The sequence below is a fragment of the Helianthus annuus genome, chromosome 2, assembly GCF_002127325.2.
Source record: "Helianthus annuus cultivar XRQ/B chromosome 2, HanXRQr2.0-SUNRISE, whole genome shotgun sequence".
NCBI classification, from domain to species: Eukaryota; Viridiplantae; Streptophyta; class Magnoliopsida; order Asterales; family Asteraceae; genus Helianthus; species Helianthus annuus.
Genome location: NC_035434.2, coordinates 2,408,692 through 2,469,639, shown reverse-complemented (window position 1 = coordinate 2,469,639; position 60,948 = coordinate 2,408,692). Strand labels below are relative to the sequence as shown.

At 33.9% G+C, this 60,948-nt stretch overlaps 1 pseudogene; it reads right to left on the bottom strand.

Moving 5' to 3' along the window:
• Positions 1–22,963: 22,963 nt before the first annotated feature.
• LOC110869139 lies at positions 22,964–23,640 on the bottom strand (annotated as a pseudogene).
• Between the last annotated feature and the right edge of the window lie 37,308 nt (positions 23,641–60,948).

Here is a 60,948-nt window from a genome sequence, read left to right as displayed (position 1 = left end):
CCCCCCCCCCGTTTCGCGAAAATTGAGAGGGGGGGGGGGCTTCGCCAATGTCTTTAAAGACATGTTTTGATGAATATATGTGTTAACCGATTAACTTACATTTTATTCAACATATGCAATACAAAGTTATTCAAGATGTGCAATACACAGTTTTTTTAAGATATAAACTTTTTTTATTACTTAATATGTAAAATTATATTTAATCAACGCGTGTAACACGTGGTTTTAACTTAGTAAACACATATTTGTAATCCATATATTTGTTAACATTACGTAAACGATTTATTAGCAGGTAAACACATAAAAAAGATTTATTTTATTTAATAGGTAAATACATTTTTGTAAACCACGTTCATTTTTTTAAATTGAATTTAGTTGTTGGCAGATATACACTTCAATTTTTTTTTACTAGAATTAGGTTTACCACTGTCGCCGTGTTGCGGCGAACTTCTTTTATTATTTAGTCTGTGTTTACATGTGTTTTGAAATCACTACGAGTGTGTTACGCAAGTAACTGTTGACAAGATAAAAAGAAAATGTAGAAAAAAACACTAAAAGATAACCGAAAGAAAATCAATAAATAAGTTGTATGGTAATGATGTTTTTCGTATGAAATCCGTGGTCAAATATAAGCAAACGATACTGCGTACCGGTACCGAATTTCCCGAACCAAAAGATGTTAAGTACCAATTCGGTACCGACTTTTGGCGTTCCTGGTACCGATTTTTACGTTCATATACAGGTACCGTAACTGGTATTTTCGGTACCAGTATCGATTTGGTATCGGTTAGCACCGAGCTCATCCCTACCCTTGAAACTAAAAAAAAAAATCATTAAAAGTTGAAGAAAATCTACGACACCCGTGATCAAGTATGAGCAAATGGTACCGGGTAGCAGTACCGAAATTCCCGAACTAAAAGATTTTCAATATCAATTCGGTACCGACTTTTGGCAGTTTCTATATCAGGCTGGTATCGATTTTTACCTTTTTGTACCGATACCGAACAAAACCATATATGTATTTTATTATAATATCAAAAGTACTATTCATAAATAATAATAATAATAATAATAATAATAATAATAATATATATCAAGAACTGTTCATTCAGTTCTTCTATTATCATATATGAATTGGATTATGTGTAAACATGTTTAGAACTAAAAATGACCAATTCCATAGTATTTAAACTTTTTTTTCCATTATATTTATAGACTAAAAATGACCAATTTCATAGTATTTAAACTTTTTTCCATCATTATATTTATAGAGTAAAGTTTCCGTACAAATAACTTTAACATACTAAACGTACGAATAGCATGAAAAAGGCAAAAAAAAAAAAAAAAAAAAAAAAAAAAAAACCGCGATGGTACTTTCGTAATTATTTGCTTGTAGGGTAATTATCAGAATTACTCTACAAATGATGTTTTAGAGTATTTTTGATCTCGTACAGTAATTTTGTAAAATGTTCTTGTAGAGTAATTTTGATCAAAATATTATACGTCACCAAAAAAACCCCAATAAACCTAACACACCACCCCCCCCCCCAAAAAAAAAAAATAAATAAAAAAACTAACCCTCACACCACCCAAACTAAATGCTAAAAACTAAACTACAATATCATTTGTAGAGTAATTTTGATAGTTAGTAATAATTACGAAAATACCACCGCGTTTTTTTTAGCAAAACCTTCATTTCGTACGTTTTGTACGTTAAAGTTATTTATATTTGACCTTTTGTCTATATTTATATATATAGAAAGTTTAAAATACAAAAGTCTCTTAACGTGCAACGGCGTAATCAGGGTAAAAGCCAACCTATGCGTGATTTGTGTTTTGACCATGCGTGATTCTTCTTCATGCGTAATTAGGGTTTGAAATTTATAACGTGCATAATTTACAAATCAACATGCGTAATTAATTCACATATCGTCGAACGTTAAGGACAAAAGAACATGTGTATTTAATTCGCATATGGTCGCACGTTAAGGAGCTATTGTACGTTAACCTTCCTCATGTGTGTGTATATATATATATATAGAGGAAGGTTAACGTACATTACGGCTTAACGTACATCATGTACGACAGGTAATTACGCACGTTCATTATAAAATCACGCATGTTATAACTCAAAAATCCAAAATCACGCATGTTGAAACACAATAATCACGCATATTGAAAACATTAATAACGCATGTTATAGAACAAATCACGCACGTTGTCGTACGTGAAGTACGTTAAGCCGTAATGTACGATATACATTATATATAGGGTAGGGTTTTAGAGTGAACAAGGAGTAACTTGTGAACAAAGTGAACAGATCTTGACCATTCATTTGTTAGATGATGAGATTTAATTTAGTAATTATTTGATTAAAATATAATAAAGAGAAATAATTAATAGGGGTAATAATGTAATAATACACATGTTTAATTTTGGCAAACTGGTAACGTAATTGAATTATCTCTTTAGACTCTAATTAAATATTTTATTCCATAATAATTGTTCTTGTTGATTTGGTATCAAAATATTGAAACACTCCTAAAACTTGGTTACTATTTAACAAAGTTATTCCAATGAAAAAATTACTTACTCAAGTCAACTGATATAGCTGATATAATCGGACCATTGGTTTCTGTAAGTGGAGAGTTAGGTTTGCCTTTGCCAGCCCAGTAAAGTTGAATCTTGAGTGTGTTATTCTTCACATTGACTGTATAACTCTTTATTAATTCCCTACCGATACCTCCAGCCTCCTTTATAATATCAAAATCCTTTAATTTTAACTCCCCCTACAATATATAAAACTTCTCATGAGATGTTAATTATGTTCCTTTTGCAGTTGCATCCATTATTTTAGGGCTAATTGTATAATAAAAGTTATCAGCTTTGGTCGAGTTTCTGTTTTAGACAGAAAGAAAAAAAAAAAAAAAAAAAACCCTTCAAGGTTTTATAAATATCTCATTAAGGTAATCAACTTTCATAAACTTCCATCTAAGGTACGTAATTTGATCAGTGACCAATCAAAATGTTACCGTGACAGTAACTTTTGACCATGTTAATACAAGATATTGACACTCCATCAGAATCAATGGAGTGGATGAGGTTGTAACTATCTGATGCAGGCCCAAGTGTTGAGAAACGGACCATCTTGTATTTAGAGGCCCAAGATCGTGTGACAAAAGGGGCTTCACTAAAATGGCTCTAACTTGGGCTACAGGTGTCCGTTTTGGGCGTGTGACCAGGCGATACGATCGTGAGAACGAAGCCCATCTTTCTACAAACGACCGTAGGTGGTTTGGGTCAACGTTCAGGCCCAAAAACGCTTATGTTTTTTAGTGCTTTTCGTGGACTTTTATTTGGTTCTAGCTTTTGGCCCAAGTGTGTTTTGAGGCCCGTTTTGAATTTACGTTGTTATTTATATGGATGTAATGGGAGGAAGATAATCAGTTTTGAGTTTAATGAAAAGTCATTTTTTTCTCCCAATTCACTTGTGAGTGTCTTGAGTGTGAAACCCCCAATTTTCGGTATTCCACAAGAATCAACGAATTTTGGAAGAATTGTTCCTGGTATTCTGTGTGAATCAACAGGTCCAATTTCATATCCCATTTCCTAATCTACATCACTATCTTGTTGTAGGAAGGATTTATTAGGGGGCACATATAATTTTCTTTAACTTAAATCAGACCTATTTATTTATTTTGACACGTTGTTGGTTTTTCTAAACAAGAATCAGACGAAAGCTGGTTGCATTTTATGCCATTATTCAATTACTATATATATATATATATATATATATATATATATATATATATATATATATATATATATATATATAGGATTAGGATCATGAACAACTTTTTGAGAATGAACTAAGTGAACTAATCTTTACCCTTGATCATTTTTTAGATTAAAAAGGGTAAGATTGACATTAGCCAAATACTTTTAATTATAATCCCTTAATTTTCTCCTCTCTTAACTCTCTATCTCTCTCTCTCTCTCTCTCATGTTTAATTATTTCTCTATTATTTTAATTATTAATTATAAGAGATTGAATGGCTAATCTTTTTATATAAATTGTTATGTTCCTTCTAAAATTAAATATTAAACCTATTTAAATTGTTTTTTAACATATGTGTATACATGTTAGTATATACAAGATTTATACACTTGTGTATTATTACATCTTGTTTCCACGGGTCGCTATAAACCAGATTTATACACTTGTGTATTATTCATGTACATATGTGTATACGGGTCGGTATATACCAGACGTATACACCTGTGCATTATTCAAGTACATATCCCAGACTTATACACTTGTGTATTACTATATATTGTTTCCACTATACATCTTTTCATCAAACATTGATCCAATACATATATGTATAGAGAATGTAATTAAATATTTTTAATTGTGTTCTAGATGGAACAATATTTGATAATGTTTGTTTTTTTTTAAATTATGTAATATTAAGTTAGGTAATATGTGAGAGAAAAAAATATAAAGAATGTAATTAAATATTCTTTTAATTGGAAAGAGAAATCAGGAGAGAGAAAAAATTAATTAATTAGATGAAGATAGAAATATACAATTATACCCTTGTGTCTATTAAAATACATGTAAGTTACAAAATATAATTACAATCTTGCCACTAAAGAAAAAATCTAGATCTACAAAATCAATGGTTAGGATAAGTTCATTTTGTTCACAAATAAATCATTGTTCACTCATGAACCCTACCCTATATATATATATATATATATATATATAGTGTGAGGTTCATTGGGGAACACCAAAAAAGTGGGGAACCGGGGAACCCCCTTAGAAACCCTTAGATCAAATCGATCAATGGCTGTGATTTAATCCATTGTTTTTCACTAAAAAAGACACGGGAGGGCATTTTAGTCAATAGATTCAACTAAATCTATTCACCATCTTCCAGACTTCCAACCTTTACACCGCCCTATCACCTCCGCCCTCCCCACCGCAACCGCCACCACCACCTCTCGCCGAGTCGCCGTCACCTCTCCTCCACCTTATTGATTTAATCGACAGATTACACACTGTGTAGAGGTTTTGGAGCTTATATTTTCGGTCACTGTTGGTTCCAAACCGATGAATATCGTGATTGCTTTTCTAATCGATCGTACCTCCCAACATAAAATCAAAAACGGTGCGATTAACATGACGTAGGCTATAGATTTTTTATGGATCTCTTCGTTGATCTCTTCTAATTCATCTTCTTCTAGGTGTGAGTATGTTTTTCATTGCACAATTTAGGGTTTCTTTGAATTCTGATTGTATTATGTAGTCTGATTTTGAAATTACCAGTCGTTTTTTTTTGCATAAATGTGGTTGTTTTGCTATAAATTTGGGTTTCTGGTTATAAAACATTATGTTTAACATGTAAAGCAATTTAGTACAGACAATTAGTATTTAACATGTAAAACAAATTTGACTTAAAATCACATAGAACGTTCTATGTGATTTTAAGTAACCTCATTTGTTTAACTGAACACTGTTCTTAAATGTGTTTGGAGATAAATCTGTTTCCCAACCTTAAAAGTCAAATTTGACTTTAAAAATTGTGAAATAAACTGAAAGGTTCAAAGAAAAAGAAGTTGATGTCTTTCGTAAAGTAGAAAGTTTTACAAATGATTGTGTTGGTGGTATGTTGGAGCATTTTGGAAAAGCCGAAATGATCTAATTTTCTCGGGCGAAACAGTTGTGGTGGACGGGATCTTTGCAGTTGCATAAGCCATGACGTTGATGTGGATCAAGAGCTAAGATAGGCGACAAGAATTAGGTTGGAAGGAGTAGCATAATTTTAATTTTTAAAATATGAAAGTGTAACTGTCTAGGTGAGGAGTGTTTTTGGGTGTAAGGTAATCTGTCTTTCTAGCTGCTAGCTAGAAGAAGATATGTACATAATTTGGTGATTAATAAAAGTATCTTGCTTTGTTTATACATAATATCTTTGTTGTATGTGCTTAGGTTATGATTGTACTTTGACACAAGGCTTACGCATGGCTTTGACGTGTAATATCAGGATTGTTCTTTTAGCGGCGAAAGGTGGAAGTTGTTAAAGCAAGAGAGAGAGAGAGAGAGAGAGAGAGAGAAGAGAAGCGACAAGGAAGAAAGAGGATCCGAGATGTTCCGTTCGCCGGTCACGACGGAGCGGTGGTGGTTTGGGGTGGAGGTGGAGGTGGAGGGTTTCGTTGTTTATTCAAATCAACTCAAAAGATCAAGATCGTACACATAATTATGATAGTTCAGGAAGATGTTAACAACCAAGAACAAATATGCGGAGATCACTAAAGGCATCGATGGCTTACAATAAGTCATCCTACTTGAAATTCACGGCAGCAGTGTTGAGGTATGTAGACTGATTCATACTTTTTCTACTCTGCTTCGTTAGCCTGGAGTGATTTCAGTTTTTAATTGTGTGCTTCGTTGGTTGCTGACTCGTGCATCTAATTTTGATTTCAAATTTTGCAGTCAGGTTACTTTCAAGAGGGAAAAGTGAAAACTCCAACGACTCTACAATATCGAAAGGTAATTGTAAATTTACTAATGAACGACTCTTCAGTTTGCCCTTTTTTTTTCTGAATACATTTTGGTGGTAGTTAATTTTATATCTAAAGAAAAGGTGTGTTGATTGTTTGTGTCTTGAGTTTGAAATCAACTGAGTGAATTGCAGTCATGTTTAGGCTTGTAATATTGACGCCTTGATGTACTTTAGGCTTGTAATGTTGATGGAAGCGGTGCTAATCTCTAGCAGCGGAAACTCCAACGACTGCAAATTAGATGAATGATGATTATAGTGTTCCATAGACTTAAAAAATGAGAATACTTATGGCCATGAGATATAAAATCAATACATTTTTCGACTTGGAACTTCATCTATGTAGCCTACCAGAAGTATTACTTTCTATATTATTTGTTTTCTTGTGACCGCTGCATCAAGACATTGTACTATGTGCATTGATTTTTGTAACCTATAATGCATTATAAATCCATTAATTGCATCATATGTGGGTCAACTATATAATTAGCGAGTAGGCTTGCGTATATTGTTATAGTAGGCTAACAAGGTTACTTTCTCATCTTTGAGAGCGTTCAATGAGCTTGCATTTAGTTTCACAAATGCGCTTTCATTTGAACATGCAGGCTCATTTACAGCTAGAGGGTATGCATCATTGGATTACAATTTAGTCAATAGGCCCAAACTAGAAATTGTTGATATGATGTAAAATCTAGTAACTAATAAAAACGAAGCCCCACATAAATCTCGTAACGGCTTCAATTTCTAAGATTATGAAAAGACTCGGTTTAATTTGAATGTTATTTTGATTAACATTTACAACGGATTTATGTTATGAATTGAGTTCAATGTGGAACACTTAAAACATAGAGAACCGGGGAACCATACATTTAACATGTTAAATATATCATAAAAAATCTTAACATGTTAAAAAATCAAAATTTCTTTCATAGTTTTTAAATATAAATACACGTCGAAACTTTTTTAATTAAAAAAGTAAGTAAATAAAAAATGCTTTGAAAACATTTAAAAATGTTTTTTTAAATGACTTTTTTATTAGAGTGATTCCACGCATCTTTACATACAAAAGACCTTAAAAGTTTTTGAGAAAAAATAATTTTAACATGTTAAATTTATTTTATTTATAATATATACATGCGAAATACATGGTTCCCTAATTCACCATTCAATGTGGAACACTTAAAAAATAGAGAATTGGGTAACAATGCATTTAATATTTTAAATATATCATAGAAAATTAATTTAACATGTTCATTTTTTTTCCAAAATTTCTTTTGATGCTTTTGAATATTAATACACGCAGAAACTTTTTAATACATCTAGAAGCCTTTTTAATAAAAAAAATTCAAAATAATTTTTTTTTTTTTAAAACAGTTGATAAAAGGTAAAAAAAAATTACAAATTGAGAACCATATATTTAACATGTTAAATATATTATAAAATTAGATTTAACATGTTACTTTAACCAAATAAACGGTAAAACAAATTAAAAACCAAGGAACAATGTATTTAGCATTTTAAATATTTAACATGTTAAATATATTGTTTTTTTTTCACAAAATGCATAAAACACTTAAATAAACGGTAAAAAAATTAAAAACCAAGGAACAATGTATTTAGCATTTTAAATATTTTATAAAAATTTAATTTAACATGTTAAAATATATTCTAAAAAACTGTTTTATAAAAATTTAATTTAACATGTTAAAATATTTTATAAAAATTTAATTTAACATGTTAAAATATATTCTAAAAAAAGTTTTGGAATAAATACATCTAGAAGCCTTTTTTAATAAAAAAATTCAAAAATAAAAAATTTCTAATTTTTTTAATAAAAATTTAATTTAACATGTTAAAATGTTTTATAAAAATTTAATTTAACATGTTAAAATAATTTATAAAAATTTAATTTAACATGTTAAAATATATTCTAAAAAAAGTTTTGGAATAAATACATCTAGAAGCCTTTTTAATAAAAAATTCAAAAATAAAAAATTTCTAATTTTTTTTATAAAAATTTAATTTAACATGTTCAAATGTTTTATAAAAATTTAATTTAACATGTTAAAATATTTTATAAAAATTTAATTTAACATGTTAAAATATATTCTAAAAAAAGTTTTGGAATAAATACATCTAGAAGCCTTTTTTTAATAAAAAAATTCAAAAATAAAAATTTCTAAAACTTTTTTTTATATAAAAATTTAATTTAACATGTTAAAATGTTTTATAAAAAAATTAATTTAACATGTTAAAATATTTTATAAAATTAGTTTAACATGTCAAAATATATTCTAAAAAAAGTTTTGCAATAAATACATCTAGAAGCCTTTTTAATAAAAAAATTCAAATATAAAAAATTTCTTAAAAACAGTTGATAAAAGATAAAAAAAATACAAATTGAGAACCATATAATTAACATGTTAAATATATTATAAAAAATAGATTTAACATGTTACTTGAACCAAATAAACGGTAAAAAAATTAAAAACCAAGGAACAATGTATTTAGAATTCATATATGATAAAATTCAAAGTGAATGAATAGTGAATTTAGGGTATATTAGAATATGGGGTATGGGGTATGGGGTGGGGTTGTGGCGTGGGTTGGGTACAAACGCCTAAGTCATCACTCCGAGTGGGTTTGGGTTTCGGCGTGGCCCCTTGGGCGGGGGTTTCAGCCCGGGAGCGGGGGTTGTGGCGTGGGTTGGGTACAAACGCCCAAGTCACCACCTCGGATGGGCTTAATGAACAGTAAATTTAGGGTATATTAGAATATGGGGTATGGGGCGGGGGTTATGGCGTGGGTTGGGTACAAACGCCCAAGTCACCACCCCGGGTGGGCTTGGGTTTCGGCGTGGCCCCTTGGGCGGGGGTTTCAGCCCGGGGGCGGGGGTTGGGGCGTGGGTTGGGTACAACCGCCCAAGGCACCACCCCGGGTGGGCTTGGGTTTCGGCGTGGCCCCTTGGGTGGGGGTTTCAGCCAGGGCGTTGGACGGGGCTATTAAGATGACATGGCAGGATCTCATTGGCCAAGACAAGTAGCCGTTTGGGCTAATCGTTGGCCAACGGCTATGTGTTAAAAAAATTATTCACTATAAATACTCACACTTCTATTCATTTTTTTACCACAACTACTCCACCTCTTCTATAATCATCTCTATCTTATTTAAAAAAAAAATTCTCATCCAATCACAATACGAAAAATGAATCCTCATAATCGTGGTTTTGACCCGAACAATCCGTGGTCATTCCAAGAAACACCTAGCCCAGCATCCAGTCGTCCAATTGCTCCCTTTTTAATACACTCCACGATGCCGGATATGGCTGGTTACGCATCGTTTATCTCGAATCGTTTGAAGAATGATGTCGGTAGAAAACATCAATGCCTTTCGCGCAACGCGCGTCATTGAAAAACACTAGTTTTAAATATTTAACATGTTAAATATATTTTTTTTCACAAAATGCATAAAACACTTAAATAAACGGTAAAAAAAATTAAAAACCAAGGAACAATGTATTTAGCATTTTAAATATTTTATAAAAATTTAATTTAACATGTTAAAATATATTCTAAGAAAATATTTTATAAAAATTTAATTTAACATCTTAAAATATATTCTAAAAAAATTAATTTAACATGTTAAAATATTTTATAAAAATTTAATTTAAAATGTTAAAATATATTCTAAAAAATTTGGAATAAATACATCTAGAAGCCTTTTTAATAAAAAAATTCAAAAATAAAAAATTTCTTAAAAACAGTTGATAAAGGGTAAAAAAATTACAAATTGGGAACCATATATTTAACATGTTAAATATATTATAAAAAAATAGATTTAACATGTTACTTAAACCAAATAAACGGTAAAAAAAGTTAAAAAAAAAAATAAAAACGAAGGAACGATGTATTTAGCATTTTAAAAATTTAACATGTTAAATATATTGTTTTTTTTTTCAAAAAATGCATAAAACACTTAAATGAACGGTAAAAAAAATTAAAAACCAAGGAACAATGTATTTAGCATTTTAAATATTTTATAAAAATTTAATTTAACATGTTAAAAATTCTAAAAATGCTTAAAAACACACTCACATAATAGGTAAAAAAATAACGAAACCGGGGAACCATGTTAAATATATAATAAAAATTCAATTTAACATGTTAAAAATTAATTTTTTCAATATCACTTTTGGGTCTTTTTCATATAAATCTATCTAGAAACCTTTTTAATAAAAAAAATTCAAAAAATGCTCAAAAGCCAGTTAATAAAAGGTTAAAAAAATTTACAAACTGGGGAACCATGTATTTAACATAATAAATAAATTGTAAAAATAAATTTAACATGTTAAAAATCATTTTTTCAAAAAAAACGTTTTGGAGCTTTTACATATAAATACATCTAGAAGCCTTTTTATTAAAAAAAAAAAGTCAAAAGCTTATAAAATTTCAAAAAAGCGCTTAAAAACAATTAAATAAAACGTAAAAAATTACAAAACCAGGGATCCATTTATTTAATATATGAAATATATTATAAAATTTAATTTAACATGTTAACAATTAATTTTTCAAAAAGAAAATTCAAAGCTTTTGCATATAAATATATCTAGAAGCCCTTTTAATTAAAAAAAATAAAAAAAAATGCTTAAAAACACAATAACATAAAAGGTAAAAAAATCAAGTTTACTTGATCAAAGCAAAATTTTCTTTAACATGTTAAATTTATATATTTTAATATTTTGAGCACGCATAAACTTCGCACAATACTTTATTTTAGTATTTTATACTCTAATCCAAAAGTTAATATATAATATGGTCAAATAAAGTTAAATCGAACTTAGTAGATCAAGGCAAAACTCTCATTTAACATGATAAAGTTTAATGTACAAAACTTATTTTAACATGTTTGGTCAAATAAAGTCGAATCAAGTTTAGTTGATCAAAGCAAACTTTTCTTTAACATGTTAAATTTATTTATTTTAATGTTTTAAGCCCGCATAAATTCCACATAAAACTTTATTTTAGTATTTTATACTCTAATACAAAATTTAATATATAATTTGGTAAAACAAAGTTAAATCGAACCTAGTAGATCAAGGCAAACTCTCATTTAACATGATAAAGTTCATAATACAAAACTTATTTTAACATGTTTGGTCAAATAAAGTCGAATCAAGTTTAGTTGATCAATGCAAACTTTTCTTTAACTTGTTAAATGAATTTATTTTAATATTTTTAGCATGTATAAACTCCATACAAAACTTTATTTTAGCATTTTAAACTCTTATCCAGAATTTAATATATGGTTTGGTCAAATAAATTTAAATCGAACCTAGTAGAACAAGTCAACCTTTCATCATGTTAAAGTTTATTTAACAAAAATTATCTTAATATGTTTCTTCAAATAAAGTCAAATCAAGTTTAGCTGATCAATGCAGACGTTTTTTTTAACATGTTAAATTAATTTATTTTATTATTTTGATCCCGCATAGACTACACACAAAACTTTATTTAAGTATTTTGAACTCTAGGCCGAAATTCAATATATAATTTGGTTAAATAAAGTTGAATCATACCTAGTTGATCAATGCAAACTCTCATTTAACATGTTAAAGTTTATCGTACAAAAATTATTTTAACATGTTTGGTCAAATAAATTCCAATCGAGTTTAGTTGATCAATGTAAACACTCATTTAACATGTTAAATTTATTTATTTTAATATTTTAAGCCTGCATAAACTCCACACAAAACTTTATTTTAGTATTTTATACTCTAATCCAAAATTTAATATATAATTTGGTCAAATAGAGTTAAATCGAACCTAGTAGATCAAGGTAAACTCTCATTTAACATGATAAATTTTATTGTACAAAACTTATTTTAACATGTTTGGTCAAATAAAGTCGAATCAAGTTTAGTTGATCAATGCAAACTTTTCTTTAACATGTTAAATTAATTTATTTTAATATTTTGAGCCCGTACAAAATACACACAAAACTTTATTTTAATATTTTGGACTCTACGCCGAAATTCAATATATAATTTGGTTAAATAAAGTTGAATCACACCTAGTTGATCAATTTAAACTCTCATTTAACAGGTTAAAGTTTATCGTACAAAACTTATCTTAAAATGTTTGGTCAAATAAATTCGAATCGAGTTTAGTTGATCAATGTAAACGCTCATTTAACATGTTAGATTTATTTATTTTAATATTTTTAGTCAGCATAAACTCTACACAAAACTTTATTTTAGTTTTTTAAACTCTAATCCAAAATTTAATTTATAATTTTGTTAAATAAAGTTAAATCGAACCTAGTAGATCAAGGCAAACTCTTATTTAATTTAACATGTTAAAATGTTTTATAAAAATTCAAAAATAAAAAATTTCTAATTTTTTTAATAAAAATTTAATTTAACATGTTAAAATGTTTTATAAAAATTTAATTTAACATGTTAAAATAATTTATAAAAATTTAATTTAACATGTTAAAATATATTCTAAAAAAAGTTTTGGAATAAATACATCTAGAAGCCTTTTTAATAAAAAATTCAAAAATAAAAAATTTCTAATTTTTTTTATAAAAATTTAATTTAACATGTTCAAATGTTTTATAAAAATTTAATTTAACATGTTAAAATATTTTATAAAAATTTAATTTAACATGTTAAAATATATTCTAAAAAAAGTTTTGGAATAAATACATCTAGAAGCCTTTTTTTAATAAAAAAATTCAAAAATAAAAATTTCTAAAACTTTTTTTTATATAAAAATTTAATTTAACATGTTAAAATGTTTTATAAAAAAATTAATTTAACATGTTAAAATATTTTATAAAATTAGTTTAACATGTCAAAATATATTCTAAAAAAAGTTTTGCAATAAATACATCTAGAAGCCTTTTTAATAAAAAAATTCAAATATAAAAAATTTCTTAAAAACAGTTGATAAAAGATAAAAAAATACAAATTGAGAACCATATAATTAACATGTTAAATATATTATAAAAAATAGATTTAACATGTTACTTGAACCAAATAAACGGTAAAAAAATTAAAAACCAAGGAACAATGTATTTAGAATTCATATATGATAAAATTCAAAGTGAATGAATAGTGAATTTAGGGTATATTAGAATATGGGGTATGGGGTATGGGGTGGGGTTGTGGCGTGGGTTGGGTACAAACGCCTAAGTCATCACTCCGAGTGGGTTTGGGTTTCGGCGTGGCCCCTTGGGCGGGGGTTTCAGCCCGGGAGCGGGGGTTGTGGCGTGGGTTGGGTACAAACGCCCAAGTCACCACCTCGGATGGGCTTAATGAACAGTAAATTTAGGGTATATTAGAATATGGGGTATGGGGCGGGGGTTATGGCGTGGGTTGGGTACAAACGCCCAAGTCACCACCCCGGGTGGGCTTGGGTTTCGGCGTGGCCCCTTGGGCGGGGGTTTCAGCCCGGGGGCGGGGGTTGGGGCGTGGGTTGGGTACAACCGCCCAAGGCACCACCCCGGGTGGGCTTGGGTTTCGGCGTGGCCCCTTGGGCGGGGGTTTCAGCCAGGGCGTTGGACGGGGCTATTAAGATGACATGGCAGGATCTCATTGGCTAAGACAAGTAGCCGTTTGGGCTAATCGTTGGCCAACGGCTATGTGTTAAAAAAATTATTCACTATAAATACTCACACTTCTATTCATTTTTTTACCACAACTACTCCACCTCTTCTATAATCATCTCTATCTTATTTAAAAAAAAAAATCTCATCCAATCACAATACGAAAAATGAATCCTCATAATCGTGGTTTTGACCCGAACAATCCGTGGTCATTCCAAGAAACACCTAGCCCAGCATCCAATCGTCCAATTGCTCCCTTTTTAATACACTCCACGATGCCGGATATGGCTGGTTACGCATCGTTTATCTCGAATCGTTTGAAGAATGATGTCGGTAGAAAACATCAATGCCTTTCGCGCAACGCGCGTCATTGAAAAACACTAGTTTTAAATATTTAACATGTTAAATATATTTTTTTTTCACAAAATGCATAAAACACTTAAATAAACGGTAAAAAAATTAAAAACCAAGGAACAATGTATTTAGCATTTTAAATATTTTATAAAAATTTAATTTAACATGTTAAAATATATTCTAAGAAAATATTTTATAAAAATTTAATTTAACATCTTAAAATATATTCTAAAAAAATTAATTTAACATGTTAAAATATTTTATAAAAATTTAATTTAAAATGTTAAAATATATTCTAAAAAAAATTGGAATAAATACATCTAGAAGCCTTTTTAATAAAAATATTCAAAAATAAAAAATTTCTTAAAAACAGTTGATAAAGGGTAAAAAAATTACAAATTGGGAACCATATATTTAACATGTTAAATATATTATAAAAAAATAGATTTAACATGTTACTTGAACCAAATAAACGGTAAAAAAAGTTAAAAAAAAAATAAAAACCAAGGAACGATGTATTTAGCATTTTAAAAATTTAACATGTTAAATATATTGTTTTTTTTTTCAAAAAATGCATAAAACACTTAAATGAACGGTAAAAAAAATTAAAAACCAAGGAACAATGTATTTAGCATTTTAAATATTTTATAAAAATTTAATTTAACATGTTAAAAATTCTAAAAATGCTTAAAAACACACTCACATAATAGGTAAAAAAATAACGAAACCGGGGAACCATGTTAAATATATAATAAAAATTCAATTTAACATGTTAAAAATTAATTTTTTCAATATCACTTTTGGGTCTTTTTCATATAAATCTATCTAGAAGCCTTTTTAATAAAAAAAATTCAAAAAATGCTCAAAAGCCAGTTAATAAAAGGTTAAAAAAATTTACAAACTGGGGAACCATGTATTTAACATAATAAATAAATTGTAAAAATAAATTTAACATGTTAAAAATCATTTTTTCAAAAAAAAACGTTTTGGAGCTTTTACATATAAATACATCTAGAAGCCTTTTTATTAAAAAAAAAAGTCAAAAGCTTATAAAATTTCAAAAAAGCGCTTAAAAACAATTAAATAAAACGTAAAAAATTACAAAACCAGGGATCCATTTATTTAATATATGAAATATATTATAAAATTTAATTTAACATGTTAACAATTAATTTTTCAAAAAGAAAATTCAAAGCTTTTGCATATAAATATATCTAGAAGCCCTTTTAATTAAAAAAAATAAAAAAAATGCTTAAAAACACAATAACATAAAAGGTAAAAAAATCAAGTTTACTTGATCAAAGCAAAATTTTCTTTAACATGTTAAATTTATTTATTTTAATATTTTGAGCACGCATAAACTTCGCACAATACTTTATTTTAGTATTTTATACTCTAATCCAAAAGTTAATATATAATATGGTCAAATAAAGTTAAATCGAACTTAGTAGATCAAGGCAAAACTCTCATTTAACATGATAAAGTTTAATGTACAAAACTTATTTTAACATGTTTGGTCAAATAAAGTCGAATCAAGTTTAGTTGATCAAAGCAAACTTTTCTTTAACATGTTAAATTTATTTATTTTAATGTTTTAAGCCCGCATAAATTCCACATAAAACTTTATTTTAGTATTTTATACTCTAATACAAAATTTAATACATAATTTGGTAAAACAAAGTTAAATCGAACCTAGTAGATCAAGGCAAACTCTCATTTAACATGATAAAGTTCATAATACAAAACTTATTTTAACATGTTTGGTCAAATAAAGTCGAATCAAGTTTAGTTGATCAATGCAAACTTTTCTTTAACTTGTTAAATGAATTTATTTTAATATTTTTAGCATGTATAAACTCCATACAAAACTTTATTTTAGCATTTTAAACTCTTATCCAGAATTTAATATATGGTTTGGTCAAATAAATTTAAATCGAACCTAGTAGAACAAGTCAACCTTTCATCATGTTAAAGTTTATTTAACAAAAATTATCTTAATATGTTTCTTCAAATAAAGTCAAATCAAGTTTAGCTGATCAATGCAGACGTTTTTTTTAACATGTTAAATTAATTTATTTTATTATTTTGATCCCGCATAGACTACACACAAAACTTTATTTAAGTATTTTGAACTCTAGGCCGAAATTCAATACATAATTTGGTTAAATAAAGTTGAATCATACCTAGTTGATCAATGCAAACTCTCATTTAACATGTTAAAGTTTATCGTACAAAAATTATTTTAACATGTTTGGTCAAATAAATTCCAATCGAGTTTAGTTGATCAATGTAAACACTCATTTAACATGTTAAATTTATTTATTTTAATATTTTAAGCCTGCATAAACTCCACACAAAACTTTATTTTAGTATTTTATACTCTAATCCAAAATTTAATATATAATTTGGTCAAACAGAGTTAAATCGAACCTAGTAGATCAAGGTAAACTCTCATTTAACATGATAAATTTTATTGTACAAAACTTATTTTAACATGTTTGGTCAAATAAAGTCGAATCAAGTTTAGTTGATCAATGCAAACTTTTCTTTAACATGTTAAATTAATTTATTTTAATATTTTGAGCCCGTACAAAATACACACAAAACTTTATTTTAATATTTTGGACTCTACGCCGAAATTCAATATATAATTTGGTTAAATAAAGTTGAATCACACCTAGTTGATCAATTTAAACTCTCATTTAACAGGTTAAAGTTTATCGTACAAAACTTATCTTAAAATGTTTGGTCAAATAAATTCGAATCGAGTTTAGTTGATCAATGTAAATGCTCATTTAACATGTTAGATTTATTTATTTTAATATTTTTAGTCAGCATAAACTCTACACAAAACTTTATTTTAGTTTTTTAAACTCTAATCCAAAATTTAATTTATAATTTTGTTAAATAAAGTTAAATCGAACCTAGTAGATCAAGGCAAACTCTTATTTAACATGATAAAGTCACTACAAGAAAACTGGGTTCTTAGTACGCACAAAAGCGTCCTAAAATGTTATTTTATAGGACCTTTCATTTAATAGGACCAACGGTAAAAGCGTTTCATGTAAAGGGGTCGTAATAAGTCCCGGAACTAAAAAAGCGTCCTAACATCTCAAATAACATTATGAAACCAATTTTATGGTCGCGTAATATGTCTTTGAACAACCAAAATAGTGTTCTCATAAAAACATATTAGGACACTTTTACAATGTTCTATCATGTGTTTACATACTTTTAATCTTTTGATACACTTACAAGCGTCCTTAGAAATTAATTGATAGGACACTTATGATGTAACATTATAGCTAATTTAGTACCAAGAAAAGGGTCCTAATATACCAAATAAGATTATGAAACCAATTTTATGATCGCATAATATGTCTATAGACAACTTAAATAGCATCCTAAAAAAAACATATTAGGATACTTTTACAATGTTCTAATATGTGATTATTTACTTTTAATTTTTTGATACACATACAAGTGTACTTAAAAATTAATTTATAGGACCCTTATGATGTAACGTTATAGCCAATTTAATATCAAGAAAATGGTTCTAATATCTCAAATAAGATTATAAATTTTATAAACAGACCATCAACATATAAAATCCTAATAGTTATTGTATAACATCAACTAATGAAAGAATCATTATATTTCAAATAAGCATGTTCATAACAAAAACACTAACCATAAATAAGTTATAACATTATCTAACATAAAGTCTTAACATTTAACACAGAAATTAAAAGCAATTAAAGAAATAAGAAGCATAAAATCTTGAGTCATCGTGCGTCCTCAATCCTCATGGACTACCTACAAAAAAACCATCCATGTATAAGCATTAAGTTCCATGATATTAAAATTATTTGTATCATAAATTTAACAAATACATACCGAGATGAATGGATAGGGCCATGTGATGGATACACCAATACAATCTTTGATTGTAGAAAGTAAACCATATGGTCTTACCAAGTTTTCATCTTTTTATTGGTACTTGAACGTTACCTCACACCATTCTGGTCCAATCTCTGTACCACCAACTAGATCATTTGGGTCCAAGCTCCGGACCCTTCCTCTTGCTACAATCTCGGTAGAGTTTATAATGCTTTAGAGTAAAACTTCATCTCCGACCTAGATTTTATTTTTCAAGAAATATTTATTAAACTCTAGATTTTATAATGCTTTAATGTGTATGGCGTAGGATTGATGTGTGCTTGAAAAATAAAATACTGGAATCAGACATGTATCAAATTAGATTAAAATAAAATATAAATTTATTTTACCTTTTGACACTTAGTTATGACGGCCAATATGAAACCGATTATCAAAATTTATTTGACCCATAAATAGGCAGAAGTGATGTTATTAATCCAAACACCCTGTTAACTTATGCTACATTTGGCATAACTACTTGCGCATTCATTTAATAGTAGATTTGTTCATTTCATACACATAGTTATCAATAGCGAACATAACGTTCGCTATCGTGCGCTTCGTAGCGAATCAACCATATCTTGCAATATGTTAGTTAGCGACTCCATAGCGTGATTATAGCGGGATTCCGACCACCAATTCCGAATCTGGTGCTGTAATTTCTGCCGGAAACCTCTCAGAAGTCAGTAGGAAGAAGCGAAAAAGAAAAAGGGCGGTTGTGTTCTGTTTTTAGCTTTTTAGGGTCAAATAATTTTTTGGATTGTAACCTTTAACCCCTCTATCTTTTCACTAGTTAACATATAATTTTGCAGTTTGAGTTATAACTTTGATTTAAAAAAAAAAAAAAAAAAAAACCTTTCATTATTAACTTATTTGAAGTTACCACTTGGGTCGTAGCCCAGTGGTAAGAAGCAAAGCTTCTTTGGAGAAGACCCAAGTTCTAATCTTGAGCAACACGTAATTTGGAAGTAGTGTGGTGAGTGTGTATCTAGCTTTTAAACAAAAACTAATTTGCAATAGGTTACAAAACAACGATTAACAATTTCAAAATTCTATACCTGTTTTGGTAAAATAAGCCTATTGATTCTTTTGCTCAATAATGAAGCATTTGCATATGCTAACAAAACCTAAACTTCACATTATCTATTTAAAAATCCATTTTTGTTGTAGTGAGTTTATTGTACAAAACTTATTTTAACATGTTTAGTCAAATAAAGTAGAAGCAAGTTTAGTTGATCAATGCAAACTTTTCTTTAACATGTTAAATTAATTTAGTTTAATATTTTTAGCCTGTATAAACTACATACAAAACTTTATTTTAGTATTTTAAACTCTTATCCAGAATTTAATATATAATTTGGTCAAATAAATTTAAATCGAACCTAGTAAAACAAGTCAACCTTTCATCATGTTAAAGTTTATTGTACAAAAATTATCTTAATATGTTTGTTCAAATAAAGTCACATGAAGTTTAGCTGATCAATGCAAACGTTTTTTTAACATGTTAAATTAATTTTTTATTATTTTTAGCCCGCATAGACTACACACAAAACTTTATTTAAGTATTTTGAACTCTAGGCCGAAATTCAATATATAATTTGGTTAAATAAAGTTGAATCGCACCTAGTTGATTAACGCAAACTCTCATTTAACATGTTAAAGTTTATCATACAAAAATTATTTTAACATGTTTGGTCAAATAAACTCCAATCGAGTTTAGTTGATCAATGTAAACGCTCATTTAACATGTTAAATTTATTTATTTTAATATTTTAAGCCCGCATAAACTCCACACAAAACTTTATTTTTGTATTTTATCCTCTATCCCAAAATTTAATATATAATTTGGTCAAATAGAGTTAAATCGAACCTAGTAGATCAAGGCAAACTCTCATTTAACATGATAAAGTTTATTGTACAAAACTTATTTTAACATGTTTGGTCAAATAAAGTCGAATCACGTTTAGTTGATCAATGCAAACTTTTCTTTAACATGTTAAATTAATTTATTTTAATATTTTGAGTCTGCATAAACTACACACAAAACTTTATTTTAATATTTTGGACTCTACACCGAAATTCGATATATAATTTGGCTAAATAAAGTTGAATCACACCTAGTTGATCAATTTAAACTCTCATTTAACATTTATCGTACAAAACTTATCTTAAAATGTTTGGTCAAATAAATTCGAATCGAGTTTAGTTGATCAATTTAAACGCTCATTTAACATGTTAGATTTATTTATTTTAATATTTTTAGCCGGCATAAACTCTACACAAAACTTTATTTTAGTATTTTAAACTCTAATGAAAAATGTAATTGGTCAAATAAAGTTAAATTGAATCTTGTAGATTAAGGCAAACTCTTATTTAACATGTTAAAGTTTATTGTACAAAACTTATTTTAACATGTTTGGTCAAATAAAGTCGAATCAAGTTTAGTTGATCAATGCAAACTTTGCTTGAAAATGTTAAATTAATTTATTTTAATATTTTGAGCCCACATAAACTCCATTCAAAACTTTATTTTAGTATTTTAAACTCTTATCCAGAATTTAATATATAATTTGGTCAAATAAATTTAAATCGAACCTAATAGAACAAGTCAACCTTTCATCATGTTAAAATTTATTGTACAAAACTTATCTTAATATGTTTGTTCAAATAAAATCAAATCAAGTTTAGCTGATCAATGCAACCGTCTTTTTAACATGTTAAATTAATTTATTTTATTATTTTGAGCCCGCATAGACTACACACAAAACTTTATTTAAGTAATTTGAACTCTAGGCCGAAATTCAATATATAATTTGGTTAAATAAAGTTGAATCGCACCTAGTTAATCAACTCAAACTCTCATTTTAGATGTTAAAATTTATCGTACAAAAATTATTTTAACATGTTTGGTCAAATAATTTTCAATCAAGTTTAGTTGATCAACGTAAACGCTCATTTAACATGTTAAATTAAGTTATTTTAATATTTTAAGCCCACATAAACTCCACAAAAAACCTTACTTTAGTATTTTATACTCTATTCCAAAATTTAATATATAATTTGGTCAAATAAAGTTAAGTCGAACCTTGGAGATCAAGGCAAACTCTCATTTAACATTTTAAGTTTATCGGACAAAACTTATCTTATCATGTTTGGTCAAATAAATTCGAATCGAGTTTAGTTGATCAATGTAAACGCTCATTTAACATGTTAGATTTATTTATTTTAATATTTTTAGCCAGCATAAACTCTACACAAAACTTTATTGTTGTATTTTAAACTCTAATCCGAAATTTAATTCATAATTTGGTCAAATAAAGTAAAATCGAACCTTGTAGATCAAGGCAAACTCTCATTTAACGTGTTAAAGTTTATTGTACAAAACTTATTTTAACATGTTTGGTCAAATAAAGTTGAATCAAGTTTAGTTGATCAATGCAAACTTTTCTTTAACATGTTAAATAAATTATTTTAATATTTTGAGCTCGCATAAACTCCATACAAAACTTTATTTTAGTATTTTAAACTCTTATCCAGAATTTAATATATAATTTGGTCAAGTAAATTAAAATCGAACCTAGTAGAACAAGTCAACCTTTCATCATGTTAATGTTTATTGTAGAAAACTTATTTTAATATGTTTGTTCAGATAAAGTCAAATCAAGTTTAGTTGATCAATGCAAACGTTTTTTTAACATGTTAAATTAATTTATTTTATTATTTTGGGCCCGCATAGACTATACACAAAACTTTATTTAAGTATCTTGAACTTTAGGTCGAAATTCAATATATAATTTGGTTAAATAAAGTTGAATCGCACCTAGTTGATCAACGCAAACTCTCATTTAACTTGTTAAAGTTTATCGTACAAAAATTATTTTAACATGTTTGGTCAATTAATTTTCAATCGAGTTTAGTTGATCAAGGAAAACACTCATTTAACATGTATCTTTTAGCCTGCTCCTGAAAATTCAACATGTATTCCATGTATCAAATGTACACTCGCCATACCAGCATTATCCAGTCGAGAATTTGACCCATTTAGCTATGAACAAAACCCAAAAACATCTTAATTGCATGAGTTAGAAGCTGCCCTAAATTAAAAAAAAAAAATGAGCCCAAAGAGGAGGGCACTACATATACCATATAATTAAATAGAAACTACAACTATCACTCACTACACTCGGCCTTATAAGATTACGGACACGGTTTGCTAAATATTGGGTTGTCACATGCTGGAGACCTAATAAGCAGTGTCATTAGCCCTCTAATACGAGGATTCCCAGTAGGGGTGCAAACGAGCCGAGATACTCGAGCTCAGTTCGAAAAAATCTTGAATGAGACGAGCTTAAACAAGCTCGAGCCCGAGCCTAAAAACAAGCTCGTTTAGTAAACGAGCCCAAGCCTGAGCATTGCTAATCGACTGAGGTAACAGAATAAAAACATGCACATAATATGTTAATGACACTTTTCTCAGGTTTTAAGTCAATTAAAATTCAATATTTGACAGAGGTGACATTCTTAAGAAGCATGTCAACATCATCTGAAATTATACCAGCTTTTGTCTTTAGATTTTGAATCTTTGCCTCGGTTTCCTTCTCAAGACCTTTCACATTATCACCCGAATCTCCACCAGTCTGTTGGGGATTTCAAATACTTTAGGCAAAACATTTAGTATAATTACTGCTTAGTCTAGGGTGTGCACATGTCGGGTTTACCCTCTAACCGTACCATAACCGAAGGTGTCAGTTATGGGTAACTTCCAACAAGTCAACTCCATGTAAACGGTTTGGTTAATGATTGTTTTTACCCTCTTTGCCGTTTCCAACTTCTATTCTCTTATCAACCAAAAAATGAACAGTTCTTTTTAATAATTTTTATTTATAACATACCTCTGTAAGTTTTCTCTGATAACCGGCTTCCATTTAAGCACGAAATTCTGCAACTTCCATATCTGCCTCCTCTTTGGCCTATTAGCCATGCCAATTTTGCTGAAACCAGGAAAAGGATGAATTTTGGTCAATCTCCATAGCAAAAAAATAAGTAAAAAAAAGTTAATAAAAGGATGAAATGATTAAAAGTGACCGTCGTGTGCATCATTCAAAATTTGTTGAGCCTCTTTCTCTGCGGTTAACAACAGTTGAATTCCAATTTGTCCCCTACTCACATCCATGTCAACTAAGTGTTGACACACCACGACGGCTGCATTGCAAGACCCTAAGATATCACAAACAACAAAAGAAGCCCATTTCAATTATTATGAATCTACGTAGTTTTTCAGTCACAGCTACGCGCATACGTAGAATTTTTCTAATATAAATAAGTCTCTGCAAATGAGACCTAACCTATAAAGTATAGTTGCATGTAATAAAATCAATATATATGCCCTTGCAACAGCAACAAACTTATTGTGCATGAGGCGTGAGACGGTTAAGAAAGTGCATCAGGGGCTTAAGGCGTCCCCTCATGTACTTTTTGGTCAAAACCGGGGGCTTTAGGAGTGTAAAAACAACCAAAGGGAGGAAGAAATTATGCAAGGTTTACTATACAAAAAGGTTGATCTGCAAAGCAGACGGGAGATACGCAACACAACTACTGGATGTAACTAAAGCTTTTCTAGTTTCACACAGAGCAATGCTTTGAAAACAAATTATAATATGTTGCAAATTAAAAGCAAAATATCTAAGGTGATAATTTCCCCTAATTTATGCATATAAATGCTAAACATATGATGACAATGACCTTCAACCATTAATATCTATGTACATAACGTTCAATATAACGATTCATATGAGGTAACGAGATTATATAGACGTTTACGTTTCTCAGCATGAATCATGATCACATACACAATAACTACAGAGTTCTAGATCATTTCATCTTGCTAAGGTTTTTAAATCCAATGACACACAATACAGGGAAAGATGGAATCATAATTCACTAGTCCAGCTAGAAATGGTTTGCCTTGTTTAACTTCTGGTTGTTTTACATGTTAAATAATTTCAATTTAACATGTTAAATATTTTATTGATACAAATATGTATGAAACTCCATATCAAATAAAAGAAATCGAGTTTAAATCCATTTTTTTTAAAGAATCTGCAACTAATACTCATAAAACCCTAAAAATCGAGTTCCAATTAGCAAAACTAGAAAGTGAAACAAGATTTAGAATTATTTGATACAAAATTAATCGTTAAATTAAATCTATGAAATCCGTATGAACGAATTGATCGTAAACTAATATCCATAAAACCCTAGAAATTGAGTTCAAATCGGCAAAACTAGAATATGAAATTAAATTTCGATTTACCTCATACAAAATTGATTGTTAAATAAGTGAAATCGGCATGAACGAACTGGTCACGATCTATGAAATCCTGTTGAAGAACCTGATTTGAGAGAAAATCTATGAAGATCTCTGTCGTGAAAGACCGTCGTGTAACTCCACCGTGAAATTCTGCAGTAGGATTTGAGTTTGATAGCCTAATGAGTTTTTTTTAAAGTTGGACAAAAATACCCTTGGTTCCCCAGTTCCCCACTTTTTTGGTGTTCCCCAATGAACTCTCCCCTATATATATATATATATATATATATATATATATATATATATATATATATATATTCGAATGTTGAACCACCTGTACATAAACATCAAATACACGCTTCCTGGGGCTATATTCGGTGAAAACGATCTCTGCAAAGTGGAGTCTGACCGTATAATGCCCGTTCATAAGACACAATCCATAATAAGTGAGAGAATTAGCAGCCGTGCGTGCTTTTGTATATAATGCGGTATTAACAGTAGAGATATTATTGAGATTAGACGTGTTGGAAAGAATATAGGTGTTTGGATATCTGATATCATATACGAACGCTCCTGTGCTGCTAAACGCCCAATTTCCAGCATTGTAATATGACGAGGGGCCTTTTCTCTCTGTATCACCTTCATAGTTTGTGTTGTTGACAGTTACGTCGTAATCCCCACAGTTTATGTAGAGAGAACAAATCTCTGCGCAAAAGATGAGTTTTTAGTTAAGATATGATTCAAGGTTAGTGTGTAATAATTCGGAGTAATGTAAAATCTTTACTTACGTTGTTCATACGACTTAGTGCATGGGAAATCTTTCCTTAGACATGGATGAATGTTGCTTCTAGGTAACAGTTACAAGTCAAATAATTAGTAATTCTGTAGTTTTCATGCTTACACAACACTCAATGTGGTTCATGTGAGCCCAAGGCCGGTCCTGGGCTGGTTGAGCCTGCGAGTTCCACACTGTCCCTAACATTTATACTTCATAAAACTTATCTAAGGTTTTAAAAATACGTATTCTTATTCTTCATATTAAAACCTTTATTTAGTATTTAAAACACCTTCTTTTACACTATACATTATGTAATTATATTTGAAATATCTATTTTAATATTTATATGTGTATACAAATTAATTAAAAGTTACCGAAATTTATATTATAACCAGTGGGGAACCGGGCTGAAATCAATCAGTTTTTTCGATTTAGTACAGGGAATTCTTTCCTTAGACATGGATGTATATTATTTCTACACTAAATTCAAGAGAGATAAATCGTTTGGGAACAGGCTCGAATCACTTAATTTCCTTTATTGAACAACAACTCACAGACTTTCTTAACTCTACTCCTAACTTAATTTTTTTTTTACAACCACGAGACTTGAACCTTCACCAATTAAAAGACAAACCCTCGTCCAACTCCTAAGTAACTCTAGCCAAAGTCCCTTTGCTCCACATCACTAACGACTTGGTAGTTTTTTTTTTAAATTTAATATTGATGTGGTTCTATAAAAAGAGAAAACATCGTCTGATTTTGATCCATAAATCCTCGGCCCGTTCTCAAAAACAAAAAAAAAAAACATAGTCCTAGGACTGGCCTAAAAAGTCTGACCAGTTGAGCTCTTGGTTTAAAAGAGTGTGCCTAGGCGCGAGGCGACCTAAGGCGAGCAGTGTACAAAAGGCGCAAGTGAGGCGCACTTTTTAGGCTAAAAATTGACCTGAGGCGCACGCCATTTGTACTTGGCTTATTTTTGTGCAGTTGGGTGTTGTATGCCTGGAAGCAGCAATGATTCCCGATGTGATCTCTGGTACGTTCCTTATCCGTGACGTCTACACTAAAGAATTATTTTAATATGGTGCAAATTAAAGTTTTATAAAAACTAAAGCCAAGCACTCAATCAACCAATAACTAAGCTTAGTCAAGCTTGAATCTAGCTGGATTCGATTTAGTATTAGGAATGGATTGATTAGTGGCCAATCATGTTCGAATCATATGTGATCAAAATTCTGTTGAGATTCGTACGCTAACAGGAGAAATGATCATAATCCGAGTAGATAAGCCAACCAAGTCAACAAAATTCATCTCTGTGATGAAAGCTGCAAGTTATGCACGAAAGCAACACATAGTGTATATAATCTCTGTGATCATTAACACTAAAGGAAAGGAACCAAAAGAAATTCCGCGGAATATCATGTCGTTTTCCCAGAAGATCTACCTGGACTGCCACCTGACCAAGAAGTAGAGTTCAGAATTCATCTGATAGCAGAAACTGCACTAATTGCTAAAGCACCTTATCGTTAAGCACCGACGAAGATGCATGAACTGAAGAAGCAATTAGATGAATTGCTAGAAAAAGGTTTCATACAACCTAGCTCATCTCCTTGGGGAGCACCTGTGTTATTTCTCAAGAAGAAAGATGGATCGATGCGTATGTGTATCAATTATAGAGAATTGAATAAGATCACAATCAAGAATCGGTACCTATTATCGAGGATTAATGATCTATTCGATCAACTTCAAGGAGCTCGGTTTTTTTCCAAGATCGATTTAGATTCACGCTCCTTATACCATCAACTGAAAGTACAAGAAGAGGACATTCCTAAAACTGCTTTCACGACGAGGTATGGCCATTACGAGTTTACAGTCATGCCATTTGGTCTAACAAATGCACCAGCTTCATTTATGCACATGATGAATAGGATATGTAATACGTACCTGGATAAATTTGTAATGGTTTTTATAGACGATACACTTATTTATTCCAAAAGGGAGGAAGATCATGCCAAACATCTTCATTGCTTCTAACACTGTTGAGAAAAGAGAAGCTTTATGCTAAATTCTCTAAATGTGAATTCTGGTTGCAAAAAAGTGTAATTTTTAGGACATTTGATTAATCATAAAGGATTTCATGTAGATGACAAAAAGATTGAGACAATTACCAAATGGAAACTAAGTCACCTACGGAAGTCAGAAGTTTCCTAGGACTGGCAGGATACTATCGACGCTTTATCCAAGATTTTTCTTGGATAGCCGTTTCATTAACCAAGTGGACGTGTAAGTTGGTTACGTTTGAATGGGGACCCAAGCATGAAGAAGCCTTTACAACCTTGAAGCAAAGGTTAAGTAATGAAACGATACTCGCATTACCATAAGAAACTGAAGATTTTGTAGTCTTTTGTGATGATTCTAAATTAGGATTAGGATGTGTTCTTGATGCAACATGAGAAGGTGATTGCGTACATAGGCAACTGAAGAAGCATAAAGAAAACTATATCACGCATGATTTAGAACTTGGAGCGGTAAATTTTGCCCTCAAAATTTTGAGACATTATTTGTATGGTAGTAAGTTTACCATCTTTACAGATCATAAAAGCTTAAGATATATTTTTCGGCAAAAAGAGTTGAACATGAGACAAAGACGATGGATGGAAATTCTAAGTGACTACGATTGTGATATCCAGTATCACGAAGGTAAAACTAACGTAGTAGTTGATGTTTTAAGTCGTAAGTATCATAAGAAGCCGACAAGAGTACGTGCTCTCAGATTAAATCTGCTAGTAGATTTAATGGAACAATTGAAAAGTACCCAGGAAACAGCAATCAAGGATAACAATAATCAAAGATGATCCTAAAGGATGAAAAGAGAAGATGAAAGATTTGGGGAAAAAAATAAATGGAATATGGAGATTCCAGAGAAAGATGATCTGGGTACATAATCAAGGAAACCTGCGATAAAGGATTCTCAAGGAAGCTCATAAATCTAAGTATACGATGCATCCTCGAAGTGACAAGATATATCAAGATTTAAGGAAAATTTTCTAGTGGATAGAAATGAAAAATGATATAGCTAGCTATGTTTATATGTGTTTAACTTGTTTGCAAGTTAAAGCTGAACATCAGAAACCCTCATGTTTGCTTCAACAATTAGAAATGCCAGTATGAAAGTGGAATTGATAACAATGGATTTTGTTACCAAATTACCAAAAACAAGAAAAGATAACGACACAATCGGGGTGATTGTGGATCAACTAACTAAGTCAGCCTATTTTCTTCCAATGAAGGAAACCTTTAGTATGGAAAGGTTAGCTAAGCTATATGTTGATGAAATAGTTTCGTTACATGGATTTCCGTTATCCATTGTATCTGATAGAGATAGTCGTTTCTCTTCTCATTTTTGGGAAAGTTTCCAAAAAGTCATGAGAACACGATAAAATTTAAGTACATCTTATCACCCTCAAACTAATGTACAGAGTGAAAGAACAATCCAATCATTGGAAGACATGCTAAGGGCATGTGTAATAGATTTTGAAGGAAATTTGGACCGTCATTTGTCATTAATGGAATTCTCTTATAACAATAATTATCATACAAGCATTAATGTTGCCCAATTTGAAGAACTTTATGGACGAAAGTGTTGAACTCCAGTATGTTGGGCAGAGATAGGAAAAAAAAACAATTATTAGGTCATGAGATTATACAAGAAACAATTGACAAGATAATTCAATTTGGAGAAAGATTAAAGACAGCATGAGATCGTCAAAAGAGCTATGCATTTCAGGTCGGAGATAAAGTGTTATTAAAAGTTTCTCCATGGAAAAGAGTCGCCCGATTCGGTAAGAAAGGAAAATTAACTCCAAGATTTGTTGGACCAGTTAAGATTATCAAGCGAATTGGACCAATAGCTTATCAGCTAAAGTTACCAAAGGAAATGGTTGGTATACATAATGTATTTCATGTATGTAATCTAAGAAAATGTTTGGCTGATGAATCTTTGATGGTACCTCTTCAACATATAGAAGTAAGTGAAAAATTGAAAGTTGGTTAGAAACCCTTACGAATTGAAGACAAAAAGGTTAAGAATCTCAAGCATAAAAGATTAGTTCTGGTCAAAGTAAAATGGGATTCAAAACAAGGACCAGAATATACTTGGGAAATAGAATCGGAGATGAAGCAAAAATATCCATACTTTTTTAGTGAATCCCGAGGACGAGACTTAAAACAAGTTGGGGAGGATGTAACAACTCTCAAAATGATCCCACAACAATTCATAATCAAAACCCCGAAAACATGCCAACGAATACTGAAAAACAAAAAGAGTTTAAAAATAAAATAAAAAATTCTTCGTGTGACGTGAGAAGACCCTTAAGGAACGTCGTGTGCCGCGACGGAGCCAGATTCTTCAGATGACATGTGTTACCATGTGTCACCACGTGGCAGATCTAGGTGGATGACAATGCTAACCTAGCCCTAGACCCTTCCCTTCACGTGTCGGGACAGGGATTGTTGTGTTGGTCGCGTAGCGCCACGACGCCATTTTTCAGTAATATATAGAGCTGATTAGAGGTAGTTCAAAAGGACAAACAAATTCATGGAATTCGAATTCTAAACTCCTCGAATCTATGTTCCCGAAACACTGTCATGATTCCCGTGTACGAATCCCTGATCACTAAAACGATACCCTGTCTGATTGATCCGAAACCCCAGCAACGAAAAGATGAAGTTCTGCTTGAATAAGGTGAGACTTTATACGTTGCGGTTTTGATCTTGTAATTATCGTTGAAGTTTGATTCGGGTTCTTACACTAATACGTGTTACATTGTGTGTTTATTTAGTTATCAGGACTTAAACCCAAGAGGCTTAAAAAACCCTAAATTTTGCAATGTGAGTCATTCTCTTTTATCAAATGTTTTCAAAACCCTAATTGTTTTCCAGTTGTTACTTATAATTACAGAAGATTAAGTTTTTATATTCTTAAATTATTGCCGGTATGTGGGATTTTGTATACAATACTTGATAAGCTTTGCTATTGGACAATTGAGGGCCAATAGTGGTATGACCACAGTCACCGAAATAGGCATGTGACAAGTACTGATTTAAGTAATTGAAAGATATAAACAAATGTAAATACCCTTAATACTATAACTATAACATTGTGTATTTTCATACAACTGAATGAACTCACCAGTATTTTTCTTTTTCGTTATTTTTCGCTAATCAAATATTTTTAAAACGCGTTTCAGGATGGTTTTCTGTGAAGGGAAGGAAAAGTGTTACGAGGCACTCAAGCTTAAATAAGTGGCTATGTAACCTAAATAAAACGTGGTTTGTAATTAACGATTTATCCCCGTGAAAATCCTTTATGTAAATAGTGGTTTCATCCAACAGTTTATGAAATGAAAACTATGGTGTTTGAAAACTCTGATATTTTTCCTAACACCCGATCCTGATGAAAAATTCTGTTGCGATAATTTTAATAAACACCGGTACCACTTGTGTTGTTCATGACTCCCGTCTATGGTAGGGTAGGGTCGGGAGTTGTGACATTATCTGAGTAGGTTGTAACTGGATCTATGGCGGGAATAGTTTTATCTGTTTTGTGTTTATTCACGCTTCTGCATCTGATTAATAGTAAAGTGTTCATCACCATCACCATTATTATTGTTTTAATATAAAATTGGATTTTATAAAACTACAACGGCCACCCATGATTCCCTTTAGTGGTATCAGAGCCACTTTTACAACTATTCAAATATTATTGTTTAAATTGATCTTCGGTTTTATTTGTCAAAACTTTTGTTTGACAAAAAGATCAAGCCTTTATGGTTTGGATGTGATTGTGATTGCATGAATCGATCCCTAGAGACTTGTGGTTGTGTTTTGCGCTGTTTATAAATTTTGGTTTGTTTCAATATTTGTAATTTTCGAGTTATTTGGAACCCTTTGTAATAGTTAGGTTTTATTTTATATAAAAGTGTTTTATTATAAAATTGTAATAACCTGGCGAGACAAAATATTATAGACTTAATACGGAAATAAACAAGACTTGGAAGATGGAGATATTAGACTAAGTGGGAGCAAGGCCGGGCTTTAGGTTGTTTGTCCCTTTTTAGATTGGTTCAGTTTGTCATTCAGTAGCTCAAATGAACTAAAATTACTACTAGTGGCTCGATTCTATATTTATTGTTTTGCGCGGTTGTGATAGATTGTTTAGAGTAGATAATTCTTAACCAACAAAACTTTTTTTCACAATCATAAAATCATTTATCTTTTCTGGGCCACTCAGGTGAACTCGTATGTTTCCCGTCGTACAACAGCCAAAGCAGGTTGTACTTTCGGGGATAGTGAAACACCTAAAATATCTACCTGAAACAAAAGTGTGAAAGGATGCAAAATTAGGGAATTCATTGGAGATTGTGGGTGGTGTCTCAACCATACGAAGTTTTTTTGGTTTGTGTATGTTTTTAACAAGACACGGTCTTGTATATAAGAAACAAAGCGTGCCATCAAAGCATCACATTACGCCCTCGTCTTGCGCGTCGGGTGCGCGTCGGGTGCCTCGCGCCCTCCTGGCTACCACTGGGTGTGACTTGTCATATATGAATACAATCTTGTAGGGAATTCTACTTTAAATCAACAAAAGATTTACCTCTCTACCAATGTGGGACAAGCACAATTTCCCACAACATTAAAGTTTCACCACACAAACTTAAAGCTCACATCTCTTATGTTAGTGATGTATCTGCAGGGGCTTATAATTATATTCATTTAGATGGTTTATAATTGATATTCACACTAGTCTAATCTTTCTCCTTTTTTTTCTCTCCGTACAACTTTTCTTTCCGTACAATAAATAACGACCATTTCTTTACACCGGCCAAAATTTGTTCTTTACGCCGGCAACATCCGGCAACTTCGTCTTCTTTGCAGGTACAAATCCGACAAGGCCACTTCTCCGACTACACCAGTTACAGGATACCGTGGACGTTCAAGCTAGGTTTGTTGCAGGCTAGGGCGCGTTTCTTGCTCAGAACCAGGTACAAACCATACCGGCTGGTCACTAAAGAGGAAATTTTCTCTGTAGAGGGTCTCTCAAACCGGAATTCGATACCGGCGAGTTCATTTTCTATGTCGTATTCGGTGCGAGAAGTAACAGAACCGTATCTTTTTCTCCGGCGACGACTATTTCTGTTCTCTCTGTCTCCGATACTTCACCGGCGAGTTCAAATTTTTCCTGCTATATTAATCAGCGACAACCAGGTGTTTTCTTTCCTGTATATACACACACATATAAAGTATATATTTTTATTTGCATCTTCACTTATATATTTTATTATATAATAAACCTTTAAATTTTTTCCGCTTGTGTACCCACCGTTGTTTGTTTGCTTGCTTCAATTGGTTTTTCAAATAATTGGGGAATTGGTAATTGTTGTTCTTTGAGTCCATTAGATTTTCTTGTTCTGGTTTTACAACTGGTCAAACCCGATAAACATTTTGGGTTATAGGGTTTTGATTTCTGTTTGTAGGTTACAAGGGAGACCAACCCCACCAGTTTGTCACGTCTCGGAAATCTCTACCGGGCCAGGTGCTATCGTTTCCCACCCCCTCCCCCCAAATAATAATAATAATAATAATAATAATAATAATAATAATAATAATAATAAAATAAAATAAAATAAAATAAAAAATTGAATATAAAGTTTAATAACAATAGCAGACTTTTTGTGTGCCTCTTGTATGGCTTAGTGTGTTTCTTGTTAACTGTGTCGCATGCTAAGCGTAATACTTGACCATAGTCATCTATGCTATTTATTATCATTGTATGCTTATTGTTGCGTATTGGATAGTTTTGCCCTTTGTGTTGCCCGTTGTTTTTTACCTTGTGGTTAGTTGTTAGTTGTAATCATAGACAATAGAAACCATGACTTTAACTTGAGATCATGTCCAAGGACGAGAAGTGCAGGTAAGGGTAAAGTTACAAGGTGTAGTTTACGTGTGGCGTCTTGGAACGTATGAACTCTTAGTAGTAAATTGTTGGAGGTGATAGATGCAGTTAAAAGACGTAGGGTACAAATAGCATGCCCTCAGGAGACTAGGTGGAAAGGACATAGAGCAGAAGAGCGCAATGGGTATAAGTTGTTGTATTCCGGGTCCGGTGGGGCCAAGAACGGAGTAGGATTTTTGGTGTCTATAAAATTGCATAAGAATGTAATTGAGGTGATACGACACAACGATAGAATTATGGTGTTAAGGTTAGTATTAGTTGAGCAAGTAGTGACAGTGGTATGCGCCTATGCACCGCAAGTGGGACTAGGAGAACAAGAGAAAAGAGAGTTCTAGGATTGTCTAGATGTAGTAGTAAGGGTCATACCTAGGGAGGAGAAAATTTTTATAGGAGGAGATTTTAATGGGCACATTGGCAAGGAAAGTGATGGCTTTGACTTGGTACATGGGGGATTTGGTTTTGGCAATAGGAATGACCCTGGTAGAGACCTTTTAGACTTTGCGGCAACTCACGGCCTAGGAATTATAAACTCGTTCTTTAGGAAGAGTGAATCCCATTTGATCACTTTTAGTAGCGGAGGACGTAACACGCAAATCGACTATCTTTTGATGAGGCAGGATGATCGACGGATGTGGTTAGACTGCAAGGTTATACCAAAGGAGATTGCAGTGGCTCAACACCATTTGCTGGTAGCAGATATAGCCCTAAAAGTACGGCTAACTGAGGGGGAGAGGAAAACCCGGCCTAGGATCCGTTGGGGAGACTTGAAGGGAGAAAAAATTACGATGCTTAGAGAAAAAGTTAACTCGATGACATCGATGCAACTAGGTGACGACGCAAACCGGATGTGGGAGGATATGGCGACTACGATCACTACAGTGGCGAATGAGACGCTAGGGGTCACAACGGGAAAGACTAGTGGCCATAAGGAGTCCTGGTGGTAAAACGAAGACATGCATACCAAAATAAAGGATAGCAGCAGAGTTTTAGAGATCTTTTGAGGTGCACAGATGAGGAGGAGCGGCTGAGGATGAGGGAGATATACAAGAAGGCAAAAAGGGAAGCGAAAAAGGCGGTGACCGAGGCAAAAAACACAGCCTATAAACAAATGTATGAACGTTTGGAAACGAAAGGGGGGGGGGGAGCATGATATGTTCAAGATTTCCAAAGCTAGGGAGCGAAGAAGACGACATCTAGGAGTAGTAAAGTTTATTAAAGGAGAGGATGGACGTGTTTTGGTCAAGGCACATGACATTAAGTCCAGATGGCAAACTTACTTCCTTAGTCTTTTCAACGACGGTAGGGCATACCAACAGGATAGCAGCAATCCCAGGACTGAAAGGCGACAACAGAATAATTGCTACTGCAGGAGGATCACACATGAAGAAGTGAGCATGGCACTTAGGAAGATGGGAAGAGGCAAGGCAGTGGGTTTGGACAACATACCGATTGAGGTGTGGAAGTGTTTGGGGGAAGAAGGAGTCCGATGGTTAACACTTTTGTTCAATCGTATTTTCAAGACTGGAAAAATGCCAGATCAGTGGAGGAGTAGTGTTGTGGTGCCTTTATGCAAGAATAAAGGAGACGCTCAATGTTGTGGGAACTACAGAGGAATCAAACTGCTAAGTCATACTATGAAGCTCAGGGAGAGGGTAATTGAAACTAGAATTAGAAGAGAAACTCAGGTTTCAGTAAACCAATTTGGATTCATGAAAGGGAGGTCAACTACCGAAGCGATACATTTTTCTAAGGAGAGTGATGGAAAAATATGAGCGAAAAAGCAAGATTTACATATGGTGTTCATCGACCTTGAAAAGGCATATGACACTGTCCCACGGCAACTGATTTGGGATAGTTTGGAGGGTCGAGGACTACCTAGGAAGTATATAGACATAATTAAGGATACCTACGATAGGACGGAAACTAGTGTCCGCACGCCTGTAGGGGATACAAACTTCTTTCCTATGGAGGTAGGACTCCACCAAGGGTCTGCGTTGAGCCCTTTTCTTTTTGCGGTTGTCTTGGATGAGTTATCCAAAGTGATTCAGGAGAAAGTTCCGTGGTGCATGCTTTTTGCAGACGATATTGTGTTGATTGCAGAGACTAAACAGTGCCTGAACGCGAGGGTAGAGGAGTGGCGAGTAGCTCTAGAGAGCAAGGGCCTAAGGATTAGTCGAACTAAGACTGTGTATCTACACTGTGATTTTAGTGGTGTAGCAGATGACGATGACACGCAAATCACCATTGAGGATCAATTGGTCCCGCAGGCAACTAAATTTAAGTATTTTGGGTCGTTTGTACTAAGGGATGGTGACATAGATAGTGATGTAATCCATCGCATACTGGCTGGCTGGTGTAGATGGAAGGCAGCCAGTGGGGTATTGTGCGATAGGAGGTTCCCAACTAAACTAAAGGGGAAATTCTACAGGGTAGCAGTTAGGCCCGCTATGCTATATGGAACAGACTGTTGGGCTATCAAGAAGACACAAGCGCGCAAGATGGAGGTAGCAGAGAAGAGGATGCTGAGGTGGTTGTGTGGACACACGAGGTTAGATCGGATAAGAAATGAGGTTTTTAGGGAAAGATTAGGAGTGGCTAGTATATCGGATAAGATTAGGGAGGGGAGATTGAGATGGTTTGGGCACGTAAAGCGGAGGCAAACGACGGCACCAGTTAGAGTAGTGGAAACTCTTACTGTGGAGGGGAGGAGAGGAAGAGGCAGACCCAAGCTGACATGGGATGAGCAGATTAGGCATGATTTACTAGAGTTGCATCTGTCTGAGGACATGGTCCAAGATAGGACTTCATGGAGGCGTAGGATTAGGGTTAAGGACTTCTAGAGGATATTGCAGTAAGGTCTTAGGTGTATTTTAGGGACGTAGGTTTTTCTTATTCTTTAAGGGACTTTAACGGTGATTGACCTCTTGTGTTTATGCCCAAATGTTGTTGTATGCCGTTATACATGATTTACATTATACTGTGCCACTCTGATCACTTTCTTAATATAGATGACTTCTTTTTCTATATTCTTTGACTTGATGTTTTGGTATGTTGTTCGTTTTGGAGCCGGGGGTCTCTCTGGAAACAGCCTCTCTATCCCTAGGGATAGAGGAAAGGTCTGTCTACATCCACCCTTCCCAGACCCTATAAATAGCTTTGCTATTTATGAGATTTACTGGGTATGATTGATTGATTGATTGAATGCATTGACATTGGGTATAGACTTTGATAAACATATTCTATTTGTATTTAAAGGAGACCCAAGTGTGCTATTATAATCTTTAAGCTATGAAGAGGGCGGTGGCTCTTTTATTGAGTTCACTCATGGTGCGGTTGAAGTGGAAAGTGTGTTTGATCAAGTGTTAAACTCAGTTTTATTTCAAATAACACACTCAATTACGTAAATTGTGTCCACAAATTATCAACTTATATTATTTCTATTGTACACATTATTGTAACTATTTGTACAATATTGCTCTTAATTTTCTATCATACACTCGTGTGTAATACACGGGTGTATCCCTTAGTAAATTTATATCTATCTTCTATACTACTTACAATATAGGGATCTGTAATTGTGCCCTCCTTATCTTGTTGAGGGTTTGTAATCTATATTCTTATTATAAATCTTTGATACCTTATAGATAAGTAACTCACAACTTTGTGAGCCAGCCAAAGGTTTTTCTTGCTTTTTTTTTTTTCACCCCAAATGGTTCAATTTTAAAATTTTTAAAAAGTTATGGTTTTTGATTTCATTTGATTTGTCAGAACCATTATCTAACGACATCAAATAAAATAAGAATGTAAGATTTCAAATTTAACTCTTTGTTGCAAACATCAAATATTATTTTATAATTCCTAAATGGCTAAATCTAATATATGCTTTATTCAATCCATATGATATACGGTTTCCAAACTAGTAAATATATAAATGAAGATAAGTACATAATTTGAGAAAGTGGGGAGCCAACCACCAGGATGTGCATAAAAAATACCAAATTAACGGTACTGGTATACGTGTACACGGTATCATGTCGGGGAGTTATGGCGGGGACCAAGTTTACCGCACGGGGAAGGGGTGCCGGTGGTGGATCAGTGTGTGGGGAGTGTTTTCTTCGGTGTATACTCACCGATGTGGGAAAAGGAAACAAGGAGAAGAGAATGAGGTTTAATGGTGCGTCCCAACCCCTTTCAACCAATCACAATATTTTTTTAATTATTTACCTCTCTCTAGGTGTTTGAACAATTGCCGGTAATTAATGGGGAGTGGAGTGAGGACTTGACATGGCATTATATTATTGGTTAGAGAATGACTCAAACACCCTAAGGTAGTGTTTGGTATGCAGGAATGAGAGAGCGAATGGAATGGACTATTACGAGGGAATGGAAAAAAATGTGTTTGATTAGTCAAGTTAATGGAATCACCCATTAGATATGGCATTCCATTCTCTAAAATTCATTCCTTCCCAACCCCTTATTTTTTCTCCATTCCATTCTCTCTCCCACCTTCATCACAAACACCTCTCACCACCTCCACCACCACCCACCCACAAATGCCACCATCACCCGTAGCCGCCACCTTACGCCGTCGACCACCGGCCGCCGTCGCCGCCACCCGTTTTGCCACCGTCGACCACCGCCATCCTCCGCCACCAAACACCGGCGCCACCGCCACCATCCACCGCAACCACCCCGTCCGCCACCGAACATCGGCACCAACGCCAATATCAACCACCAAACACCACCGACTACCGCCATAACAACCCACCATCGTCGCCACCCTTCACCACCGAAAACCAGCGCCACCACCACTAACACCGCCCACCCGTCGTCACCACTCTTCGCCACAACATCGGAACCACTTCCGACCAGCATCACTTCCGCCACAACCTACCACTGCCACTGCCACCAACCGCCGCCGCCCACCGCCGCCATCGACTACCACCACTCATCGACATTTTTATTCCTTCTTCTTTTCCTGCCTACCAAACACTACAGGGTAATTATTCATTTCATTTCCCCATGGGAACCAAATAAGACCATGGAATGGAATGATCCATTCCATTCCTTTGTCTGTTACATTCTCTCGTCCATTCCATTACACCATACCAAAGAGATCTTAAGTGATTGAACGATACCCTCCACCCTTACAAACCTACCCAAAAATGGATGTGTTGGTTTTTTTTTTCTTAAACTGAAATTATTGATTTGGTATTGAGTTTTCTTGAAAACTGAAATTAGTGTGTCGGTTTTGGCTATTCCTATTTTCCGTCCCTGGCAAAACCAAACCCGCTCGAAATTTAATAAAAACACGATTAATCATCGAACCTAGCTACCCACTACATGATAATCATTGTTTGATTATATTGTATTGTACTATTGTTTGAATATTTGTTATTAATGTTATGAATTATATATATATTTTTTTTGTATGCTATATCTAATATTTACGAATTTAAAATGGTAAAACTCAAATTATTCATGCCCAAATGTCTAGTGACAACTTATTAAGTCGTTAAAAATTTTATGCCTAAACTTTAAGGCCAGTTATATTGTTTTGGACTATTTACTCAAACCCAAACATTTTGATACCAATTATTGTTTATGTTAACCATCTATAACCGGTTCGAATCAACATGTAAAATCGATTAACCATGTCCAATTTGTCATAATTCTTTAGTCAATCGAAAGTTCGCTTATGATTACGGCTTTAGGTTAAAACTGACCCATGCACGCCCTTAGCAAGAGTAAATCGCCCTTCTTGCAAGGAAGTGACCAGGCTTTAACAACTTATTTATGATTGGGCCTAGACCCGGATGGCCTGGTTATGATGCTCACAACACTTGATTTGGTTGGTGTGACCTTAAACGAAGTTAGCAAAATGTAAAGTCTTACTGTTCATTCGTTATGGAAGAATAGCTCTCCACCACATTTCTGAGACAAACAACAAAAAGTTTGTTTTCATTAAGAATATATGAATGTATGTATCCTCAACTCATCCCCGATTCCATCTCCATCCACAAAAATTAAAGAAATTGTAAGAAAAACATAAAACAACACTACTCCATCCATGTTCCCCATCCCTAAGTTTTGTGTAGTTACTATTCATTCTTCATCCCTTTTCCATATATAACTAGAATCTTGACCTGCCGCGCTTTGCGACGGCATCGAAAGTTATAATAACTTGCATTTATAGTGTATATTTGACTTGACTCTTTTCCAAAAAAAATTTTTACGTCTTCGTCGAATGAACGCGCATTATATTTGACCCGACTCACTTTCTAACACAGTTTAAGAACGTACACAGAATATGTATAAAAACGTATTATTTTTTACCAGACTCGTTTGAGAGAAAAAATTATGTCAAAACGTGAGTCGTTTACTTTGAAACGTGAATTTAAAATGACAGGTACGTTAAAACTGCCATACGTCGCGCATTACGGTGACGACACCTTAGATGTTTATAGTCGGCGGCACGTTATATGATTCGTTAACCATATAAAAAACATGTTTTGACATATCCGATCTAACTCTGTATAATATAAGCATTGCGGTTACAGTATACGGTGATGACATTAACGTGTGATACCTACACGCGACATTAGACGTGTTTGACTTTGTTATATACAGTACGTTCTTGACATTAACGTCATTAGATATGGATAAAAAAAGAGTATGGATCGCTCATTGTGGTGTAAAGTTGTAACAATATTTTAGATAACCGTGTAAAGTCGTAAAAGTAATTTCGACATTAACATGGTTATACATAGATAAAAAAAAGTATATTAATGTGTGACGCTATGATCTAAAGTCGTAAAAGCAATTCGTAGTAAAATGAGACGTCAAGTTATTAAGTTCAAAAAGTTGGTGGATCAAAGTTATCAATTACCAAAGTTGGAAATGAATAACTTACTTAGTTTGAGAGTGTGAAATGAAAGAATTAAAAATATAAGGGTTAGAATTGTAACTTTTGATGATTATTTAAAAGTTGAAAGAAGATAAAAATGTAAGGGCTATATGTGTTATTTTTCAAAAGTTAAAGGAACACCGAACTTTGTCTTTAATATATATTAAATAAATGTGAATGAAAGAAAGAAAGCGAAAGAATAACAAAAACTTATTAATAAATTATTATCTAACTAAATTGAGATAGACATGGAGAATATAATATGGGAGATTTTTAAAAGTTGAATTAATTTTAGGGGTAACGAGGTACATTAATACATGTCACCTTTTTGTTATGGGGAAGAAGAACAACTTACGTCGGATCTTGTTCACACTTTTTTGGCGCGGAAACTCTATCCCATGTAAAATGATTATATGAAACATCCCTGGAAATGCATAAATAAATACCTGTTGGTTACCTTCGTAGTATAATTACCTATTTGGTTGATGATGTGAACCGTACGTGTAGTGAAATGATAATTATAGAGGAAAGAGAATCCTCTTACACGTTCTTGGTGCTTGACAAAACCCATCCAGGCATAGGTCCAGTAAGTTTATTTTCCATCAAAAAACTATTAAATAGTGGTCACCTTAGAGAAGTATTAACGAGATATGGAGATAAAATATGGTTGAAGATAGTCTCACATACATGTAGTCTGTAAGTACTAGTTCCGATAAAGATGGTGGGATCTTTCCAGTTAGATTGTTGAAACTTATATCTCTACATTAACAAAGATATAAAAATAAGCTTTAGGATAAAGTAAATCTAAGAGTTGGTTACACAGATATTTCTTGTGGTTTGCATAGGGTAGCACTAAATGTCCTCTGTGAAAAATTAAAGATTCTAGATAGCAGATTGATTAAAGGCTAGGGTGGTCCGGTCTGATCTCAAAGGGGCGGTCTAGTGGAGATCAATGGTCTTAAGTTTAGACAAAAGATCAAATACAAATAAAGTTAACATACAAAACGTACGAACTGAAGGAAAAGACAAAAAAACGTGGTGGCATTTTCGTAACTATCTAAGTTACTCTACAAATGATCTTGTAGAGTAATTTTGATCTTTTGTAGAGTAAATTTGTAAAATGTTTTCTTGTAGAGTAATCTTGATCTTGTAGGATAATTACTCTACAAGTGTACCAAAATTACTATGTATCAAAATTACTTTTACAAATAAATCAAAATTCTGCAAGTTTATCAAACAACATACAATTCAAAATTACTCTACAAATGATCCTGTAAAGTAATTTTGATCTTGTAGAATAATTTTTTTAGCATTTAGTTATGGTGTTTAGCTTTATAGTTTAGTTTTTAGCATTTAGTTTGGGTGGAGGGTGGGGGAGAGGGTTAGGTTTTTTTGGGATTTTTTTTTTTGTAATTAATAATAATTAGTTATGTTTAATTATTATTTTTAATAGGAGTTCTAGTTGGTACGTAAATTGATTTCTTAATTATTTGGAGTTGTAGTCAATCAGGATTAGGATACTTGCTGCGCAAGTTTGGTTATTTTAAATACGTGTCTTAGTATTTTGATTTTGTAATTATTGTCGGTTCAATCAAATAAAAAGAGTCGATCATCCAGATCAATCTCCTTAACAACTGCATTAGAGCCTCATGAAGAAGAAACCAATCAGTAGCAATAGATACTGATCAAAGGCAGTAAATAGAAGTCCTGATCGTAGGAGGAACGTGATTGAAGTCCAGTCGATTACGCCAGAACTGGAAGGGAACATTCAGGTCAGAACCAGAACCTGATCTGTTCGAAACGCAGGAATCAAGAATCAAGAAAAACAGAGCAGAAGCAATAAGAATGGCAGAACTTCAGGTGTTCGGTGGAATCAACAAATTGAACCAGACGAACTACAAGAAATGGTCCACTTGCATCAAGTCTTATCTCCAAGGTTAAGACCTATGGCAAGTAACGAACAACGCTGAAACCAAGCAACACACCAACGATATTAACAGAGCAATCAGAAAGTGGCAGATAAAAGAAGGATGTGCCATGTTTGTGATCAAAACAACAGTGGAAGAAGAAGTTTTGGACCATATTCAAGATCTGGATCAGCCCAAACAAGCGTGGGATACTCTTGAAGCACTGTTTACAAAGAAGAATGATGTGCGGTTGCTAATGGTTGAAAGCGAGCTCATGACTATTTCCCAAGGCGATCTTTCGGTCTCGCAATACTTTAGAAAATAAAAAAATCTATGCCGCGAGATCGGAGAATTAGATCCCCCCGTCTTGGGTCAATGAAGCACGCATGAAACAGATATTGATACACGGGTTAAAACCCGAGTATCATAGTTTTATCGCTGTTATCCAGGGTTGGGCCACACAACCAAGTATAACTGAGTTTGAACATTTGTTGGCAAGTCAGGATGCTTTAGCAAAATAGTTTGCTGGGGTATCGGTCAAGAACGAGCTTGAAGCATTGTATGCTGGAAAGGATAAGGATAAAACGTGGAAAGGGCGAAATTAAAACCGTGACAGGTACAAGAATGGTCATGGATCGGACACAAAGAATGGAAATGACAAAGAAGAAAATACGGGTGACAAGGATCCGGGTAGAAACAAACGGTTCCCACTTAAATGTCATAGTTGTGATGTCAAAGGCCACATGGCCAAAGACGGCCGGAAACCACGGCAAGAAGAAGGTAACAGTGTAACGGTTGAAAACGAAAAAGCCTGGGATGCCGAAGCATTTGTAGCCCAAGTTGAAGAGGTACAAGCCCTCACGGTTACTGTTGAACCGCGGTGTAATAATCTTGACGAATGGATCGTCGATTCCGAGTGCTCTAATCATTACATGAGTGTAACACCTCGTAAAAATCACGTCCAATGATGTATTGACACGTGTGATAAACCCTAATGAAATCAAACATTGAATTTAAGGGACTAAATTTTTTGAAAAATCGAAAACTTTGATAATGAAAGGACTGGAAGTGTTAGCATACCTAAAATAAGTTTCTAAATAACCTCTCACAATGATTATATTCACAAATGAGCCACTTGTCCATCAAGTGTAGCCGTTTGTGTAATTAAATCAGGAGCTTCGTGATATTTGATTATACTCTTGGGAATGCCAACTATTGGCCGCCTAGAGTTTTTTATGCCTATAAGTAAAGTTACGCGCAACTTTGCAAATTAGAGGGGCTAAAAGTGTCAATATGTTTAATTATACCTCTGAATGACCTTTTAGTGAACATGAAGCATCGTGATGTTTAATAATATTTTCAAGAATGCCTAATATGGATTAGATGAGGCTTCAATGCTATTAAATGATGAAATGCGCAAGTTTGCGCAATAGAGGAACCTAATGCGTCAACTTTTGAATCTATGCCTTTCGGTGACCAGTTAAGAAAACAGGAGCGTAGTAATATTTAAGTATATTCTTGGGAATGATTAATATGGGCCATGGAAGGCTTGGATATCATTAAATGGCATCTCGCGCTACTTTGTGCGATTAAAGGACTACTTGCGTCAAACTGCAAAAGTAGGTCGATGCGTATGGTAACGGACCTTCCGAAATGTGACCATGAGTTAAACATGCTTTAATTATCTTTATATAGATTAGGTATAGGCTTAGAGGTGTTTGGTGTGAAAAAATAAACTTTTAAGTAATACAGGGACTAAAAGTATCAAAAAGTGCACAAGTTTGCACTTTCGCGCATATCTCACATTCTGAATATGACCGGGCACCCAAAAATTTATGTAAGCACTAAAATGTGTTTATTTTAGTGTTTGGCTTGATAAAATTTCATTCGTCGCGTTATTTGGATCGTTTTTCGCGTCCGTTCGTGTTTCCTCGTAATTAGACGAACAACGTGACCGTACGGCCAAACAAATCGACATCCGACATGTTTTTGAGCATGTTTCATGTTCCCTATATGTGAGCATCATTATAGAGCCTTGAAATGAGGTTAACGGGCCTTTAATGTGCCAAAAATGACCTTTCATGCAAACAGGGACCAAAACTGTTGTTTTTAAAACTTGTGTTGCTGGTCTGGGCTGTGAGGCGGGCCGCGTAAGGCCACACAGACCCTCACGCGGGTCGCGAGGCCTGCACAGATGCAGAAAACAGCTTCTGAACTTTGTTTTAGTTGCTGGTTTTACTAAAAATGGTTTCTATTCTCACATATTCGAACCTAGGGGCTTGCCTACTGATTATTAAAACCACTATACCCATGTTGTGATCTGGTTGCACCTCCCGACACTTGTCGCAATCCCGTGCAATCCCGAAAACTATAAATAGAAGTGGGATTTCATTTGTTTTTCACACCTTTCTTCCATTTATACTCTTATCTCTGAATTAGGAGGATCTTGAACCCTTTTGAGAACCTCCTTCAGTCCATAGGACCTCTTGTAAGTATCCTTTCATGCTTAGTTTAATTATTTAGCGTTTAAACCGAAAAGTCAAGCGTTTTCGATAAACGCTTTGACTTTTAAACGGTTAAGCCATTGTTCGCAATAAAAATGGCTATGTGACCGTAATTAGGTAGGTGTTATACCATTAAAAGGGCACCTCCTAATTTCCACGTTTACTTAGTTAAATTTTCGGGTCAAATGAAAGTCAAACGGGTTAGTTTTAAATAAATTCATAACTATTAATATAAGAGACCATAAAATCAGTTTTCTTACTTTAATAACTTGGTAAATATTAGTTGAACATGTCTAAGCATGTCCAACCCGACAATTCTAAGTATAGGCTCGGTTCGGAACCGAAAGTCGCAAAACTTGACTTTTGCTTTGACTTTCAGTTCTGACCTGATTTAGCTTAGTTTAGATATGCCTTAGGATTCCATTAGGACCATATTATAGGTTAGTATAACCCTCCGAGGTTATACAACTTGGTTCCATAGAAATCCTAGTTCATGCATGTTTCCGTTAAATGCCTAAAATGTTGACCGTTATGCCCTTTTGACCCTAAAACGAGAATTTTGAAAATGTGAGAGGAAAATAATCTTTATTACTGATTTATAAACTTGTCCCTAAAATTTGACATTAGTTTGAGGTCTAGATTAGGAGTTATGCTCATTAGCGTAAATGAAAAGCTTTTTATTAATTTAACGGCATAATTAGCATATATCCTATCAAAACCCAATTTTTGATACCAAACTGTTTACCTACTGATATAAAATAATATTTTAGGATTTTTGAAGATTTTTATTTATTTTTAGACTGAGCATAACATTGGGTTCTAGGCTTGATTCGGTAATTGTCGGTTTTGCCCTTTTGGCTTATAAATTGAGTTTTTACAAAACATTTTGACCCCAAACCTTTTGCTACTGATTTTTTAAGATAAATAAAATATTTTAAGCTTTCAGGAATGATAAAAATATAAGTTTTTCTTTAAAAACCCGGAAATCGCTTAAAACCGCCTTTTTACGCGTTTTAAACGCGTAGTATGTATAAAAACTATTTTAGATATATAAGACTTTATACCTACTGATATTTTTGTAAATTTATATACTTTAACAGTAAGCAAAAGATTTAAACTCAGATTTCCAGTTTGGACCTTTAAGCCCTATGTGAAATTACCAAAATGCCCCTTCGGTGCATAGTTTGTTTATAAATAATAAAATTCACATATAGGTAATATCCTACTGTTATAACTTATTAAATTAAGTATTTTTACTGATTATATCAGACCTGAAACTCAGATTAATATTTAAACTCTCTTATAATCTTTTAAATGACTAAATACCCCTACGAGGCACAAATTGGTCTTAAACTCGTTTTGGGCATAATGGAAGGTATCCTACTGATATCACAACATATTTATGGCATATTAACTTAGGAAACCTGTTCATGACTCTTCTGGTTACCCGTTATGCATTTTCGCGTTCGGATCGGCTTATGTAACTAGTTTGCATAAATTAGCCAAAACGGGTCAAACCTTATCATTTTTATCTCAAAATCCAGAATGTTTTTAGTTTACCCTTATTACATAAGTATACAAGCTTGTCGGGTCTAAACCACATGCTAATCCGGTTCTCGCTTAATCATGCATTTTGAACCGTATCCTCCTTTGAAACTAACCGGTCTAAGCATAGGCTTAATTAAGACCCGTTAGGAATCTAATAGGTTATTAAAAACCTTCGTTCCAGATTTAGGATCCCAGTAAAAGCTATCTGTACTTGCTTGGTGGTATACGGCCGGGATAAATTGTATAAATTTGCTTAGGTAAATACTTTTAACTTATTTTCCCTTATGCGGGCTTGGGGTACGGTATATAAAATACCGCTTGGTCGGGCATTGAATCTTTAATCGTATGAAGGTTAATTCATTGAAATGACCCATTTAAATTGTTTTGTTTGCTTAAAACCTTTGGGGGGTTAATGACCATGTCCCGGATATCCTTGGCATCATTCATTGAATGGCCACGACCTTAGCATGGGGTGTAGGCGTACATCCGCCTGTGCATATATAAATAATGAGGTATAACCGCCGGTTACGAGAATAAATCGCCGCAGGACTATATCATGTGGTGTGTCTATTAATCTTTAACCCGGTATTCAGTCCGGGCTACTGAACGTATACCGAACATTTAATTCTTTTACAAGTTAATATATAAATAATTATCCCAAGTTATAAAAAGTTTTGTGCCATGTGCATTCAAATCAATTTTCTTAAACGTTTTCAAAATGAGTCAGTTAAATTGTATTTACCTGTGTAAACTGACGCATTTTCCCAAAAAGGCTAAGTGCAAGTACTAATCGGAATAGGCGGGCCTCTCCTAGCATCAAATAAAAGTCTCGCAAGCTTAGATGCCTTAAACTCTGTTGAACAAAGTTTATTTTATCTTTTGATCCGCCTGTGGATCTTTTACAACCGTATTTGTAATACTTGATATTACTCCTTATCGGATTGTAATGTATTTATCTTTTGCTTCCGCTGTGCATTTAAATTGTGTTGTTTGACCATGATGATATCAACTACGTCACGATACTCCCCACCGGGCCCACCGGTAATACGTGGAAATATCGGGGTGTGACAAGTTGGTATCAGAGCCAACATTGAGTGAGTTAAACACTAGCCTTTTGTGTTTAATCTCAAAGACACAGTAGCACATTCCTTGACCTTCTGAGTCTAGACTTAACATAGGAATACTCATATCTCTATTCGGAGAATTATTGCTTTCAATTCTATATATTTTAATATGTCGCCAAGCAAAGAAGCCATAATGGAAATTCTCCCCATTAGAAGCCTAGGGAAGGCCGAGCTTCGTTCTGCGACTAGGATTAACATGCAACCAAGGAGAAAGCATTCAAAAATAAAATGAAGAACAAACTCCTTTTGCTGAAGATCGTTTCCTTAGTAGTTCTTATAAGGACATATTTATCTTTCAGTCCCTTCGAGGACAACATCATTCCTTTCAAGTCCCGTTTAGGGCAATTCTGTACCTCTTTTTTTTTTTTTAAAAAAAAACATTGGAATGTTTTATCTAAATTTATTTATCATTATATATGAACATAAAATATGAAATAATAACATTCCTTTTATAAGATCTACCATTATAATAAAATGGCAAAATATAAAAAGAACAAGACCTAGCCCATGTATCATTTTAAGAATAGGGCCAAGATGGCAGTTCCTCAATTAGATTCAGATCTTTATTAACATCTCAATTTAGGATTTGTTCTGCGTTAAATATTAAAAAGAATCTTAAAGGTAAAACGTAGCCTATATGTCATTTCAGACAAGGCCAAGATGGTAGAACCTATTCAAAAAATTCAAATCCTTGTTAACATTCCTGGCAAATGTGATTCGATAAAAATCGCATAAATCATCCTTATACTGGACTCTCCCGAAATCCTTTCTTATTTTGTGAATTAAGCATCCATTAGGGATGTAATGCTTACGGGCCATATCCATTATCATATAAGACAAACGACAGTCGTAGCCTACAACTCCCTGTCAAGAAAAGGCAATGAACAACGTTCAAGCCTAAATACCTTGATCCTACAAAATCATGGTTTATAATTTAAAGTTGCCCTTGTGACTTGGCCTTTTTGTGCCATAGCTATATTTTAATTAAATTTAGGATAAGTTTAATGAAAATCCTGAATAAAATAAATAGCATTCCTTTCCTGCCAGTATACATATTAAAAGAGAATCTTAAAAGGTATAACCTAGCTTGAAGATCATTAAAGACCTAGCTATGGTGGTAAGACCTGTTTAAAAGAAATTCAGATCTTTGTTAACACCCGAAAACATGTTAACACTCCTGACAACAGTGATGCGATAAAATCACACTTGTCATCTTTATATTAGGATTTTTCATCATGGCTAATAAACGTCGAACATGATGTATACATCAAAACATCCATTTAAGATGTATGCCTACGGGCAAAGATGTAATCATGACAAAGATAGTTTTATTTCATAACTTCCTGCCAAAAGGCAATGAACTATGAAATTTTTCCGACCCAAAGGATCATTGATTATGTTTTAAAATTTCCCTAATGACAAGGCCTCTGTGCCATCAAAAAGTCCTTTGGAACAAGCCCTTGTGCTGTATATAAAATGTCAGTACGACATTGACAGTCGTGATTTATGTCCCCTGTCTAATAAATATGAAGGATTATATTCTGTTTAAACACCAAAGATGGTTTATTTAAAAACCTAGGCAAAACATAATCAAATAAATTTAATACTATCTATTGGCCTATATGGTTTATTTGCACCATGGCTATTTAATCATCAAACTCGACGATTCCCTATATAATTAAACAAATTATTACTACATGGTTTGTAGCCTTCAAAGCTTCACCATGGCTGACTCCTCTGAAGCTCACAATCATCCAGTTGATCAAAATGATGATGCAAGACTAAATTTGACGGGCACCGAGTTCAAGGCTATGTTAGATACAGCCATAAACAAAGCCGTGGACCGAGCATTGAAGGATCATAAGCGAAAGTGCGATAATACCCCAAATAAAGGTTGCAAAAAGGGGTAAGACTGGTTCAAACTATAACTAGTCCAAGCCAAAGGAGGCAAAAACCCAAATGTAAAACCTGCGGGAAGAAGCACTTCGGAAAATGTTTCTATGAACAGACTAGGGGATGTGTCATCTGTAAAGGGATGGATCATAAGACCCATGAATGCAAGGACTTGAAGGACAACCAACAGTCAGGTGAAAAGACCAGATGCAAAACCTGTAGGAAATACTGTAGGTCCCCTTTTTCCGGTGGATCGATAACGTAAACCTATCCTTGTTTATCACAAACACGGCAACGGGTGCGGAATCCCCGTAACGGTGCAAACCAAACAATGTGTAAAATAAGAACACGCATAACCAAAAGATTCAATATCTATTGATTAGGGATGAGTACAACCCGAAACATATACAAACAATGTTTAGAGAGTTTCACTAAGTCTCACAGGTCTCTCATGTCCAAGTTTCACACAGAAACTATGAGACCTATTTATACTAAAACAGACACAGACTATGACGAAACAAAAAGGACTCGACGAAACACATTTGGGTAAGACACGGGCCTGAAGAAGCCCAACAGGCGACGAAACAAGGCTATGCCCACTACAAAGGTGACGAAACAAAATCTGTTTCGTCAAATGCTTTCAAAGTTCACATATTTCCACATAAGACAAAATAGTGACATCATCATGACATCATCATGATGATGTCATGATGATGTGTCACCGGGAATAAGTTCGCGGCTCTCCGTGCTTCGCGTGTCGAACTCTGGGGCGCACGACGGAGGAATGTCGTGACGTCGGGCTTGTGCCGGACCTAACCGTGTCGAAACCAAGTCGAACCGAGCCGAGTGGAACCGAGCCGAGTCGCGTCCACACAAAGTGTATCAACAAACTCCCCCTTGGACGCTACTCATGATGGTTCGTCTTCTGTGATGGTTCGTCTTCTTTGTCTTTCATGTCGGAGGATCTTCAAAGTCTTCACGCATCGTAAGAAGAAAGTGTATCAACAAACTCCCCATTTCATTTAGGAAGTGCGTTAACAAACTCCCCCTTAGATTGAACTCTCCATTGAGTCATGCTCGTGAATCTTTTGATCTTTAATTCTTCAGATCCTTGTGGTGTTGATGAGTGGTCATCGGCAACTCGATCATCTTTATCCTTTGAGTGCATCTATGTTGTGTCTTCATTCCAAAGCTTGTTATCGAACATGTTCTCCTCGCCTTTAGCATCTGCACATGCAAGAAATCTAAACGCATAATGAGAACAATTGCTTGGAATATAGTTTCCACAAACAAACGACACATGTGAGATCAAATCTCAATCAAACACCTACCGACAACAGTTTGAAAGTTTAGAAAATGTTCAGTCTTAATCCTTTAACTTTCAAAACTCGTTAACTTCGACCATTTAGGAAGATGCAATTGTTTTCCGGCTTTCGATCAGGATTTTGGGTAGGATAGACTCGAGTTCCAACATCGGTCAATCAAAAATTAACTAGAAGCAAATTCTTTTTGGATTTTATAAAGTTTATATTAAAACACACCTAAAATCTTTTTGGAATTTTCATTTTTCAAAAGTAAAGACGGAAAACATTAAATAAATATATACAAAGATGCAAAAACAAAAAGCAGTAAATAAATATTTATAGACATTCTTTTTGCGAGTTTCGAGGGTAAGAGAATCATATCAGTGTACGGTCATGCCAAAACGCTCCCTTTGTTCAATTAATTAACATTTAGATAAGCATCCTATAACAATTATCGGTATTGTTATCCACATAAGCTCAACTTATCAGATGTAATCATGGCGAGGGGATATGATTAGGTATGATTTATACTTACCGACCGGTGTTCATCCACACACGACACATTCCCGTATCAAGGTATGCGCGAGAGTTCATCTTACCGGCGAGTATACCGATTATCATCTGTTTGACCGTATAAAAGAATGTGAGAAACTCACTTATTTTGATTGAAAACAAGCCCTATGTGATATAATGACTTATTGATGAGGAACTTGATTTTCGATGCATGAGGGCACAGGAGCAAGTCCGTGAACAGGTCAGTACTTTCGTACAGCAGAGAGACGAACTTGACTCCCGGATAAATGTGATATTTTATCAGTTATTTGTTTGGACATGTGATTGTTTATCACTTATTGAGGTCGAATGCAATATGTACACGTATGTATAGTATCATGGAAGATCTAGACTTGCGTCCCCGTTATTTTTTCGGTAAAAGAAACAACCATGATACCCAGATGATAAAACAGCATAAAGACCGAATATCTCAGAACCTCGGCAATTTCTCAAACGAAATTTTGGTACTAAGACCATATGCCAATGAATGGTTCCCACCTGGTCTTCAGTCGATTAAGATTTATATCACCCTGCACACTTTAAAATGATTGTGAGCCTACCGATACATCTTATATAGAGTTGCTTATCGTATTTCATTTAAGGTTCAGTTTAAAGATGTTTAGACAGACCACTGATGTACTATCATTTTCTCTTTTTCACGCCAGGAAACTCATTTTTGATTTTCTATTGTTTTTGTGTTTTGAATTTTTTCGATGTTTTTGGATTTTCAAATTTTGGATTTAGGGCATGTTTGGGTAAGCTTATTGAAACAACTTATTGACTTATTGGCTTCTTGGAAAGTCAGGATTTTATGACTTATTGACTTATTGGCTTTTCCCCCTCACATACATCCTCTTTGCCAAACATTTTAGAGCTTATGACTTTTCAAAAAGCCAATAAGTCAATAAGTTGTTTCAAAAAGCTTACCCAAACATGCCCTTACTCCCCCTAAAATCAACAAACTAAGATAAATTTAAAAGACACAAAGATATTTACAAAAACGATTTCCCGATGATGGTTAACTCATGTTTTACCTCAATGCCGTTTACCAAAATTAATTTTAATCAGAAATGATTTATCGAATTTTGAAAAAAAATCAGTTGGCACGTCGGTAAGCGGTGTGGACCATGACAACATTGACGAGTTTCATAGTGAAACAATCACGTGTGAGGTAATATTCGAGTTCAACGTGTCTAGCCAAAGAGTGCTATACGAGATGATAATAAATCATAAAGCAGCTTAAATATCGACAAGTATAGGAGAGATTGGAAATATAAAACCGTAATCCTGCAACTTCTTCGTGCATTGCCAGGAATTTGAGTGCTCTCCCAAACTGGATATCCACCCGGTGTGGATTTCAAAGTCGATTTTGTAGCTACTGAGAAATCTCTTCACAGCAACAAGATCATAAACCTCCGGGTCCGGCTGGTCTTCCACATTGCACCAGCGAAGGTCTTTGTCTTTCTCTTTCAGAAGTAGTGTGCGGTTGTTCAATCCACGCCAAGGCATCCGCACACCCAGTTGGTTTGTTCAACAAACACATTTTCTTCAATCACACCGCGAAGAAATGTACACCGCACGTTCATCTTGTTAATTGTGAACTTCAGACGTGCTGCAGGTGCGTACATTTTGATTTGAATCTACCCTGGGGACCCGATCAAAGCCTTTAACAATCACACTTGAAATGATTTTTCACTTTGTCGAAGTTGTCAAATTCTTTCCACAGACAACTTGTCTTCTTTCCCCTTTCTTTTTCTCTCCATCAAAGGCAACAATTTCTTCTGTCGCCTAACTTGTGCAAGGACATTTCACTATCAATAATCCTATGACTATCGATAGTTCCTCCTGGAACTTCCTGGACACTCACTCAGAGAATAGTTGGAGAGGGGAACCCAAGCCTTCATAGACTTGAGTTGCCCCTGAGAATCAAGAAATGTAATTTCAATCTCTTGATGATTTGGAAATTTCACGCCTCCCCCTGAACCTTCACCCGATTTAGGTCTCCAAGCTTGTTTTTGTTTACCAGATTGTGTATTATGTACAATTTCTGGTTTTAATGGTTGTGACAAACTAGGTTTCCTTTTAACAGTTTCCGGTTTTAAAGCCTTTTCGATCACCTTTACATTTTTACGTCGTTGTTTCGTTTCTTGTTCTTTAATGGTACGTTTGTCATTTTTGGGTGAAACAGGACGACGTTGTGAGTGACCTTGTTCAGAAGGGGTTCTTTAAACAAAATTTGGTTTGGGCAAATTTGTGCAATCTTTAATGATGTGCCCAAACTTCCCACATTTGAAACAAGTTCTCCTTTCAACAAACTTAGGAGAATCTGATTGACTGGCAGATGTCGAACCTGTAGAACCTGAGGTACTTGCTCTTTCATCACACTCATTTGTGTGTTGGGTGTAATTGTTATCACTATTACATTTCAAAATCTTGACTTGTTGTACAAAATCGGTGTTTGATTTGTTTTCAAAAGTCTCAATTTTATCCGTACCCTTTGATGCTACAAATTTAACATCTTTTGCTTTCTTCTTGTAACGAGCTCCTTTTGTTTCAACCTTAGCCTTTGGCTTTGGAGCTCGTTGTTGTTGTTTACCCTTAAAAGCAATTGGTTGTTGCTTTGTCGGTGATTTCTGATTTCCAAATTGTTTTCTGATTTCAGCCTTTGGAATTGGATCACATTGAGTTACAGTAACTCCCGGGATCGTCTTTCCCAAAAACTTGCTTGTGTTATCTTCAAAAACTTTATCAATCAAGGATGGATTGACATTTTTAATTGGAAAATCATTGTCTGAATAAATTTTAACATCTCCGACCAAAGTGTACAACAAATTATTGCTTTTAACAGCAGACACACTTTCCTTGTCATTCTTGACATCTTTGAAATGATCTATCACTTGCTTGGCAACATGTTGCACAGTAGGAGTAGGAGGATCACACAGAATATGATTCTCAATTGGAATTTCTACTCCTTTTGTCTCATCAAGTGATTCATCCTGGTCATTCACATCAGATTCATCATCTGAAGAATCATAGTCCTCAATGGTTGGAGGACTTTGATTTGAAGCACATGATGACTTTTCTTTGTTATCAGATGAGCCCTCCGATGAATTGTCCGGTTTGAACCCTAGACCAGTAGTAACTTCCTCATAATCAAGAGGCACACTGGGTTCATACCGAGGCATATCCTCTTCATCGGGCATCTTTGTATAGTTATGTCTCAAAGGGGGTGGACACTCCTTATACCCTACGCCTTTCACGTTCCCTTTCAGTTGTTGAACGTCAATTATGTGATCGAGCACAAATCGGGAGTTAGAATAACTCTCCAATTTTTGCTTGATTGCATCATGCTCGCATTTGGCAATGGCTAGCTCCTTTTTGGTTTCCTCAATGATGTTAATGTAATTATTAATACTAACTTGTTTATGATAAACAACTTTGTTCACTTCGGAAACACTTTTCTTTAAGGTTTCAATTACAGATTTAAATTCCTTTTCGTTTCTAACCAGAGCCATATTTGCCTCTTTGCACTTTGACAATTCAATAACCAAACTCTGATTGTGACTATGAACCGTTTCAGATTCACGTTTCAATTCAGCACATTCATGTTTCATCTTAGCACAATCACTACATATGCTAGGAGTTTCAGATTTTACCTGACTTGTAGAAGTTGTGACATTAGCCATAAAGGCAGTCTGAGAAGAAAAGGATCCATCTTCAGTGAGAATCTTCTCCATTTCGTTCGATGTAGCATCAGCTTTCTTGATCAAGTCAGATTTTTGACTTTTTGTCTCCTTGGCATCATCCAACAAATTATCAGCTTCAGAATCAGTTCCTTCATTCAAATTCGATTCTTCATCCGAACTGCCACTATATCCTGAACTGTCATCATTTCCCGAAGATTCACCATCATTGACATTCTTGACAATTTCAGCAAGAAACGCAGTTCCTGTTTGATCACCGTTTCCCAACTGTATGGGCGGACCACAATCGACACTTGGATCATATTGAAGTTGTGTTGTGGAAACGTGGGGTTGAGGTTGTGCTTGAGGTTGGGGTTGAGATCACGAAAGATAAGCACTTTGATTGAACTGTGGAAACGGAGATGAGCTTGTATTTGATACAAACGCCGTTTTAAGCTTCGGTTGCTGAATGGAACTAGAACTAGCTGAAGGACCAAAACCCGGTAAATACATTTCTGTGTTTTGAGGAGGTGCAATCCTTTTGGCTTTCCAAATTTCCTCTTCGTTCTTGTGCTCCAACTTCTGAATGAATTCATAGATATTGACAGCATCTAGAATGCCCGTATGCTTTAAAAGCTCAATGAATGGGCTCCACTTTGGAGGTAGAGCATCAGCAAACCGTGCTATCATTTCCTGTTGAGATGCAAGAACACCAAAGTAATACATTTCACACATCAAATGATAATAACGAGTAGTTATATCATTTAGGGTTTCATTCTCTAAGAAATGAAATGATTCAAATTTCTTCTTCAACAGATCATGACGTGTCTTTCTAGTAGCCGCATTTACTTCTCCTCTCGCTACCAAAAGATTCTGAATGCTTTGATTTTGATTCGATACCAAAGCCCATTGACTTGCACTTATGGATGGTTGAGGAATCATATTTCTTGCCCACGCGGCTGCGGAAGTTTGATCTTGACCTGGTTGTGGGTCCATACTCCAATCCCACGAACTTATGCAACTCATGATTGGTGTATAGAAGTGAAAAATCTGGTCACACACTTGAAAATAGACTGTTATCACACTTTTGCAAGTCTTCTGTTTAAAAACTGAACAAGTTTGGACGAAACCCAAATTTTGATGAAACCGTGATATTTAGAAGCGCGATTCAAATCAACTCCACGAACACCCGACCCCACTCTGCAACTCACGAAAAATGATAGACAAACAAACCTCAATTTTTAGAGAGCCCAAGTTTTAAAGTCCACGATACGATCTGGTGAGGCCACTAGGATCTTGTGTCTTTTTTTTTAAACTACACAAGCTTGGCGAAATAGATTGATGTATGATAATGCTTTGGGCCTCGACGAAAATAGCCTATATCTTGGCCCAACAAACTATTGGCAAAACAACTCCAAAAGACTTTTGGGCTTTCGGTGAAAGACAAGCCCAAAGGATTTACGGAAATGAAAATTTAAAAATAAGCCCACTATGATAATCCCCACTAAGTCGACGAAACCGAATTTTTAGTCATTTCTGTTTTGGGCTTTTGGGCTTTATAGATGGCTAAATAAACAAAAGTGTTCTTTTGGGCTTTGACGAAATGAGAGGCACTTTTTGACTTTTAATTTTTATTTACGAAATGGATTAGTTACTTTGGGGTTGACGAAATACAAATGTGTTTCGTAGAATGTCTTGTTTCGCCAAAATATTGATAAAGTTTTGTTTCGCCAAAGATTCTGTTTCTTAGTTTTGTTGAGTTTTTGTTTCGTCAAAAAGTTTTCAGTGGGTTGGTAAACTTTTTGGTTCAGTCCTATCTACTGACACAACAGGAACATGCTTTCGGCTAAGACATGGCCCTTTCACCAAACAAGCATGGTGAACAATATAATAATCCTTTAACTATTCTCAATGCATAAACAACTTTCCAAAACAAATTTTTAGGATCAAAAAGTGTAACTTTTTGAAGAACACGTTGAATGTCACAAGAACACGATGAAGATTTGAATTTTCCGGTCACCGTATAATTTTCCGAAACCCGAAAATGCACAAAACTTTTACTAAAAACCCGGTGTATCACAAGAACAATCACTTTAACAAGGTTTTTGATAAAACTCTTTAGCAAAACAAGCAAGATTTAACAGATTTTAGGAAAAAATTCAGAAAAAAAATATAAACTTTCATGAACACTTTTTCAGAAAATCATAAACAAACAGGTTCAACCTTGATAAAAACCCAAACTTGTTTGGTTTTAAACAAGGATTAGAGCCAAAGCTCTGATACCAATTGTAGGTCCCGTTTTTCCGGTGGATCGATAACGTAAACCTATCCTTGTTTATCACAAACACGGTAACGGGTGCGGAATCCCCGTAACGGTGCAAACCAAACAATGTGTAAAATAAGAACACGCGTAACCAAAAGATTCAATATCTATTGATTAGGGATGAGTATAACCCGAAACATATACAAACAATGTTTAGAGAGTTTCACTAAGTCTCACAGGTCTCTCATGTCCAAGTTTCACACAGAAACTATGAGACCTATTTATACTAAAACAGACACAGACTATGACGAAACACAAAGGACTCGACGAAACACATTTGGGTCAGACACGGGCCTGAAGAAGCCCAACAGGCGACGAAATAAGGCTATGCCCACTACAAAGGTGACGAAACAAAATCTGTTTCGTCAAATGCTTTCAAGGTTCACATATTTCCACATAAGACAAAATAGTGACATCATCATGACATCATCATGATGATGTGTCACTGGGAATAAGTTCGCGGCTCTCCGTGCTTCGCGTGTCGAACTCTGGGGCACACGATGGAGGAATGTCGTGACGTCGGGCTTGAGCCGGACCTAACCGTGTCGAAACCAAGTCGAACCGAGCCAAGTCGAACCGAGCCAAGTCGAACCGAGCCGAGTTGCGTCCACACAAAGTGTATCAACAAATACCACCTCAGGAAATGCAGATTTGAATCTCAGCCTTTACCTTGTGGAATCTGCAAGTCCAAGGAGCATAAGACCTTGGATTGCAAAAAGTTGGAAGATGCGACCTGTTATGGCTGTGGCGAGAAAGGGCACATAAAGACCCGCTGCCCAAAGAAGGCGACTAAAAGGAAATGCACTTTAGAGTCACAAGCTAAGCCTTGTGGAATCTGTAATAAAGAAGGGCACAAAACTTTGGAGTGCCAAGGCATAAAGGATGCAACCTGCTATGGTTGTAATGAAATAGGGCACATCAAAACTAATTGCCCAAATAAAACCAAGAAGCCTGGGGAGGCTAAGAAGACCAAAGATGGGGACTCTCAAATGAATGCTCTAGAGGCTGTTCAGGATGACAATGTCATAAAAGGTACTTTCCATATCAATGACGCTCATGCTAGAGTATTATTTGATAAAGGTTCAGATTAGTCTTTCGTAGACAATAAATTTTGTGAATTATTAATTCTGCCTGTTAAAAACTCTAAGCGTTAAGTACGAAGTAGAATTGGCCGATAATGCCTCAGAGACTGCTTCAACAATATTAGATGAATGTTTTATATCCATTAGGAACCATTCTTTTCCGCCGTCCTTGTTTCCGTTAAAATAGAGGGACTCGATATAGCGATAGGAATGGATTGGTCGTCTTGTAACCAAGCACATATTGTGTGTGATAAGAAACAAGTAGTTATCGAGACTCCTTATGATGAACCTTTTGACAATTCAAGGATGCACATGGTACGGATTGCCTAAGCACTTGTTGAAATTTGGTATTTAATACCAAAACTTCAAGTATGGAAAACTCAGAAGAGACAAACAACAGTCGCGATGCTAGAAATACGAAAAATGTTAATGGTGCATCAAATGTGAACCTCAATGTTAATGGAATTAATCTCCAAAACTGTAGTTAACGCAACTGTTAGAAAGGCTATAAGAAAATTCATGAAAAGGTTCAAGAAGCCAAAATGCTGCTCGCTTTAAAACACATGTCACTGCTCATGAGAAGAGTTATATTCATACTTCAAATGCAAAGAATGAACTCAACAAAGGCATGTATGGCAAGGAGCCCATTCCTTTTTAGGATGTACTTACAAGTACTTCGTCTCTTGGAAGTCGAGAGACTTCAATAGTAAAAAGGGGCCATCGATTGCAGGAAATTGTTGGATGAAGTAGAAACCCTTAGGTGTATCAGCGGTTATGCTGGAAAGGACATGGTAAGGTATGCATCACAGTCGTTGGATGGCAATACCCTTAATTAGTGAGGACATTAATAAAGTTCACAAGAAAGGTCCTCTTATACATTATGGGATGGACCAAGTGTTAAGGACCTTATTAGAAAAACCTATTATCCACATCGCGAAATGGAAAAAGATGGAATAAGAATTTTCTGACTCTCACTATAAAAGTTCTAGACTGTCAGCCGTATGTTGCAAATCTTAATTCATTGTCTGGGATAGTGCCCTATTCCATTTACCCAAAATCTAAGCTTAATGCAATAATTATTGGTGGTTAGTAACGGCAATAAGAGGGCACTTTAAGGTTTCAAAGCCTGCTCATTACAAAACCATTATGGATCTACCTCAGCTACTCACGTTATATAGATTAAGAAATAACCGGTCAAAGCTAATACTGCCCTAAAATTTGTCAAAGATTTCACAACTAAATTTAAAAGGATTAAGATTCGAGGCGTTTAACCCTCCTGATGAAGGATTAGAAGCAGCTCACATTAATGACACCAGATAAATCCCTTATTGTAATTTTATTGCTAGGAGTTACGTTTGGTTTCAGGTGCTGCTAAGTCTCTCATAAGACCATAAGTTTAGCAAACTCTTAGAAACTCTCCCGTAAGAACCCCAGATATTAAGTGTAAGGTAAAACTTACAGGCGAAATCATAAGAACCATTTCTTCTGTTCCTGTCAGAAGCCTTCAGGCGTAGAATTTTGGAAGTATCCTTTCTCTAGAGGAAGTGCATCAGCATACATAGTTGATATCTCTTTGATCTCTATCGATTGCGAATACCAGACGATATGATAAAAGTGCCATATGAGGATTAGTGTATCTTAATATGTTCCATAGATTGCTTCCATGCCTGATCAGTATGGAGGTTTAATGCATGGGACCACAAAAATATCCCGATGCTCATATGGTACTAAAGTCAACTAATGGTATTCAAAGAAGATATCTAGAATGGAATTGTCCAAGTAAATGTTCCCGATTAAGGAATTCGTGGACTTGTAACATAAATGTGTCACTTATCTGACACAAACTATGATAGATGAATTGGAGCCTGAGATTTGGAAAATCTCTGTAACCTCCTTGTACCTTGATTATCTTCTCTTAAGATTACCCTATTTACCTCATGAGAGGCAAGTAGAGTTAAGATTTATATCCCATTTAGGGCTGTATTATTATGAAATCTCCAAGACGGCTAGTACCATCACTGGAGAAATCAAACCCTGATTAAGTAAGTTTTAAAATAGAGGATTCATATAGCCTAACTCAATATTCTAAGAATTCGGTTAAGTTAATTAAGAAAGACGATTCATCTTGCTTATGCATTGATTACCACAACCCTATTTAGGCAACAATGAAGAATTGCCATCAGCTGCCCAGGATCGTCGATTTGTCCGACTAACGGCAAGGATTAGCTATTCCTTAAAATTAGTGTTGGAATAACCATCTCACCTTAAGATAAGCTTTTCTATAATAGTTGACATATAAGTATCAAGGCTGCTCCTTTGGAAACCTTGTATAGATGGAATGTTAAACATCTATTAGTAGACAGAAGATTGGTAAGTCCAATTATCAGGATCTGATTGTTTCCTTGGAAACAACAAATAAGATCAAACAAATCCATGATCATCTGTAAGTTGCCAGTATTCAGCAGAAAATCAAGGATTAATGAAAACAGCAACCCACCTAAGTTCTTGTTAGGGAATAAGGTTCAACAAAGATATCACGCTGGAAGGGTGTGCCAATT